This window comes from Triticum aestivum, chromosome 6A (genome assembly GCF_018294505.1).
Source record: "Triticum aestivum cultivar Chinese Spring chromosome 6A, IWGSC CS RefSeq v2.1, whole genome shotgun sequence".
Lineage (NCBI taxonomy): Eukaryota > Viridiplantae > Streptophyta > Magnoliopsida > Poales > Poaceae > Triticum > Triticum aestivum.
Window position 1 is genome coordinate 401,499,150 of NC_057809.1, and position 72,089 is coordinate 401,571,238.

General features: G+C 43.7%; 2 protein-coding genes across 2 annotated transcripts; one reads left to right on the forward strand and one right to left on the reverse strand.

The window, feature by feature from the left end:
• Positions 1-20,213: 20,213 nt before the first annotated feature.
• LOC123127653 (nicotinamidase 1) lies at positions 20,214-22,610 on the forward strand. The gene is made up of 5 exons (XM_044547419.1): positions 20,214-20,533; positions 20,920-21,103; positions 21,309-21,442; positions 21,527-21,712; positions 22,304-22,610. The coding sequence occupies exons 1-5, from the start codon at positions 20,378-20,380 to the stop codon at positions 22,379-22,381; spliced, it is 738 nt and encodes a 245-aa protein (XP_044403354.1). The 5' UTR covers positions 20,214-20,377; the 3' UTR covers positions 22,382-22,610.
• Positions 22,611-23,862: 1,252 nt separating this feature from the next.
• On the reverse strand, positions 23,863-35,771 carry LOC123127654 (probable E3 ubiquitin-protein ligase ARI8). The gene is made up of 15 exons (XM_044547420.1): positions 35,369-35,771; positions 32,550-32,674; positions 32,098-32,200; positions 31,679-31,769; positions 30,576-30,748; positions 30,169-30,273; positions 30,001-30,089; positions 29,183-29,290; positions 29,010-29,100; positions 28,834-28,923; positions 25,440-25,487; positions 25,206-25,277; positions 25,015-25,114; positions 24,811-24,937; positions 23,863-24,536 (listed from the first exon to the last, which is right to left on the reverse strand). Exons 1-15 carry the CDS (start codon positions 35,522-35,524, stop codon positions 24,251-24,253), a joined length of 1,764 nt encoding a protein of 587 aa, XP_044403355.1. The 5' UTR covers positions 35,525-35,771; the 3' UTR covers positions 23,863-24,250.
• Positions 35,772-72,089: the final 36,318 nt, after the last annotated feature.

Sequence of the window (72,089 nt, forward strand, 5' to 3'; positions counted from 1 at the left end):
GATATTACACAAGCTACCATAGGGAGCATTCACTTTCCAGCTATACATTATTTTGCACTCTTCATAGGTAGATGCATAAATGGTAAAGATGAGGCATGTCACATGTGTGTCCCTGACCTCAGTATTCTTAGGAGTGCTGTGATAGGAGACAAATCTTATAATTTGGGAGCCATCATTGCATGCATCTTAATAGATTTAATGGAGATTTCTTTGGTATAATTTATGCAACCCGCGTAGCTAATTTTCTTGGTATAGATGTATGCGAAGATGATATTGAATTACCTCCTGCCTATCTAGATTTTAATGATATGGTTCACCACCAGTTTGTCGAGAGGAACGAATCACCTCCCCAGTATCGACTAATCTTTGACAGACGTCGTGCTGTCCGTATTACTCTCCCTGCTCCTGCTTTCTTTGATTATCAGGCAAGAGGAGGATATACTATTACCAGAGAGGAGGCAGATGAGTACGAGAGGAGAGAGGAGGCCGCTCGTCGCCACGCTACAGCTCAGCAGGCGATAGATGCTGCATCAGAGTACAACCCCAACTATTATTATGGATATCCGTCAGGCCAGCCGTGGCCATAGACCAACTTAGGCCAAAAACCTAAGCTTGGGGGAGTACGTATTTCTCACCGACATTACATTTATGCTCTCACACTCATTACTAGATGTCGGTGCTCATAATTTTTCATTGTATCATCCATGCTAGTTTATTTTCCTTTTTTATGCTTTCTTCTTGTGTGTTTAATAAACCTTAAGAAAAACCAAAAAAATTAGTTGTAGCTTTTAATTAGTTTACTTTCCATGATTGTAGTAGTAATTAAAAAGAAAACCCAAAAAGATTTCGTGTTCTTCTTTTGCTTGTTGGGAGCTTTCCCATGTAAATAGTTTTATTTCTTTTCTTTCCTTTGGGGGTCGATAGGAGAAGACCATAATTAAATTGTTGAAGAGGCTCTTATATGCATTATTATTGATCTGACAAAAGATCCCATATTGCCTTGTCTTCTCCTGTTTATTGAATGCCTGTAGATTCCAGCTTAGTCCAATGCACGTGCACTATTATTATTATTCACATCGTTCGGTCGTGCAAGTGAAAGGAAATTATGATGATATATGATGGACTGGCTGAGATGAGAAAAGATGGTATGAACTCGACCTCTTTTGTTTTTGTAAATATGATTAGTTCATCGTTCCTGATTCAGCCTATTATGAATAGACATGTTTGCAATGACAACTAGAGATCATATTTTCTTGTGCCATGCTTGATTAGCTATGAGTTATAATGGTTTACCTTGCGTGCCAACATGCTATTAAAATGGTTATGATGTGGTATGATAGGGTGGTATCCTCCTCTGAATGATTCAAGTGACTTGACTTGGCACATGTTCACGCATGTAGTTGAAACAAAATCAACATAGCCTTCACGATATTTATGTTTATGGTGGATTATATCCTGCTCATGCTTGCATTCAGTGTTGATTAATTTTAATGCATGCTCATCACTGTTGTCGCTCTCTAGCTGGTCGCTTCCCAGTCTTTTGCTAGCCTTCACCTGTACTAAGCGGGAATACTGCTTGTGCATCCAAACTCCTTAAACCCCAAAGTTATTCCACATGAGTCCACTATACCTACCTATGTACGGTACCTACCTGCCGTTCCAAGTAAATTTGTATGTGCCAAACTCTAAACCTTCAAATAAATATCTTGTTTTGTATGCTCGAATAGCTCATGTATCAACTAGGGTTGTCTATATCTTCCATGTTAGGCGGGTTATTCTCAAGAGGAGTGGACTCCGCTCCTCACTCACGAGATAAATGGCTAGTCACCGGGATGCCCAGTCCCATGCTTTATGCAAACTAAATCAAAATAATTGCAAACAAAACTCCCTCTGGGACTCTTGTTAGTTGGAGGCACTCGTTGTTTCGAGCAAGCCATGGATTGATGCTTGTGGTGGAAGGGGGGTATAAACTTTACCATTCTGTTTGGGAACCGCCTATATGTGTGTAGCATGGAAGATATCGTCATCTCTTGGTTGTTGTGTTGACAATGAAAGTATACCGCTCAAAATATTATTCACCTCTATTTCAAAACCGAGCTCTGGCACCTCTACAAATCCATGCTTCCCTCTACGGAGGGCCTTCTATTTACTTTTATGCTGAGTCATCATCCTCTTATTAAAAAGCACCAGTTGGAGAGCACCGCTGTCATTTGCATTCATTACTGTTAGTTTACATTGAGTATGACTTGACTGGATCTCTTTTACCATGAATTACAATGTCTAGTCAGTCCTTGGTCTTTAAAGGTGCTCTGCATTTATGTTTTGCGGTCCCAGAAAGGGCTAGCGAGATACCATCCTGTTATATCATATTATGATTGTTTTGAGAAAGTGTTGTCATCCGAGTTTTATTATTATGGCTCGCTAGTTGATTATGCTATTGATATGAGTAAACTTGAGACCTATGCGTTATTGCAAATGTGGTTAGTTATAATCTTTGCTGAAAACTTGAATGCTGGCTTTACATATTTACAACAACAAGAGAAAACAAAGTTTGTAAAAGTTTTTCTTTATCACTTTCAGTTTGTCAACTGAATTGCTTGAGGACAAGCAAAGGTTTAAGCTTGGGGGAGTTGATACGTCTCCAACGTATCTACTTTTCCAAACACTTTTGCCCTTGTTTTGGACTCTAACTTGCATGATTTGAATGGAACTAACCTGGACTGACGTTGTTTTCAGCAGAATTACCATGGTGTTATTTATGTGCAGGAGCAAATGTTCTCGGAATGACCTGAAACTTCACGGAGACACTTTCAAAAAATAAGAAAAATACCTGCCAAAGATGAAGGCCAGGGGGGCCACCACCTTGCACAAGGGTGGGGGCGCGCCTGCCCCCCTAGGGCGTGCCCCCCTACCTCGTGGGCCCCCTGTTGCCTCTCCGACTCCAACTCCACCTCCATATATTGAGTTTCGGGGAGAAAAAAATCAGGGAGAAGAAATCATCGCGTTTTACGATACCGAGTCGCCGCCAAGCCCTAAAACCTCTCGGGAGGCTGATCTGGAGTCCGTTCGGGGCTCCGGAGAGGGGAATCCGTCGCCATCGTCATCATCAACCATCCTCCATCACCAATTTGATGATGCTCACCGCCGTGCATGAGTAATTCAATCGTAGGCTTGCTGGACGGTGATGGGTTGGATGGGATCTATCATATAATCGAGTTAGTTTTGTTAGGGTTTGATCCCTAGTGTCCACTATGTTCTAAGATTGATGTTGCTATAACTTTGCTATGCTTAATGATTGTCATTAGGGCCCGAGTGCCATGATTTCAGATCTGAACCTATTATGTTTTCATAAATATATGAGTGTTCTTGATCCTATCTTGCAAGTCTATAGTCACTTATTGTGTGTTATGATCCGTTAACCCCGAAGTGACAATAATCGGGATACTTACCGGTGATGACCGTAGTTTGAGGAGTTCATGTATTCACTATGTGTTAATGCTTTGTTCCGGTTCACTATTAAAAGGAGGCCTTAATATCCCTTAGTTTCCGTAAGGACCCCGCTGCCACGGGAGGGTAGGACAAAAGATGTTATGCAAGTTCTTTTCCATAAGCACGTATGACTATATTCAGAATACATGCCTACATTATATCAATGAACTGGAGCTAGTTCTGTGTCACCCTAGGTTATGACTGTTACATGATGAACCGCATCTGGCATAATTCTCCATCACCGATCCATTGCCTACGAGCTTTCCATATATTGTTCTTCGCTTATTTACTTTTCCGTTGCTATTGCTATAATCACTACAAAATACCAAAAACATTACTTTTACTACCATTACCTTTTGCTACCGTTATCACCACTATCATATTAATTTGCTACTAAACACTTTGCTGCAGATATTAAGTTTCCAGGTGTGGTTGAATTGACAACTCAGCTGCTAATACTTGAGAATATTATTTGGCTCCCCTTGTGTCGAATCAATAAATTTGGGTTGAATACTCTACCCTTGAAAACTGTTGCGATCCCCTATACTTGTGGGTTATCAGCTCTCGTATAGGGTGAAGTCAGTATCCGGCTCTATCGCCACTGAGAGTGCGGCCTCCATGGCAGGGTCCATCCCTCCGCTCTCGGATGGCGCGACTTGCTCCGTATTAAAGGCCGGAGTAGCTGCGGATGCGATCTCCCGAACACTGTCCAGCGGTAGAGTTATGTATTGCTCGTCGTGACTGCACGGCGCGTCCGGCATGGGCTCGAATCCGTTGAAGATCAAGTCTCCACGGATATCGGTCGTGTAGTTCAAGTTTCCAAATCTGACCTGATGGCCAGGGGCGTAGCTCTCAATCTGCTCCAGATGGCCAAGCGAATTGGCCCGCGGTGCAAAGCCGCCGCGTATGAAAATCTGTCCGAGGAGGAAAGCCTCACCCTGGACCGCATCGCTAGCGATGATCGAAGGAGCCATCAAGCCTTATGGTGACGACACAGTGGAACTCTCAATGAAAGCACCAATGTCGGTGTCAAAACCGGCGGATCTCGGGTAGGGGGTCCTGAACTATGCGTCTAAGGCGGATGGTAACAGGAGGTAGGGGACACGATGTTTACCCAGGTTTGGGCCCTCTTGATGGAGGTAAAACCCTACATCCTGCTTGATTATTCTTGATGATATGAGTATTACAAGAGTTGATCTACCACGAGATCAGAGAGGCTAAACCCTAAAAGCTAGCCTATGGTATGATTGTATGTTGTCCTACGGACTAAAACCCTTCGGTTTATATAGACATCGGAGGGGGCTAGGGTTACACAAGGTCAGTTACAAAGGAGGAGATATACATATCCGTATTGCCTAGCTTGCCTTCCACGCCAAGTAGAGTCCCATCCGGACACGGGACGAAGTCTTCAATCTTGTATCTTAATAGTCCAACAGTCCGGCCAAAGGATATAGTCCGGCTGTCCGGAGGCCCCCTAATCCAGGACTCCCTCACCCACCTTGGCCACCTCCTCCTCTCTCCCACTAAGGCCCAATAAGGCCCATTGACTCCCCGGGGGGTTCCGGTAAGCCCCCGATACTCCGGGAAATGCCCGAACTCATCCAGAACCATTCTGATGTCCAAACATAGCCTTCCAATATATCGATCTTTATGTCTCAACCATTTCGAGACTCCTCGTCATGTCCGTGATCACATCCGGGACTCTGAACTACCTTCGGTACATCAAAACACATAGACTCATAATACCGATCATCATCGAACGTTAAGCGTGCGAACCCTATGGGTTCGAGAACTATGTAGACATGACCGAGACTCACTTCCGATCAATAACCAATAGCGGAACCTGGATGCTCATATTGGCTCCTACATACTCTACAAAGATCTTTATCGGTCAAACTGCATAACAACATACGTTGTTCCCTTTGTCATCGGTATGTTACTTGCCCGAGATTCGATCGTCCGTATCTCAATACCTAGTTCAATCTCGTTACCGGCAAGTCTCTTTACTCGTTCTGTAATGCATCATCCGTAACTAACTCATTAGTCACATTGCTTGCAAGGCTTATAGTGATGTGCATTACCGAGAGGGCCCAGAGATACCAGCATGGTGCATAAAAGAAAAGTGAAAACTAAATGCAAAAGACGCTCCAAGATTTGAACATATCACATGAACAAAACGAATCCGAAAACATACCGATACTTGTTGAAGAAAGATGGGATGCCTTCCAGGGCATCCCCAAGCTTAGACGCTTGAGTCTCCTTGAATATTTACTTGGGGTGTCTTGGTCATCCCCAAGCTTGAGCTATTGCCTCTCCTCCTTCTCCTTGCATCGAGACCTCCTCGATCTTCGAACACTTCATCCAAACAAAACTTAACCGAACTTTTAGTGGCGGGGTTAGTTAACATGGCAATGAAATCCCATCATGTATAGCTGTAACATTATTGTATAATTATAAACAAAAATTACCCACTGTATACTATCACAATTTTATGGCCCCAAGTCAAGGAGGCTTCAACAAGAATTCAAACATATGCAAATAATGAAGCTATAACAGCAATCTGTGAAAACAGGACAGTATGTAAAGATTTGAACATCCACCATACTTCTGTAACTCACCAAATTCTGAAACATTAGGACAAAATAAACATTTTTTATAGAAAGATGGTGCACAAAGTTTCAGAACCATTTGACGTTCTAGTAAAACATGTAAAATCGAGCACTACAGCCGAAGTTTCTGTTTTGCACCGCACAAACCAACAAGCAATCTAATCATCCTAAAGGCAAATCTTGGCACATTATTTTTATAATACAATGGAACAAGGGGGTAATTATTTTTGTGAGAATCTTCATGAAAAATTCTACATTGTTTCCATGAGCATGAATGCAAGTGTTCAAGGTCGACCCTCACTTCTCCAATGCATAACTTCCAATCGCTTCTCTTTTGTGAAAAGGTTTTTAAGTTCCCCTCTATATCTTTTTTGTTTTTAAACTTTATGGAAGCACTCAACAGAAATAAATGACTATCTAAAACTTTCGGGTTGTCTCCATGGCAGCGCTTTCTTTAAAGCCATTAAGCTAGGCATAAAGTGCTCAAGTAATGAATCCACCCTGATCCCAAGGTATATCAAAGCCAATTTTAATTAACAATGATTTGGCATTTAGTAATGAGCACAAGGCAACATATATCATGCAATGATGAAGTCTAAGTCTCTTCCTATGCATCGGCATGTCATACAAGAACAATTCATGAACATCAAGTAAAGGCCAATACATAACATAAGTAGTTTCTTGCAATTTTATCGTGTTGGAAACATAGAAAAGCGGAGACGTAGTTCCTCTCTTATAATAATTGCAAGTAGGAGCAGCAAGCACATGCATATTATATTCATCAAAATCATCATGTGCAACGGTAAAAGGTAACCCATCAATGTAATCCTTAATAAGAGCAAACTTCTCTGATATAGTGTAGTTGGGAGAATCCAAAAAGATAATAGGACTATCATGTGTGGGTGCAATAGCAACAATTTCATGTTTAACATAAGGAACAATAGCAAGTTCATCTCCATAAGCATCATTCATATTGGCATCTTGGCCACAAGCATAGCAAGCATCAAATTCATCAAAAAAGGGACATTTGAAAAGAATCAACGGGATCATAGCAATTATAATAGTATTCATCCTTCGGTAAGCATGAAGGGACATTAAATAATGTATGAGTTGGAGGGTTACTCTCATTAGAAGGTGGGCATGGGTAGCTAATCCGTTCTTCATCCGTTTGTTCTTCGCTCTCCTCCTCATCTTTTTCATCCAATGAGCTCATAGTTTCATCAATTTCTTCTTCCATAGACTCCTGCAAATATTAATCTTTTCTTGGACAGCGGAGTTATTCTCAATAAATACATCAATATCATAATTGTATTTATAATTATCATAGCAATATTTAAGGATAGTAAGATTTTCAGGTCTATAAAGTGAATCATCAAAATCTTCAAACTTTTCAAACAAAGATTCAATTTCATAAGCACCCTTAAAAGCAACAAATTCTTCTATCTATTCCACATCATAGTAATCTTATATACCATTAGCATAAGAAGCCAAGGTTTCATTATCATTAAATTCACATGAAAAGTGAAGATGTGGAGCATTCATCCTAGAGCAACAAGTATAATCATATCTCTGGCATAAATTCCAAGCATACCAATGCAACATATGAATTTGATCCCATAACAATTTCCCTTTATGAGTCAAGCGATAATCCCTAAAGTATTCACGTTAATCCAACGTTACTTCCATTATATAGTTGAATGGGGTTTTCTCAAGATTATCAAAGTAGTGCATAATATCTTTTACATAACGACCATCGAGGGTTTTAGTAGGTTCCCCATCTCCATGAGTAGCAGGTACAACTAATTTTTTTGGTGTTTCATGTTCCATATCCATAACTAAAGATAGAGAACAACTTAGAACAGGAAATAAAAACTACTTGGTGATAAAGCAAACAAGCACACACAAGAATATTCGCCCCACGCTATTGCTCCTGGGCGACGGCGCCAGAAAAAGGTCTTGATAACCCACAAGTATAGGGGATGGTTTGTAGCCTTTTTCGAAAAATATGAGTGTTAAACCAAACGAGGAGCTAAAGGTAGAACAAATATTCCCTCAAGTTCTATCGACCATCGATACAACTCTACGCACACTTGACATTTACTTTACCAGAAACAAGTATGAAAATAGTTTGTAGGTGTGATGCTAGAACTACTTTGCAAGAATAAAACTAGAATTACTTTGTAAGATAATAAAAGTTAGGTGTTTAGTAAAAGGGTTTGTGTCAACAAGAAAGTTATTTGTTCCTAGGCAATCGATAGCAAGTACCGGTAATCATTCTTGCAATTTTATATGAGGGAGAGGCATGAGCTAACATACTTTCTCTACTTGGATCATATGTACTTATGATTGGAACTCTAGCAAGCATCCGCAACTACTAAAGATCATTAAGGTCGTGAAACCCAACCATAGCATTAAGTATCAAGTCCTCTTTATTCCCATACATCATACCCCACCTACTTGGGTTTAAGTTTCTGTCACTCTCGCAACCCACCGTAAGCGAACCATGAACATATTGCAACACCCTACAGCGGGGGGGGGCTCACATTTGCACGAGAATGGAGGGCACCGTAGGACAGAACCATAAAGAAAATATACAATCATACCAACCAAGATCACGATTAACCCACATGACAAAACGGATCTACTCAAACATCATAGGATAACCATAGATCATTGGGAAATAATATATGGAGTTGAGCACCATGTTTAAGTAGAGATTATAGCGGGGGGAAGAGGTGTTACACCGCTGCATAGAGGGGGAGAAAGTTGGTGTTGACAGTAGCAAGATTGTTGATGTAGATCTCCGTCCCGATCGTTGCCCCGGTGGCACTCCGGCGCCACCGGAAGCGAGGGGGGAGAGAGCCCCCTCCTTATTCTTATTCCTTGGCCTCCCCCTAGATGGGAGGAGAGTTCCTCCTCTGGTCCTTGGTCTCCATGGCGGCGGAGGGGCGGGAGCCCCTCCGAGATTGGATCTCCCTCTCTGTTCTCTTCTGTTTCGCGTTCCCTAGATCTGGCCGAAAACCGTTTCTTATATTCCGGGAGATCCGTAACTCCGGTTGCTCTTAGATTTTAACACAATTTTTTCCGGATATAAGCTTCCTTGCGCTAGTACTTGGGATTTGATGGCTTGGCGTGGTTTGTATGTTATGTCAAATGGAAGGAGCTCAATGGCCCATTTGGTTATCCGACTCGTAGCATCGCGGTTGTTTATTATATCATTGAGGGGTACTTCGGAAGCCACCATGATAGAACATTCTTGGAAGTAGTGTCGTAGCTTTCGGGATGCCATGAAGACCGCGTATGCTATCTTTTGATAATGAGGGTACCAGGATTTGCATGGTGTGACGACGGTGGATACGTAATATATCGGCTTCTGAATTGGGAATTTGTGTCCGTCCTGGTCTCGTTCCATGACGAGCACGGCACTCACCACCTGGTGTGTTGCCAATATGTATAATAACATGGGCTCGCCGACGTTTGGTGCGGCCAGTATTGGGTTGCTCGCGAGAAGGGTTTTTATTTCTTCCAGTCCGGCTGTTGTCGCATCCGTCCACTCAAAGTGATTGGTGCGCCGGAGGAGGCGATACAATGGCAATGCCTTTTCCCCCAATCTGGAGATAAAGCGGCTTAAAGCTGCCACGCACCCAGCGAGTTTTTGGACCTGTTTAAGGTCCCTTGGTGTGGCCAATTGTGACAAGGCTCAGATTTTGGCTGGATTTGCTTCAATTCCTCTATTGGAAATGATGAAGCCCAACAGCTTTCCAGCAGGAACGTCGAAAACACACTTTTCTCGATTAAGCTTGATGTCATATGTATGGAGGTTGTCGAATGTGAGACGTAAATCGTCTATTAGTGAGTCGACGTGCCTAGTTTTAATGACGATGTCGTCCACGTATGCTTCAACTGTCTTGCCGATATGTTTCTCCAGGCATGTTTGAATCATGCGTTGGTAGGTGGCCCCAGCGTTTTTGAGTCCGAAGGGCATGGTGTTGAAGCAGAATAGCCCGTATGGGGTAATGAATGCTGTTGCGGCTTGATCGGACTCCTTCATTTTGATTTGATGGTATCCGGAATATGCGTCGAGGAAGCATAGCAAATCGTGTCCTGCGGTGGCATCGATAATTTGGTCGATGCGGGGGAGGGGGAAGGGATCCTTAAGGCAGGCCTTATTGAGGTCTTTGAAACCAACGCACAGGCGCTAGGATTTATCCTTTTTTGGTACCATCACCAAGTTTGCTAGCCAGTCCGGGTGTTTTATTTCTCTAATGAATCAGACCTCTGTTAACTTCGCTAGCTCCTCCCCCATCGCTTGACGTTTGGGTTCGGAAAAACGCCGCAGTGTTTGTTTGACCGGTTTATATCCCTTCAATATGTTGAGGCTGTGTTCGTCCAATCTGCGTGGGATTCCTGGCATATCAGAAGGATGCCAGGCAAATATATCCCAATTTTCGCGCAGAAATTCTCGTAGCGCGGTGTCGACCATTGGGTCTAATTGTGCCCCGATAGATGCTGTCTTCTTGGGGTCCATTGGATGGACTTGGAATTTGACTATTTCTTCTGCTGGTTTGAAGGAGGTGGATTTGGGTCATTTTTCCAAGATTACGTCGTCCTTATCCACCGTGGAGCATAATGCGGTTAATTCTTCGGCCGCGAGGGCTTCGGATAATGCCTCAAGGGCCAGTGATGCGGTTTTGTTTTCAGCGCAGAGTGCTATGTCCGGATCACTAGCAAGAGTGATTATGCCGTTGGGCCCCGGCATCTTGAGCTTCGTATACCCATAGTGAGGTATAGCCTAGAAGCATGTGAATGCATCTCGCCCCAATAGGCGTGATATCCGATGTTGAAAGGGGGCACTTGGAAGGTTAGTTCTTCGGTCTGATAGTTCTCTGGTGTGCCGAATACCACGTCGAGTGTGATTTTTCCCGCGCATCTCGCCTCCCGGCTGGGAATAATTCCCTGGAAGGTCGTGCTACTTTGCTTGATGCGGCTCCTGTCTATTTCCATTTTACTGAGTGTGTCCTCGTAAATGAGGTTTAATCCGTTGCCACCGTCCATGAGAACCTTGGTGAGCCGAAAGTCGTCCACGATCAGACTGAGGACCAAGGCGGCTAGTGCCCGGATTGTCCTGACTTTTGGTTCGTCATCGACATTGAAAGTTATGGCCATGTTGTTCCAAGGGTTTGTTGTTGTGATTTGACAGACTTTGGCGAGGCCGCGGAGTGCCCTTTTACACTTATTGTTTGAAGCGAAAGTCTCGAAGACCGTCAGTACTCTGGGGTCATCGTCTTCTAGAGGATGTTGCTCTGGGTTATTTTTGGTGATGATATCCTCGCCACTCTTGGCCACCTGCCAGAGTATCCAATATGCTCTAAGGCTGTGAGTTGATATAGTGTCCGGTGTTGTGTGTATCTTGCATGGTCCATCGAGCCATCCCTCCAGAACCGTTCTGCGTCTCATAATGGGCTTGTACTTCTTTGTCATTGGGACGGGCGTGCCACTAGGGTGCATCCTTTTCACCTGAACGAGGGATTAGGTGGAAACCGGCGGTTCCCGGCAGGCTGCCTGAGTTTTCCAGGCGCTTTCCATTGCGCGGTACTTGTATACTATGGTTGCCAAGTCTGCGAATCGTGATATGCAACGACGGCTGATGGCGTTGAGGATTCCTTCATCTGTGCAATTGCTGCGAAACGTTGTGATCGTGTGTTCGTCGTCGCATTCAATCTTATCTTTGACAAGGAGGAATCTAGCCCAGAAGTGGTGGGCCGTTTCCTTGTACTGCTACCATATGCCCCTGAGAGCGCTTATGTCTGGGTGGGTGGGTGGATTGAAGTCCGAACCCTGACCCAAATGGGATCCAAAGTTTGGAGAATCTCCGGATTTAGTAGATCGGGCTCCGGGATGTCAGCTGGTTTTTTGGGCTTGTCATCCGATTCTGTGTTTGGAGGACAGGACATGTCTTTCTGTGGGTAGGTATTCGGCTCTTCAAGTTCAGAGATCCGAACGTAGTTCGTCCTTAGTATAGAGGAAGAGTTGTCGTCTTGCTCCTCTACTACCACTACTTGATGGGTGATCGGTGAAGTTCTAATCTCTCCCTGGTTGGGTTTAAGCCCAATCCGATCTAGTTCGTGGCGACCCCCAAGGCGGCGATGCAATCTAGGCGCTCGTTTAAAGACGACAGCTCCGTCGGATCCATCTGCTTGGAGTACTTAGAGTCAACATGAAGGGGATTTTTGATGACCCGAGAAGCCATCGTCGGCTTAGTGGCCGAACGGGCGGTCGTAATAAAGCCGCCCAGCCGAAGGGTTTGGCCTGGGGCCAGTGTTCCTCCGGAGGTAACGTTATCCTTGAGAACAAGGCGAGCCATCGATCCTATCTTTCGACGGCACAGTGGAACTCTCAATGAAAGCACCAATGTCGGTGTCAAAACCGGCGGATCTCGGGTAGGGGGTCCCGAACTGTGCGTCTAGGATCGATGGTAATAGGAGATGGGGGACACAATGTTTACCCAGGTTCGGGCCCTCTCTATGGAGGTAATACCCTACTTCCTGCTTGATTGATTTTGATGAATATGAGTATTACAAGAGTTGATCTACCACGAGATCGTAATGGCTAAACCCTAAAAGTCTAGCCTGGCTATGATTATTCTGGGGTATCTACAGACCTAGCCCTCTGGTTTATATAGACACAGGAGGGATCTAGGGTTACACAAGGTTGGTTTTACAGAGAAAAGAATCTTCATAGTTGATCGCCAAGCTTGCCTTCCACGCCAAGGAGAGTCCCATCCGGACACGGGTATAGTCTTTGGTCTTTGTATCTTCACGGCCCATCAGTCCGACCCATATCCAATTGGTCCGACGCCCGAGGACCCCTTAGTCCAGGACTCCCTCAGCGCCCGAGGTAGAGGTCCAACCGACGTACGAGGTGAGCACAATCCACCACGACACGCCTGGCTCCTCTGGCGCGCCCTAGTGGGTTGTGCCCACCACGGGCCTCCGTTTGCGGTGATTCCAACTCCCAAAAATCACATATATTCCAAAATAATTCTCCGTGAAATTTTATTTCATTTGGACTTCGTTTGATATGGATACTCTGTGATACAAAAAACATGCAGAAAACAGGAACTGGCACAGGGCACTGGATCAATAGGTTAGTCCAATAAATCGTATTAAAAGTTGCTAAAAGTATGTAAAAGTTGTATAATATTGGCATGAAACAATCAAAAATTATAGATACGACGGAGATGTATCACTCAGCCATAGGTTCTATAATGTATGCCATGTTGTGTACCCGACATGATGTGTGCCTTGCCATAAGTTTGGCAGAGAGGTACAATAGTGATCCAAGAGCGGATCACTGGACAGTGGTCAAAATTATCCTTAGGCACCTAAAGAGGACTAAGGAAATGTTTCTCGGTTATGGAGGTGATAAAGAGTTCGTCGTAAAGGGTTACATCGATGCAAGCTTTGACACTGATCCGGATGACTCTAAGTCTTAATCTGGATACGTATTGAACGTGGAAGCAATTAGCTAGAGTAGCTCTATGCAAAGCATTGTAGACATAGATATTAGAAAAGTACACACTGATCTGAATGTTGCAGACCTGTTGACTAAAAACCTCTCTCACAAGCAAAACATGATCACACCTTAGAACTGTTTGGGTGTTAATCACATGGCGATGTGAACTAGATTATTGACTCTAGTGAACTCTTTGGGTGTTAATCACATGGTGATGTGAACTAGATTATTGACTCTAGTGAACTCTCTGGGTGTTAATCACATGGCGATGTGAACTAGATTATTGACTCTAGTGAACTCTTTGGGTGTCAATCACATGGCGATGTGAACTAGATTATTGACTCTAGTGCAAGTGGGAGACTGATGGAAATATGCCCTAGAGGCAGTAATAAAATGTTTTTAATTATATTTCCTTAATCATGATAAAGTTTTACTATTCATGCTAGAATTGTATTGACCGGAAACTTAAATACGTGTGTGGATACATAAACAAATATTGTGTCCCTAGTGAGCCTCTACTAGACTAGCTCATTGATAAAAGATGGTTAAGGTTTCCTAACCATAGACATGAGTTTGCTACCTCTTGAGCTTGCGTTGGTTTTTCATTTGAAGAGGAAAGGGTGATGCAACAAAGTAGAGTAAGTATTTCCCTCAGTTTTGAGAACTAAGGTATCAATCCAGTAGGAGACAATGCAGAAGCCACCGAATACCTGCACAAACAAACATCAACTTGCACCCAACGCGATAAAGGGGTTGTCAATCTCTTCACGGTTATTTCCACGTGAGATCTGATAGAGATGGATAAACGGTAAAGTAATATTTTTGGTATTTTTGGTTTATGGAACGGAAAGTAAAAGATTGCAAAGAAAGTAAATAGAAAACTAGAATTGTAGATCAGAAACTTATAAGATGGAAAATAGACCCGGGGGCCATAGGTTTCACTAGAGGCTTCTCTCAAGATAGAAATTATTATGGTGGGTGAACAAATTACTGCCGAGCAATTGATAGAAAAGCGCAAAGTTATGACGATATCTAAGGCAATGATCATGAATATAGACATCACGTCCATGTCAAGTAGACCGAAATGATTATGCATCTACTACTATTACTCCACACATCGACCGCTATCCAGCATGCACCTAGAGTATTAAATTCATAAAGAATGGAGTAACGCCTTAAGTAAGATGACATGATGTATAGGAATTAACTCAAACAATATGATGAAAACCCCATCTTTTTATCCTCGATGGCAACAATACAATACGTGTAAGTTCCCCTTCTATCACTAGGATCGAGCACCACAAGATTGAACCCAAAGCTAAGCACTTCTCCCATTGCAAGAAAAACCAATCTAGTTGGCCAAACCAAATCGATAGTTCGAAGAGACTTGCAAAGATGTCAAATCATGCATATAAGAATTCAGAGGAGATTCAAATAATATTCATAGATAAGTTGATCATAAATCCACAATTCATCGGACCTCGGCAAACACACTGCAAAAGAGTATTACATCGAATAGATCTCCAAGAACATCGAGGAGAACTTTGTATTGAGAATCAAAGAGAGAAAAGAAGTCATCTAGATACTAGCTATGGACCAATAGGTATGTGGTAAACTACTCACGCTTCATCGGAGAGGCAATGGTCTTGATGTAGAAGCCCTCTGTGATCGAATCCCCCTTCAGCAGGATGCCGGAAAAGGCCCCAAGATGGGATCTCATGGGTACAGAAGGTTGCGGCGGTGGAAAAGTGGTTTCGTGGCTCTTCTGGCCCAACTCTTTTGCTTCGGGGGCTTCTTTTGGTCCAAAAACAATCATAGAATTTCAGGTCAATTGGACTCAGTTTGATATTCCTTTTCTACGAAACTCAAAAACAAGGAAAAAAAACAGAAACTGGCACTGGGCTCTAGGTTAATAGGTTAGTCCCAAAAATCATATAAAATAGCATATAAATGCATATAAAACATCCAAGATGGATAATATAATAGCATGGAACAATCAAAAATTATAGATACGTTGGAGACGTATCAGAGTTGTCATTTGATAACGGGATCACATCATTAGGAGAATGATGTGATGGACAAGACCCAACCGTTATCATAGCATATGATCGTTTAGTTTATTGCTCCTACTTTCTTAATGTCTAATACATGTTTCTTCGACCATGGGATCGTGCAACTCCCGGACTCCGGAGGAATGCCGTGTGTGCCATCAAACGTCACAACCTAACTGGGTGATCATAAAGGTTCTCTACAGGTACTCCCTCCGTTTTCTTTTTAGTTCGCTTATAAGATTTGGTCAAAGTCAAACTATGTAAAGTTTGACTAGATTTGTAGGAGAAAATATCAATATTCATACTATGAAATCAATATTATTATATGCATGATGAAATTAATTTTCATAATATATAACTTTAGTATTGTAGATGTTGATATTTTTTCTAAAAAGTTGGCCATACTTTACAACGCTTGACTTTGACCAAATCTTATATGCAGACTAAAAAGAAATGGAGGGAGTATCTCCGAAGGTGTCTGTTGAGTTGGCATGGATCGAGACTGGGATTTGTAACTCCATATGACGGAGAGGTATCTCTCGGCCCTCTTGGTAATACAACATCACAAGAAGCTTGCAAGCAAAGTGACTAAGGATTTAGTTACGGGATGATGTATTACAGAACGAGTAAAGAGACTTGCCGGTAACAAGATTGAACTAGGTATGGAGATACTGACGACCGAATCTCGGGCAAGTAATATATAGACGAACAAAGGGGACTATGTATGTTGTCATAAAGGTCCGGCCGATAAAGATCTTCATAGAATATGTAGGAACCAATATGGGCATCCAGGTCCCGCTATTGGTTATTGACCGGAGAAGCGTCTCGGTCATGTCTACATCATTCTTGAACCCGTAGGGTCCGCACGCTTAACGTTCGTTGATGATATAGTATTATATGAGTTATGTATGTTGGTGACCGAATGGTGTTCGAAGTCCCGGATGAGATCACCGACATGATGAGGAGCCCCGGAATGGTCTGGAGGTAAAGATTGATAGGATGATATGGTTGGGCCAATGGGTAAGGCCCACGAGGCCTTAAGACAATGCACAAAGGGGTTTTCTCGGAGGGCAGGGGCTAGACACCAAGGTTCCTAGCGTCTAGCCCTGGGCCAGACGTTGTAGTCCGTGGCGTTTACATTAACGCCAGGAACCATGGCGTTTGGCCCTGGAGTCCGAGAAGGACTCTTCTTTGGATTCCAAATCGACTTTGGGGAGGCCCTCTCCCCAAGAAATGACCCTATGGCTCAACATACGGATCATGAATGTGTACAACTACATCAACCACGTTGATAAACGCTTCCGCCTAGCAATCTTCAAGGGTATGAAGATGCGCTCCCCGTCTCATAGATATGAATCTTTATGGATAGTTCTTGCTAGTGCGTAAAAAAATATTATTTTCCATGCAACGTTTCCCTACAGACTACTACTACCCCTAGGATGCCTACTACTACGTGGAGGCCGCCGATGACCAGGAGTAGATAGGAGGCTCCCAAGCAGTAAGCCTTGCCTTTTCGAACATCGTAGATGTTTGTGCTAGCCTTCTTAAGGCAAACTTGTTTAACTTATTTCTGTACTCAGATATTGTTGCTTCCGCTGACTCATTTGTATTCGAGATTATGTATTCGAGCCCTCGAGGCCCCTGGCTTGTAATGTAAAAGCTTGTATGACTTTAATTTGTGTCTAGAGTTGTGTTGTGATATCTTCTCGTGAGTCCCTGATCTTGATCGTACACATTTGTATGTATGATTAGTGTACGATTGAATCAGGGACGTCACAACGGACAAACTTTGATTTGCATTAATGGTGAACCAGGCCCATGTTTTTCCAGCAAGCGAGGTCTTAGGCAAGGGGACCCAATCTCCCCCTTGCTCTTTGACATCATAGCCGATTCCCTTTCTTCCATGATTTCCAAAGCCAAGGAGGCTGGCCACCTTAAAGGTGTCATTTCTTACCTCATCTCGGGCGGAGTTGCGCACTTACAATATGTCGGTGACACCCTGCTCTTGTTTGAGCATGATCCTATTAGTATTGCAACTCTCACGATCCTTCTCATATGCTTTGAAGCCATGTCAGGGCTCAAAATTAAGTACGCCAAGAGCGAATTGCGTCCTAGGGATGGATGCGCAATGGAAGGCCAACACATCGCTAGCCTTCTCAATTACCAGAGGTCTGAGTTATCGATTGTGTACCTAGGTTTATCCTACTCCAACTAATCTCTACAAGCTTCAGATTGGGATATGATGGTACATTGGTACTCAAAGTTGTTGAGCGTGTAGATCTGTGGCGGGAAGACTCATGTCCTCGGGCGCCACGCTCACGCTTACAAATGTGTGCCGTTCTGCTATCCCAACCTTTGATATGGTTTGTTCATCTTGGGCGATGGAGTTCACGCGTAGTTCGATAGAGTTTGTTCTAGATTCTTCTAGGAAGCGGGTGACACCAAGCGGAAAATATCACATGGTTCGTTGAGAAGAACTATGTAAACATAAAACCCAAGGGGGGCTTGGGATTACCAAATCCAAAAATATGAGTCCTTCTTTAATTTCGAAATGGATTTGGAAAATTTCTCAACGCGACCATAGCTTGTGGGCTAGGCTTCTTAAAGCTAAATATTTCTCCAACTCTTCAATTTTTGCTTCCTCTTCCAAAGGGTCGCAATTCTAGAATGGGATCCAATCCTACAAATATATCTTCAACAGTGGGCTAACTTTACGGCAGGGATGGGGCCGTTACCAAATTTTCGACGTGCAAGTGGATGGATTTTAGATGTTCTCTTGTTCGTCAAGTTTCCTAAACTATTTGCAATTGCTCCCGACCCTGTTATCTTAGTTAAAGACGTTTGTGTGGATGAAACCACTAACATTTCATTCTTCTATAACCTTTCTATCCTCGAATCTGACTCCTGGAAAGTTTTATAGAATATCACTAATCAGACCCAGCTCCCCAGTTCAAAAGACATGATATCTTAGGACTTGGAACCTTCGGGGAGCTTCTAAGTCATATCCATGTACTCCAAGCTATTTCATGGTCCTAGGCTAGGATTTTTTTTAAAGGATCTTTGAGCAACGTGCCTATCTCAAGCTTCTAAAGATCGCCTCCCTACTGCAATGAATCTTCATAGACGCAACAACCTCAGTAACGGTATGTGTGCTCTGTGCGGCACCCCTGAGAACGTAGATCACTTGCTCTTTCAATGTGCTCCAACTTTGTTCCTCTGGAGCTATGTGCGCCAATGTTTTCGCGTTGATTGGCGCCCTAATTTGATGCAAGATCTGTTAGGCTTGCTTCAGAACGCCTGAGGCCAATCATGGAGATTAGCATAGCGTATTTTTGGTGCATTGGTATAGGCTGAACCGTTCAAAACGAACATGTCATCGAGGGGATTTTACCCTCCCATCCTGCTAACTGTATTTTGAAATGGCTTTTATTTTTGTAACAATGTAGACCTATAGGAAAGAAGAAGGACTGTGAGTATGCTGACGTTGTGTTGTCCAAACTTAGGGCCATCCACGCCACCAACCGCCATCAAGTCGCTGCCCGAGCCCGCGATTTTGATGTAGCCCTACCGTTTCATTACATGAACATAATCTGCTTCTAGCATCGGACTATATTGTGTGCGATGTTATTTGTGTTGATTCTGTATTTGACTCCTATGTCGTTTCTACCTTTATTAAGTCAACAAAGCCGAGCGTCCCTAGCGTCTTTTCTTCACAAAAATAACCAAACACAAATGGGTATGAAATCTCGTTCATGTGTTTTGCTCAGCGGTGATAGATAACAACGGCGTGATGCGTCGTGCTACCAATCGACATGATACCTCCTCCGGTCCTTTTTACTCTGCATGTAAGAATTATCTGAAGTCAAACTTCACAAATTTTGACCATATTTATATGAAAAAATATCAATATCTACCATGCTAAAGTTATACAATATGAAAGTTTAAATCATGACACACCTACTGATATTAATTTCTTATTATGAATGTTGGTATTATTTTCTCTAAAGTTGATCAAATTTTACGAGGCTTAATTTTAGACAAATCTTATATACGGAGTAAAAAGAGGACCGGAGGGAGTAAAGTAAGGGCATCTCCAACAGTTGTAAGATATATGTTGGTAAATTTGCCACCTAGGACATAATGATGATGTGGCATATATTAAATGTGAAGAGAGAGCAAAATTGTATGTAGATTAACCAACAACCTTTGCACAAGCTGCAAAATAAAATAGAGAGCAATCACATTTATTTTTTCATCATCTATTGGATAGCTTACATACAACTCATTACAGTAGTTGTATGATAGCTTATTTGTTGATGGCATGGACATTTTACTAACAAAACTAACATATAACCTGTGGAGATGCCCTAAACCTAAACTTGACTTGTCAATCGCACCGCAAATCAGCTCGGCGCCTTCTCACTCACTCCAACCACTCCTTGATGTAGGCCGTATTAGTTGTTTTCCCCATCTGTTCGCTCATATCCGCGCGCAGCCACATTTCTTTTTATCAAATCAGTTCACCCAGGTGGACGAATGAATTTCCTTCTCATCTTGGATGTCGTTTGACCAAGTTTGCCCAATCCGGGTCCCGCCTCTACAACTGGATGGTGCCAGTCGAGAAAGATTAGACAAAACAGGGCTCGTGACGACTAGTTGATCGGGACCAGTCAAACCCAAACCACCAACCGCCCCTTCCCTTCACGCATCTCCATGGGGTCCGAAGCCGGCGGCGGCGCCGCCGCGATTGACCTGCTCCGCTCGGCGGCGCCCTTCCTGCCGGACGCCGACCTTCTCCTGACGCCCGGCACGGGGCTCGTCCTCGTCGACCTCGTTAACGGCTTCTGCACCGTCGGCGCCGGGAACCTCGTGAGTTCTGCTCCCCCTCCTCTGCTCCGTTTTTGAGTATATTATCAAGTGAAGAGCCTTCGCGCGAGGTTGATCGACTCTTGCGGGATCTCGGTGGTCCGGTGGGGTGGATGCATGCCACCATGCCGAAAGAGTTGGAGTTTTGCTGCTTGCTCTACGATGGAGACGCGAGTGAATGGGCCAGATACCCTCTCGCAGCTTTCTCCTACCTCGCTTCTTGGCTCTTTTGTTCTTTTCTTGTCACGCACTTCTCGCTCTTCCTCTCTTTTTTCTCTTTCCGGCCCATCTTGAATCTCCACTTTCCCTTTTCTTCCTCCCATGAATTAATATCAATCTGCATGAAGTATTATTACTCGTTTTACTTATAAGAAAGATGGCGTTTGCAGGCCCCTGTCACCCCAAATAAGCAGATCGAGAAGATGGTGGAGGAGTCTACCAGGCTTGCCAAGGTGTTCTGCCAGAGGAACTGGCCGGTCTTTGCGTTCCTTGATACCCACCATCCCGATAGGCCCGAGCCGCCTTTCCCGCCGCACTGCATCATCGGCTCCGGTGAAGAAAACTTTGTTCCAGGTTAAACACCAGCTCCACATTTTTTGTATTATTACTTATTACCTTAAGCCTTTCGTAGAGCATGTTCAGTTTCTATGAACTGATTCTTTCATGTTGAATTGGGATGCTAAATCGATGGTTTTGGCAACCTGATAAGATATGGGAGAATGACAGCAGAATACGTTCCATATCTGGATTCTGACGAAGTTCAATCTGCCATATGCAGCTCTGGAGTGGCTGGAGAATGATCCAAATGTGACAATGAGGCGCAAGGACTGCATTGATGGTTATCTTGCTTCATTTGAGAAGGACGGGTCCAATGTTTTCAGCGAGTGGGTCGCAAAGTTCCAGATCAAAACCGTAAGAGATCCTTCCTATTTAAATGTTCGGTGGAAAAAAGTGTGATCCCCATTTATAAATGATTCATGAATTTGCTTGATGCAGGTTTTGGTTGTAGGAATATGCACTGACTTCTGTGTTTTGGACTTTGTGAGTTCTACTCTGGCTGCAAGAAACATTGGCCGAGTGCCCCCGTTGGAAGATGTTGTGATCTATTCCGAGGGATGTGCGACATTTGACCTCCCTGTCGAAGTAGCCAGGAGTATCAAGGGAGCTTTGGCCCATCCACAGGTACTCAGCCACTAAACTCTACTATGCATGGTCAGTGAGAGTGTAGACTTCAGAAAGAGAGTAGATAGCTTTTGTATTCTGGAGCATGTAATTTTAGCTAGTATTAGGTTTTGTAAAACAGAGGACATTGAAGGAGTTCCCAGCATCCAGAGTTTATATACCATACCAAAATCCCATGCCATGTGATCCGGAGTTTCCATAGCTATATAGAACATCAACAAAGAGGAAAATTGTGTTCTGCCTAAAAAAAGTGCACTAGTTTTACATGGAAAATGCACTGTCGTGTTGGCTGCGAAGTTCCTAGCATCCAGAGTCTATACCGTGCTAAAAACATAGGCCATATGATCCGGAGTTTATAGCAATAGAACAAAGAGAGAATTATGTTCTGCCTAAAAGAAAGTGCAGTAGTTTTACACGAAAATGCATTGTTGGCTGTGAAGTATCTACGCGTAGAGTTCAGCTGCTTTCTCTTGATCTGAAAGTCACTGCATAGGCACAACGGTAGCAAATTTGCTTTGATATCTTGTGCGTTCCCTTGCTCATTAAAAGAAAGAAACATGGACTTATAGCTAACCTTTCATAATGATGCAGGATCTTATGCATCACATGGGACTTTACATGGCCAAATCAAGGGGTGCGAAGATAGTTGACGGAATTCTCGAAGAATAAGGCTAGATCATTCATCAGGTCTGATAGTCTTGCTGGAAGGACCGTGCTATAGTTCTATGTAGTCCTCCTGTTTATCCACTCTATGTAGAATAATCAGATGGTGTATCTGCCGCCTGTGCACTGACACTGTTCCACTGTATGTGCCATGCATGGTTATCTGTAATTATCCAAGGAGTGATGTTAACAAGCATTTACTTTACAGTACGCAGAATAGATACCATTTCCAATATATGTTTTGGTGCCGCGTAGTACGTATATATTCTGGGTTCCAAGGTTGCCCATCATAGAATATGAACCAAAACCGCTGATGAGATTGCTTGGAAAGACGTGGATTGGACCGGGTAGTCTCCCCGTCAGACCTCGCGATGTGTGTTGCCTAGTGCCACCATATCCATGGGTCAAGATGGGAATGGGCCGACCCGGCCCTGGCCTTGGACCCGGCCCTAGTGGCCTCAGGGCCAATATAAGAGGCCACGGGCTGACCCGCCCGATGGGTATTTCGGGTCGACCCAATTATTAGTGACGTATGTTGCTTTTTCTTGTGATGTGCTGATAGCTAAAATCCTAATAGAGTAGTACGGAATCTAGGAATGAAAGAAAAAAAATACGGAGATCCAAGTGGTCTAGCTGCTGCATCCGTGCATTATACATTCATACATTCGTAGACCATAGTAAGCTCGTGTGTTTCTTTCTGGACATTGTACAGACATGCAACATCCGTGTGGCCGTGTGGGTGTGTCTAGCCATCGGATGCCGCTAGTACTACTAGTTGACGTCAGACCCGACGCTCTACCGACAAGTCTCAAATGTGCACTAGGAGCTGGACGGCGCATGGGAGACGAGCGGACGGTGAGCCGGATGACGAGCTAGGCGTGACTGGGACGGCGAGCCGGATGACGAGCTAGGCGTGACTGGGACGGTGAGCGTGAGGCAGCACCACCGGCACGGCAGAGATCGGCGAGGGCGACAATTAGAACATAGCTGTCGTGAGATACGAGACCACGAGGTGGGCCGATCCCGCTGACCCAGCAGGTCACTTGGTGCCGGCTCTACTGACCCAATTTATTTATTTTTGAGGCCAACCCATGTGACCCATCGGCCCCGAATATTTGGGCCGGGTCAGCGACCCAGCGGGTCGACCCGGCCCATTCCCATCTTGATCCATGGGGGCAGGGCGTATGCTGTCCGCTGCCGAGCAACCTGCTGACGGAAAAAAGGGCCACATGGTCTGTAAGTTCACAAATTGCAGTTCTTCAAACAGGATCCTTTAGCTCCGCCATAGGAGCAAAGCAAACGCCACACCGCACAAACGCTTTATCATTGCAATCCACCAAGGATTCATAAACAAAATCACTGGAGCAAACAAGCGTGCATTTGATCTTGCTATACCTATATTGCTGCTCCTGCCACAGGGAAATCTTTTGTGTTCAACTATTTTCTAATTAGACAGCAATTAAAAAAACTGACAAGACCGGCGAACATAAATAAATGTACTCAATACAGGTCAATATTATTACAGTTTTTACAACAGTTGTACAACACTACAACAGGTCAGTCCATGCATCGGCAAACACCCGTCAATACCCCTCTCAAACAAGACAAGAGGGCTGGGTGCTAAGTTATATACAAACGAGCCATGATATTTGAGTGAGGCTGCTGGGGCATCGTCGGTTAACAGACAACCAGGACACAAAAATTCTACCTCTTTAGCTTTTGCTGCGCTTCCAATGCAGCAGAGTCTTCTATTTCCACCCTCTCGTTTTTTCCTGCCCTAGAGGCCAGTAACTTCATGCGCCATGTGCCTCTAGGCATTCACGGGACAGGGTGTTACAATCCAATCGAATCCATATGTCCAATGCTTGACAAGATCTAACGGTGCTGCTGATGGTCACAAACCTGGCAGCTCCTAGCAGACCTAGGGTTTGCAAACGTGCACTGATCACAGGCCCAGATGTTCCCATCATCCATACCACGGGTTGAGCTGCCTGACTTCGAGGCACCAACAGGTGCCTTGTTCTTGCCACTCTTGCTCTTACCGCCAAGGTTCTTGGAGCTTACGGCCTTGCTACATGCACCTTGGCCGCTATGAGCTCCAACATCATTCAATCCAGACTCCAATGCACGGACCAGGTTTTCGAAATAATTGCGAGTTACGCTGTTAAATAGACAAAGAATTGTTGAGCAGAGATGAGTAAAAGAAGTGTATAGCAATGACATGAAAAGTACTGAATTATGGATAACAAAAGCACAAGCTGCAAGAATTTTGGCAGTTATACATACGGAGAAAGACCACCACATAATTACACCGTGGAAACCAGTATCTTTACATGATTGTGGGAAACGCTATTCTAATGTCCATATTAAGGATGATGACACCAGTTCGACAGAAACAACACTGACCAGAACAAATACACTAAGATTTTCATTACCTGGTCAATCCAGCCAACTTTGTACGGAAGTCATTAAAATCTTTAGATGGGCAGTCTGCATCGAGATAGATCTGAAGTTCTTTCTCCGCACACTGATGAAGGCGTTCCAAACCAGATTCTGCTTCACCTGAATAAGCAATAGCAAAAGGATACCCTTTAGTGATAGATACTTCGAATGGAATCTACAGTATGAAAAATACGAACCTTGAACGTATTCGAAGAACTGCCTTTTGGCATGTTCATGGTCTGGAAGGTAATAACCATATGCGTAAGTCCACTTCAATACCCGCCTACATTCAACAATCTGCAAAATGAGACCATACAGCCTGAGTGAGATGCTCAGAAAACTGAACAAAAGTACAGGCGACACTTGCTGACTAGAGTGTCATTCATACCTGTAACCATGCTTCAATTATGAACTTAAGCTGTGACTCAGGTTGGCTTTGTATGTCACTTAGCTTTTCAAGCTGTAAGGTTTACCAAACAAAATAACAGTCATTAGGTGTTGGAGAATTTTAGCATTAAATTGTGAATCCTTCTAATGACACTGCCCTGAATGACATTGCTCTGATTAAAAAGATGATGCAACCTGTAATATCAATGATGTTACAGGTATGAATGTCAGCTACCTTATCATTCTGCAGACTCTGCAGATCCCCAAGCGCCTTTTGCCTTGACTACATCATAACAAAAATAGTGCGTAAATATTGTATGTTACATGCAAAATAAGAGTTGCTAGTAGTACATTAACTATTTAATCAATCAAAATGAAAAAAACGAAGCAACAAAAAAAATATTTAGATCTTTATGTTCCTTAGCTTGGCCTACTGAAAGTTAGGCTCTTTCCAATGGCAAGGAGTGGCTGCGGAAGAAACTTTAAATTGCATTGTCTTGGTTTGGCTTCCCACGATCACAGTATCACCCGGCTGCGGTCCCGTGTTATTCATCTTCATGATGGCGATGCTAATACCTCTTTCTTCCACCAACATTCCAGATATTGTAAGAAGAAGAATTTTATAGCCAAGTTGAAGGTTGGTGATCAGGTCGTTACAAACCAAGGGGATAAACATGAGGCTGTGCTGAATTACTATGAAAACCTCATTGGTTCGTCTCAGGTTCGGGATTTTTCCTTGGACCTCTCAGTTTTTCACTTCCAGCAGCATGATTTGGTTTCTTTGGAGGAGCCTTTTTCGGAGGATGAAGTGTGGGCAACCATCAAAGACTTGCCGTTTGATAAAGCACCTGGACCTGACGGGCTTGCTGGTTGTTTTATAAGTCATGTTGGGAAATTATCAGAGTGGACCTGCTGCTAGCTCTCTCAGCTGATCATCATGGTCATGTGTCCAAACTCAGACTTCTCAACTCTGCTCATCTCCCTTCTGCCGAAGAAGGTCAGTGCCATCCAGGTCAGACTTCTCAACTCTGCTCATCTCCCTTCTGCCGAAGAAGGTCAGTGCCATCCAGGTGAGACTTCTGGCCCATAAGCCTTATCCACAGTTTTGCCAAACTGGTTGCTAAGCTCATGGCCAATCGCCTTGCACCCATGCTGCCTGATTTGGTGCCTGTAAACCAATCTGCTTTTGTCAAGGGAAGGAGAATTCATGACAATTTTCTCCTTGTTCAACAAATGGCAAAATGTTTGCACCAACGAAAGGAGCCTCACATTTTACTCAAACTGGATATATAGAAAGCCTTTTGATTCCGTATCTTGGCCTTTCCTCATTGAGGTTTTAAAGCATTTAGGTTTTGGTCAACGTTGGTGCAATTCCACATGTTTGCTGTTCTCCACATCTTCCCTTAGTTCCTAGTCAATGGTGGGCCGGATGAGCACATCTTCCATCGTCGTGGCCTCCATCAAGGTGACCCCCTATCCCCTATGTTATTTATCCTTGTGATGGATGTCTTGAACTCTTGTGAACTGGGCTGCTCATGTGGGTTTGCTGCAACCAGTTTCTATGCTGATGATGTAGTGATGTTTCTCCAGCCTGCTGCAAATGACCTCACTAACATCAGGCAACTTCTGGACATTTTTGGCCATGCCTCAGGTCTTGTGACCAATATGTCCAAGAGCTCGTTACCCCAATTCAGTGCAAGGATGAAGATATGGAGGTCGTATCCAGCAGTTTATCTTGTGATATTAAGCACTTCCCTTGCACCTATTTGGGTCTCCCACTCACGGTCAAGAAGCCTTCCGAGGCAGACCCCCACCCTCTTGTTGATAAGGTTGCTAACAATCTCCCTGGACGAAAGGCATCACCCATGAATCGTACTAGTCGGTTTGTTGTGACGGTATGAGTTGTACTTTCTACCATTCCTATTTATCTCATGATTGCGTTGGGCCTTTCCAAATGGGTTATCAAGGCCATTGATAAGTGTTGTAGGGGGTTTCTTTGGAAGTGCCAGGAAAAGGCTAATGGGGGCAACTGCCTTGATTCCCGGGAGCGAGTCCAGCGACCAACCCAATAGGGTGGTCTTAGTATTCCTAACCTTCAACATTGGGGTGGGCGCTCCGCATGCGATGGTTATGGCTGCAGAAAACTGGCGCAGATCACCCATGGTCTGGTTTGCCCGTCCTCGTTCCTCGAAATGCTCTGGCTTTGTTCTGTGTCGCTGTTGAGTCAATTGTTGGAATGGGCAGACCACTTTGTTCTTGTCTGATCGATGGCTTCAGGAGATCTCCACACCTTTTCAAGCTGATCTCCAAAAGAGCGGTCAAGCAGCACACTGTGGCTCAAGCTCTAACGGAGCGGAGATGGGTCGCAGACATCAAGGGCGCCCTTACTGTCCAAGTGCTAACTGAATACCTTCAGTTTTGGGATTAAGTGGAGGGACTGCACCTTCAACAGGATGTTCCTGATCAGCACCGTTGGCGGTTTACGCCATCGGGATTGTACTCATGCAAATCAGCATACGAGGCTTTCTTTATTGGTGCGGTCAGATTCGCCCCTTGGAAGAGAATCCGGTGGACCTGAGCTCCTTTGCACTTAAGCTATTTATTTGGCTTGCCATCAATAATCGGTGCTGGACAGTAGACCGCCTGGACAAAAGGGGGTTGCCGCACCCGGCTGCATGCCCCTTGTGCGATCAAGTTGAGGAGTCAATTCAGCACATCCTTGTATCGTGCGTCTTTTCCAGGCAGGTCTGGTCTCATATTCTCCGAAGATTAGGCGTAATTGCTATTGCTCCGCAACCCACCACTGGCCGGTTCTCAAGCTGCTGAGGTCAAGCTCTCATTCAAGTTTCCAAAGAACTCTTGAAAGAGCTTACCTCCTCATTGTCTTGGTGGCGTGGGAAATATGGAAGCATCGGAACGATTGCGTTTTAAATGGCGCTAGACCAAATGTTTCCGTGTTGTTGCTGACAGTTGCTAACGAGTTCGCCCTCTGGTGTTCAGTTGGAGCTTTGGTGCTTCGGGGGCTTTTCTTTGGGATGCTTACCTTGGACGTTTAGGCTCGTCCTTTGTCTGATTTTGGCCGTTTTGTTTTATGTGTGGTGAGAGTTCTTATTTGTTCCTTTGGGTTGTGTTTGAGTCAACGGAGTTTCTACCCGCATCCTTGTACTTATTTCTTTCTTCTTATTGAAATGATATGCAGCTCTCCTGCGTTTCGAGAGAGAAACAAGCATCAATATTCTATTCTTTGACCCTATCACACTGAGATCTTAAAAACTCGAAATATCCTACATACAGCATTGTCTTCGACCGTAAATGAACTCCTGGCAAGTTTGACGAGCAAAGAAACCATCACTACAACTAAGAACAGTATAGCAGTCATTCAAGCACCACTTCCAACTTCCAACTTGGCTTAGTACTGATTTGTACATTATGCACCCATGATATTCGTGAGCTCATTGCCGCAGAAAAAGCTGACAACGTATATTACCACCCAAAGGTTCACTCACGATTCACCACTAGGCTATCTTGAGTGCATAGGAAATGTTTAGGAGTTTAGCTCACTATTTACCCACTTAAGACCTGACATTAAAGGAGTGTCAATGCTGCTAACTGAGTTGAAAATCACTTACTGACTGATTGGCTGCCCATCGCTCATAGTAATGTGTATATCTCTCGAGGGAATTCTTTGCCATTTCTCTTCTCCTTTCAGAATCATCAAACTATAACAGAAACGTAGAAGGAAGGAATTAGCATAAATAATTTAATGATACAATAACTTGATGTTCATGACTAGGTGAACCATTACCGCTCCTTCTTGCCTTGCTGCCTCATAACGGTTACAAGCATAAAAACCACCTGTTCTCTCCCCGTGATCTGACCATGGACCAAGACAAAGCCTGCATTCACAGCATAATGTGTCAACTATCTAAAATGACAAAAAACTATAAGCAGAAGTGTAGCAGCAATGTGATTGTGTACCAGCAGAATTCAAATTTACATGGCGGTGTGCACGTAATGTGCATGCAGCCCTGGTTTTTTTCAATAGGCCGCTTGCACTTGGGACAAGGCTTCGAATTAGCTAGTATCCTGGAAAACAGAACCAACAGGTGGTGAAGAAAGAAAAAAGGTATAGTTGCTAGTCAAAACAACTCGAAGTAAAAACATACTATATCTGCACAGATGCAGCATTCCATTGACTGAACAACAACACCATTATGTTTTTTTTAAACATAACAACACCATTATGTTAGTAAAGAAATGGGAAAAGAATAGCACAAACTAAGCAAAAAAGTCTAGGGAGTGCTCATCAGACCCTAGAAGGATACATGTTAGAAAGAACACTAGTTGGGGTGAAATGGAACAATTTAGAGAAGCCAAAAATAGAGATATGTGAGAGAAAGAAAAGGCTTCGCAGTCCAATTTGCGGATCATGTACGCCGGGTATCTACAACAAGCATTTTTGTTTAGAAACCTAATTTGGTTCAGTAAGGAAATATGACAAGTAGAATTTCAAAAGAAAAGCAAGGTAGTAACTGGTAAGCAATAGGGAAGTGGAGAGAATGAGCAAATAGTTGGTAGAGTAGACAACTTGCTAGTCCCAACTGTGCATCTTATTCCATTAGCAATTAGATATAACAAAAAAGATGGTTAAAGACCAGATGGGCCGGTATACATGTTACACAAACATACCCATGTCAAAGCTTGCCACACTTGGAAACCAGAGATAGTAATACTTCATTGACATGACCATGCTCATGCTGTTGGACAGACAATGCGAAATTTGGGAGAAGACGTACCAGTTCATATTCTCGGATTCCGCACTATTCTTGAGAATCCATTTGGAAACTGTGGAACAGTCTACAGGGCGATGAGCTTCCTCCGTGCACTGAAAAAAAATCACACGGCTTCTTAATTCTAAGCTAGACCGAACATATCACAAATAAGCTACAGCCAGAAATACTCACGTTCCAACAGAACCCGTAAGAACAGCCACAAGAAACATCATAGCTGCCACTGCCAACGACAAATTCCACAGCATACTCGCAGCCCGGAGCAGGACACCATTTTGTCTGTTCAACATAAATGACACAGTGATAATTTAGTGCAAATCAGAAGGTGATAGTAGACAGCAGTAAAATGCACAAGACATTTAAGCAAATTTTTTTCAGTTATCAGCTACCAACAAGAAATTCTGATATATAAAATCAAATACAAAGAAAAGAATAGGTGCCAGAACAAAGGATTGTGCAATGCCAAATTCTGAATCCTTTGGCCAGATGTGGCCGTCACCATCCTTCCCTAACTGAGCAGCACTTGGTGCTCGGAAAAGAAATTTTGAATTCAGATAAAATTCAGAAAGATATGGACTTACTTTTCTATTATCTTCAATGTAAGATCTGCAAAGATATCGTTCATACTTCCCCTTATCCTCGTCACTAGCGAATAAATTAACCATATCTTGTCCAACAGCAGCAGAACAGGATGGATCAGGACATCTCAACATCAAACATCCTGGACCATCATTTATAGCTGTGCTAATATAGCCTGTCAATGAAACAAAAATTTAATCAGCACCAACTGAACATTAAAGCTAAAATCTTCGAACATTGCATTTAATTACAAGAAAAAGGTTATATTAGAAGATGTAAGATAAACTGAAAGCATTCCATGAAACGATGGAACAAAAACTCAAATTGTTCTGAAATGATAAAATTGAAACACAGGGGCATATAGACTAAATGGTTCACAAAGTATGCAAAAAAACTAAAAAGGAACCAAATTGCAAGAGGAGAATAAGGATGGCATCATGTTGAAACACTGGAAAACTGATATTTGTCTTTGGACATGACATTTGGTTTTGTTATGAGTTATTCTAGATTTCTAGTTAAGTGACCAAAGAAAAATATAGAATGTTAAATTGGAAATCTATGGACTTTTTATCTACTCAATTTCAAAATGGTTCAAACAGGTAATAATATACTATCCAATATAGAACTCCAAATGGCTAGATCCTAGAGCATTCAAATACAGCATTTATGCCCAACAAGTGATATTATTGCATATAAGAAATGAGAACCACAAAAAAAATGTTATCAATTTGGAGGAGCATGGTCAATGTTGTGCAACAATAACACTGCAGGCTTGCAACCTATCAGGAAAAAGCATAATACATTTGTTTGTGTTCACGCTATAGGAAAAAGCATAATAAATTTGTTTGTGTTCACGCATGACTATAAATTTCCACCAATGCTTCTTTCAGAAAAACATATTCAGGAACACACTGATTGAGGAAGATATGCTCACATGCAGCTACGGTAAACATCTATGTGTTCAGTCAGAAGAAAAATCAAGGGTAACTTAATAGATAGTTAGGCACACTTGGTCCATCACCAAGCGTATTCATGGCACAATTATCTAGGCAAGGGCAGTGTAAAGTATGACCATCCAAAGCAAGGGGATAACAAGAGAACGAACCTCTCCAACATACACCACAGAAAGGATGCCCACATGAAGCAGCACCCATTGACTCACGTGGACAACTTTCAAAGCAAATCCCACACGTAAGCTGTTAAAAGATAGATAAGTAATGTAAGAAGTGGAGTTTATATGCACATGACCTACATGTACGGGAATGTTTTCATTAGCATGTCTAGTCTAGAACATAAAAGGGTGCAAGTCCATCCCTTTGCCACAAGCATTCAAAATAACAAGCCTACTGTTCAACATTTTCTCCAGCAAAATACAGGTTACCAGGCAGGTCATACTAACTCCACGGGTTACAAAATATACAGGCAATCCAATAATATAAACGTCAACTAGAAGAAAACTATATTGTCCAAAGGGGGGAATAAGCTTGGGCAACAGAGCAAAAATAAAAAAATAGTGAGCCTTACTTCTCTTTCATTTGGCATTTCGTTTTGCTTCTCCGGTAAACCAACGGCAGTACGAACTCGTGCTTCATCAACAAACCACTCGTCATGCACCTTACTAACGCTCCTGCAAGAAGAAACTTTATAATGCCTTTACAGAAAAGAAATATTGCGAGCAACATAAATTAAATATCACCGCCTACAGAAGCTGTCACAAAAAAGAAGGTAAAAGCAGCGCTGCCATCGAGAAGGAAGGGCCAAAGAAGTACTCCCTCCGTCCCAAAATAAGTGTCTTGATCTTAGTACAAATTTGTACTGGAGCTAGTATGAAGTTGAGACACTTATTTTGGGACGGAGGGAGTATGATCCTAATATAGCAGTATCTCATTCGCCTGCACCTATTTTGTGCTTAAACTTGGACAAAAATAACTATTTAAGCATGCAACTACCATGCCAGAAGTAATGATGCCTATTACCAGTTATAACTGCGAAGAAGGGCGCAAGCTTCTGATTTCGAAATTGAAAGAACAGTTGAAACCCGATTCATGTCATCTGCTTGATGTTGCTTTATGTCAGTTTCACTCAGTACACTGTAGTTTTGCTGGAATATAAACAAGAAAATAGTAGTAAGATAAACATAGATATAAGGTGAAATGAACGCCTAAGAACCACATAAGCTTAGTACGGCCAGTTCATCGCTAGATTAAATGGAGAGAAAGAAAGTTAATCTTGGTCAAAACAGCATGTAGTTAGTAAATAAAAAATCCTTTCGTGGTAAAATCTGACTATTTAACAGGTACATACACCAAAAATCACCAACTCATGGAGTACATAACCAGAAAAAAAATCTAGGCAAAAGAAAAGCGAAATAAGAATTCTGTTGGTTGTATTTTTCACGTCCAGGAAGAATTTGCTACTCCCTCCGTTCACTTTTATAAGTCATTTCAGACAACTGAAATTGACCTGCTTTGCACACTGTCTGAAATATCTTCAACGCCTTATAAAAGTGAACAGAGGGAGTACAACCTTATGATTTCAAGTATATTATTCAGCCTCGAGGAACACATGGAAGCATGTGCAGAGAGAGAAGCTTGGATTGACTTGCGACTGATGACATGCGTTTACATGCTAATAACCTAAACCTCAATACATTGTCGATCAAAATATACCCTGGAGGCCCGGACTTTATGTGTCAAAGGTCTCAAAAAAACAAAAAAAGCAATATTGTTAAAAAAAATTGGGTTTGTTATAACTCTATTTGTGTGGCACAATACCGATATCATTACAATTCTACAATAATATAAGCTTCTACATTCAAAAGCTACCTGGATTGCAGCAACGATTATACCAAATTTAAGCATTGTGTGCACAGTGGCACACTCAGTGAGGTGGGCCATCCAAAAGTGTAGTCAAATTTGGCTACAAATCAAACGGCCTCAAATCTAGCTCCGTGACTTTTCACTTCTTTGCTAACTATATATATTTCCCATCATTGACCATTTGCATATAACCCTCTTCTTGACCGACCATCTGAACTGAACGCAGCTCAAGGTCATCCATAATAGATCAAAGAGGGAAGTGCGAAAATCTGCTGTTAAACTGGAGTTTGTAAGGAAAACAAGAGGAGAAGAGTGGATATCGGAGGGTGGGGGGCGATGGTAGAGGAAAATGGAAACGAGGGTATTAAAAGCTGGACATTTCATTTATCATAGAAATTTTCTAGAGGCTAAATTGGTTCATTTTTTATAAAGGATTTAATGCTCCATGTCCAAATCAATAGATCTTGGACTTGCTATAATTTAACATCATCATGCAAGATGAACACCTATGTAAGTTAACTATGCACTTCCAAACAATATTCCATAACCAGAACAGTAACTTGTCGGGTTACTTGATTGCGTAAGCAAAGAAAATACCAGTCCTTTAGTGCTCTATGTTAAGCAACACTGCAACACTTTACACGATTGGCTATTGCAGATTGGACAGCACTTGATGCACTCACATCACAACGCTTCAGAATGCAAGTACATCAGACGAAAGTGTGAATAATATCTAGAAAACATATCATGACAAAATGATGGTATACCAAATGTCAATTCTGTTTCACGAAGAAAGTACACCAAAAAATATATCACAACATCGTATCAAGGAACATTTTTCTGTTTGCATCTGATTAAAACTGAAAATCGGTATGAATGGGAAGTGTGCACTAACGAATGGAAGATGTGTTCAATCATATCAATTTAAGTTCTACATAAGGGAGGAACAAAAATCTAACCCCGAATCAACACGCTAGAGTTGTGTACCATAAGCTTCAAAAGCTTTTCTTTCCCTAATCGTTTCATCTCTTGATATTTAGACAGAATATCACTACAAATAGTGAATCAGAACGAAATAAATTTAATGACCTGTGCCAAGATCATGCAAGGTACCCTATTTCACAGTTTGAAGCTAGAAGAGTACTTGCATCCCACATAGAAATTTCCATGGACTGTGAGTAAGTAAACACTAAGTAAGACTCATGTATTCACCTAATTAGTATGATCTGCGAATTAATCACCATCTTTTGGCTAGAGCTATCAAATCATACATTAAAAAACTGCCAGCTCCAATGAAACCAGCAAGCTGTAGGAAACCTCCCAAAATCAGATTCAGAAACATACCAATTAGACTGGTATATCCTTGCATCAGGGTAGCATGTCAGTACATGCCTAATACATACTTAGAAGTTTTCCTTTGCATGCTTTCCAACAGTCCTACCCTAAACACCGCTCTCCCTATCATGCTACATTCCATTACCACTTATTACCAGCAACCAAAACTGGAATCATAAAGCAATGTGGCACACTGTGAATTACAAGCTACAACACAAAGTGAATTTCGCATGCCAGGACACCAGTCACAGCTAGCACCTATCCGATAGCCAGAAGTAATTATCGGGAATGCTCGGCTTGTCTTTTCCTACCGTGGGACATAAATAGAACCACCCTCAGGTTTATATAAGCACGTTTCATCCATGGGAAGGACTCTGATCGAGCTCTTCGTCCACGTCAGGCAATCACACAGGCAACCGAAAGCAATATCTAGATCATCCAACCAGTCACATTTCTATCCACTATTTATATATAGTAGTATACGCGAGAGCATTTCTGTCCACATCATCCATCCTATATCGTTAAGGGGCAGACAGAAGCACCGATACATGGCCGCTCCGGCGCTGCTGCATCTCCCATTCCGATTATCTCGAACAAGCAATTTCTATACTGGGACCGACCGGACGCCAATCGATGATCACCTGCTGCCTGTGGGAGATTAGGTCATCCGAGTCATCGGAGTCGCGGTCGGCGAAATCGTAGTCCGCGTCCCCGTCGTCGCTGAGGGCGAGGCCCGCCTCGCCGCCGCTGTAGAAGTCCTCGTCGGCGGAGTCGCGCGTGTCGTCCTCTGAATCCATCGCCGCCACCGGCCGCCGCCGCGCGCGCCGGAGCCTCGAGAGCGACCCGGATCGGGCGGATCGGAGCCGCGCCCCACCGTTTGGAGGGAACAAGCGGCTCGGATTCGGTGGACGGACGGGAGCTGGGAGGAGGAAAGGGGTGGAGCGGAGGAAGACGTGGGGGGAGGAAGAGAGGATGGGTGGGATTCGCTCGGGGGCAGAGGAAGCCTCGAGCTTTCTCCTTCCTTGTTTGTTTCCGCACGTTTTCTTTCTCGCGTGTAATTGCTATTTTCTGCTTCTCTGCTAACAACAGTGCTTTCCAGACGGAACCTTTTCCTTTCATGGGAAGGAATCTTGCGCTGCACCAGAAAGGGAGGTATGAATCTTCACTTCACAAACAGGAGTGCCTCGTCCCTCCGTGTCCGAATACCTCTTTGCCACACCACGCCTCTGGCCAACTCCAACCAGACACCAATCGGACATCCATTTTCTTTGGATTTTGTCCTTTTGAATCGTGTTCGCTCCATATCTAGACTCATTAATCTGGTTCGCATACCTCGATCGCTCTATATCTTTAGATTGCATCATCTTCAACAATTCAGCGTAGTCCGCTTCAACAACCAACGGCAAGCTGGACCAGTGGAGAGCAAGCCGAAGCCCCTCGTCCATAGCTGTCATCTCCGATTCTAGAGGCCCCCCGCAATTGAAGAGTACCCGCTTCGCGGCAAAGATGACTGTGCCTTCATGATCACGTAAAATCATCCCAGCCCCGGTTGTACCATCCTCCTTCAGAAAAGCACCATGAACATTCGGTTTAGCATAGTTCACATCAGGGGGCTTCCATTGAGGCGTGGCTAGTATTTCATGTGTGTTCTTTGACGTGCTTCCCGAGTAATCGATCACCTGCTTGCCCTTTGTCAAGTCCACCTCGGGTGCTGCTATATTGCAAGTAGGGAACTGATATAACTCGATAGGAACCGACGCGAGGCCTTGATCGGGACTGGGGGTTTATGATGCATGATCTCATTTCTTGCATACCAAATCCTCCACGTGATCATCAAGGAAGCAAGCTTCTGTACATCCGGCAGTTTATCAAGCAGACGTAATAACCAATCTGGCTCAGTGTCACGCAGGTCGGCTGGGGTCAGTAGTGCCCAATGCTCTTGCATAGCCTCCCAAAGCGTCGCTGCATGAGGACATATGACAAGAGCATGGTGCACGTTCTCCTTTGCCTGGCCACACAGCAAGCATGTTGAATCTAGTTCAAGGTGTATGTATGTCTTGGTAGCTTGTGTAACTAAGGCCTCTTGGGCAGCTTGCCATGCAAAGATACGTACTTTGGCCGGTGCCCCGTTTTTCCATATCAGGTTCCACACTGAACGTCGTCCGTCCGGCTGGCCGCTCAAGGCGCCGTTATCCTGCTTTGCCATATGTTCCTGCAGACCAAGGTAGTAGGCGCTGCGTACCGAAAAGCAGTTGCGTTTGTCCGGGGCAAGCAAGGAAGTTGGAGTCTAATCTGCTTGAAGCCTTCATCTGAAGGACGCAATCAATGTCTGGCTGATAGAAATGCTGCCGGAGAAGATTTATATTCCATGTACCATCAAGGTTGAGCAGTTGAGAGACCCACTTTAGACGACAATGATGCTTCGGGGTGATCGGTCGTCGAGACTGATCGCGAGGGAGCCAAGGATCTCGCCATATGCGGACCTGCGAGCCATTCCAATACGCCAAATAATACCTTTTTTTAATAGCTCCAGCCCATACTCCACTGCTTGCCTTGTTGAGGATGCATTACCGGTGAAGACGGTGTCGACCAGGAACCCATTGGGGTAGTACTTTGCCTTGAGCACTTGTGCACATAAGCTTGTAGGTTCTCAATTAGCCTCCATGCTTGCTTGGTGATACGTCTCCAACGTATCTATAATTTTTGATTGTTCCATGCTATATTATATTCTGTTTTGGACATTATTGGGCTTTATTATACACTTTTATATTATTTTTGGGACTAACCTATTAATCGGAGGCCCGGCCCAGAATTGCTGTTTTTTTGCCTATTTTAGGGTTTCGCAGAAAAAGAATATCAAACGGAGTCCAAATGGAATGAAACCTCCGGGAACGTGATTTTCGGAACGAACATGATCCAGAGGACTTGGACCCTATGTCAAGACATCAACCAGGAGGCCACGAGGTAGGGGCGCGACTACCCCCTGGGCGCGCCCTCCACCTCGTGGGCCCCCTGTTGCTCCACCGACGTACTCCTTCCTCCTATATATACCTACGTACCCCCAAACTACCAGATACGGAGCCAAAACCCTAATTTCACCGCCGTAACTTTCTGTATCCACGAGATCCCGTCTTGGGGCCTGTTCCGGAGCTCCGCCGGAGGGGGCATCGATCATGGAGGGCTTCTACATCAACACCATAGCCCTTCCGATGAAGTGTGAGTAGTTTACGTCAGACCTACGAGTCCATAGTTATTAGCTAGATGGCTTCTTCTCTCTGTTTGGATCTCAATACAAAGTTCTCCCCCTCTCTTGTGGAGATCTATTCGATGTAATCTTCTTTTGCGGTGTGTTTGTTGAGACCGATGAATTGTGGGTTTATGATCAAGTTTATCTATGAACAATATTTGAATCTTCTCTGAATTCTTTTATGTATGATTGGTTATCTTTGCAAGTCTCTTCGAATTATCAGTTTGGTTTGGCCTACTAGATTGATCTTTCTTGCAATGGGAGAAGTGCTTAGCTTTGGGTTCAAGCTTGCGGTGTCCTTTCCCAGTGACAGTAGGGGCAGCAAGGCACGTATTGTATTGTTGCCATCGAGGATAACAAGATGGGGTTTATTTCATATTGCATGAGTTTACCCCTCTACATCATGTCATCTTGCTTAAAGCGTTACTCTGTTCTCTTGAACTTAATACTCTAGATGCATGCTGGACAGCGGTCGATGTGTGGAGTAATAGTAGTAGATGCAGGCAGGAGTCGGTCTACTTGTCTCGGACGTGATGCCTATATACATGATCATACCTAGATATTCTCATAACTATGCTCAATTCTGTCAATTGCTCAACAGTAATTTGTTTACCCGCCGTGAATACTTATGCTCTCGAGAGAAGCCACTAGTGAAACCTATGGCCCCCGGGTCTATCTTCCATCATATTAATCTTCCGATACTTAGTTATTTCCTTTGCCTTTTATTTTACTTTGCATCTTTATCATAAAAATACCAAAAATATTATCTTATCATATCTATCAAATCTCACTCTCGTAAGTGACCATGTAGGGATTGACAACCCCTTATCGCGTTGGTTGCGAGGATTAATTTGTTTGTGTAGGTACGAGGGACTCGTGCGTGGCCTCCTACTGGATTGATACCTTGGTTCTCAAAAACTGAGGGGAATACTTATGCTACTCTGCTGCATCACCCTTTCCTCTTCAAGGGATAACCAACGCAAGTGCTCAAGAGATAGCAAGAAGGATTTCTGGCGTCGTTGCCGGGGAGGTCTACACAAAAGTCAACATATTGCGAAGGCTTTCGACACTGTCTCATGGCCCTTCCTCCTCTAGGTCCTTCGGCATCTTGGGTTCGGGAGGAGGTGGTGTGAATGGATCTGCATCCTTGTCTCCACTGCCTCCTCGCGCATTCTCATCAACTAGAAACCAGGCCCTTCGGTTGACCATGCGCACGATCTTCGGCAAGGCGACCCGGCCTCCCCGCTCCTCTTCGCGATCGTCATCGACACCCTCAACTCTCTGTTGCAGCATGTTGTGCGCTCCGGCCTGCTCCAGCGGCTCACGCCCCGCCATGCGGCATCCAGCATCTCAATGTTTGCCGATGATGTGGTCATTTTCTGCCATCCTACAACCCAGGAGTTGACAGCCATCCGCGAACTGCTCCATGTGTTTGGAGAAGCTTCGGGCCTCCGCACCAACTTCCTCAAGTGCTCCGCCACTCCCATTCGGTGCGATGACACCATGGCCGAGGCTGTGGGCTCTACCCTGGCTTGCGTGGTCACCGCCTTCCCCATCGTCTACCTTGGGCTCCCTCTCTCACTCCACAAGACACCCACCTTAGCCCTCCTCCCCTTACTGGACAAGCTCACCAAGAAGCTGGCTACCTAGAAAGCCGCACTCCTCTTGCGCGCTGAGCGGCTCGCACTCGTGCAGCATGTCCTCTCGGCTATGCCTGTTCATATCCTTCTCGCCATGGCCATCAACTCGTCGATCCTCAAGAGGGTCCATGGGATCATTCGCGACTTCCTATGGCATGGGCGGAAGGACGCCAGTTCTGGCTGCTGCCTTGTCAACTGGAGGCGCATTTGCCGCCTTCTCGAGTACGGTGGGCTGGGTGTGCATGATCTACACCTCACCGGCATCTCCCTTCGCGCTAGATGGCTTTGGCTTCAGGCCACGGACCCCGACCGCCCCTGGCACCACCTGGAGGTGTCGTGCGACGCGGAGACCAGGCAATTCTTCCGTGCATCGACCTCCTGGACCCTTGGAGATGGAAGAACCTGCCGCTTCTGGTGCGACCATTGGCTTGATGGGCAAGCCATCTCCAAGTTCGCCCCCGAGCTGCTTGCTCTCGTGCCGCGGCGCAGGCACCGGCGCACGCTGGTCTCCGAAGGCCTTTCCCAACAGGCTTGGATTCGTGACATCCATGGCAGCCTGGGACCTGTCGAGGTGGTCGAATACATCGATCTATGGTGCCGCTTGCATGGAATCCACCTCTCTAGCACCCCAGACACCATCAGCTGGAAAATGGTCAGCGAATGGCATCTACTCTGCCAAATCCTGCTACAAGGCGCTCTTCCTCGACTCCACGTCCCCGCCCGCTTGGCGTCTGATCTGGAAGGGGTGGGCTTCCCTTTCCTACAAGTTCTTCCTTTGGCTCGCGTCCCTCGACCGGTGCTGGACTACGGAGCGTCGTGCGCGTCACGGCCTTGCACACGATCCGGTGTGCATACTATGTTCACAGGAGCTAGAAACTATCGACCATCTCCTTGTGGGGTGCATCTTCTCGCGGATCACTTGGCATGAGATTCTCTCTTGGTGTCGACTTGTTACACCCCCCGTGCTTGGCTCGACCCACTTCTTTGACTGGTGGTTGCAGGTCGCGGCCTCCTCCCCAGGTGGCCTCAGACGTGGACTAAACTCCATCACCGCCCTCACAGCTTGGGAGATTTGGAAACACAGGAATGTAGACATCTTTGATAGTGCCCGTCCTTCCACTGACGAGCTTGTGCAGCGGATCAAGGACGAGGCTCGCCGTTGGGCTAAGGCCGGCGATAGAGGTCTAGATAGGATCATCCCTGTAACTTGATCTTTCTACCGAGGCTGAGCATCCTCCTCCACTGCTCGCTTTGCACTCTCTAGGACGCCAAGTTGTGTACGCCCGAGTGAGCTGCACTCTGTATTCTTCTTCCACCTATCAATGAAATGATACGCTGCTCAGCGTATTCATGAAAAAAAGTCAACATGCCAAGTACCCATCACAACCCTTATCTCCCGCATTACATTATTTGCCATTTCCCTCTTGTTTTCCTCTCCCCCACTTCACCCTTGCCGTTTATTCGCCCTCTCTCTCTATCCTCCCTCTCCTTCTCCATTTGCCTCTTTTCACCCATTTCTTGTTTGCTTGTGTGTTGGATTGCTTGCTTGTCACGATGGCTTTACCTAGATTTGGTGATCCTCACCTTAAAAGGTTTGAAGAGATCGAAAGCAACGTTAGGAGTTTTATGGTTTTACAATTTGAGCATAATAGTTTCTTTAGAAATGGGCTTAAAGAACAAAAAAGTTTTATGAGTTATATGAATAAAGAGCTCGATGATATGTCTAAAGAATTTGATGGTTTGAAATCTCAGATTGCTTATCTTGAGAAGTTAATAGCTGAAGTTTTCGGATAAGCAAGCCACCTTAGTTAATAAGATGGCCGCTAAGCCGGAAAATTTTCTGGAAGATAAAGATGAAGATCTAAAAGTTATTGATGTGTCCCATATTAAATCTTTATTTTGCAATATGAATCTTGATAATAATGGGATTGAATATGATCCACCTTTACCTAGACGGCGTTCCAAAAATTCGCAGTCTTTAGATCTTGATGCTAAAATTGTTAAAAGTGGGATTAAAGAAGTAAAAACTTTAAATATTGATGAACCCACTATTTTGGATTTCAAGGAATTTAATTATGACAATTGCTCTTTGATATATTGTATTTCCTTGTTGCAATCCGTGCTAAATTCTCCTCATGCTTATAGTCAAAATAAAGCTTTTACTAAACATATCGTTGATGCTTTGATGCAATCTTATGAAGAAAAACTTGAGTGGAAGTTTCTATCCCTAGAAAACTTTACGATGAATGGGAATCTACTATTAAAATTAAAATTAAAGATCATGAATGCTATGCTTTGTGTGATTTGGGTGCTAGTGTTTCCACGATTCCAAAGACTTTATGTGATTTGTTAGGTTTCCGTGATTTTGATGATTGCTCTTTAATCTTGCACCTTGCGGATTCCACTATTAAGAAACCTATGGGAAGAATTAATGATGTTATTATTGTTACAAATAGGAATTATGTCCCATAGATTTTATTGTTCTTGACATAGATTGCAATCCTTCATGTCCTATTATTCTTGGTAGACCTTTCCTTAGAACGATTGGTGCAATTATTGATATGAAGGAAGGGAATATTATATTCCAATTTCCATTAAGGAAAGACATGGAACACTTCCCTAGAAAGAAAATTAAATTACCTTATGAATATATTATGAGAGCCACTTATGGATTGCCTACCAAAGATGGTAACACCTAGATCTATCCTTGCTTTTTATGCCTAGCTAGGGGCATTAAACGATAGCGCTTGTTGGGAGGCAACACAATTTTATTTTTATTCCTTGCTTTTTGATCCTGTTTAGTAATAAATAATTTATCTAGCCTCTGTTTTGGTTGTGTTTTTTGTATTTAATTAGTGTTTGTGCCAAGTAGAACCGTTGGGAAGACTTGGGGAAAGTCTTGTTAATCTTGCTGTAAAAAATAGAAACTTTAGCGCTCACGAGAACTGCTGCCATTTTTATTTGGAAAGTGATATTTAGTTAATTATTTTTGAAGATGATTAATAGATGAATTCCTCACGTCCAGAAATTTATTTTTGAATTTTTGGGGTTCCAGATCTTGCGTTAGCTACAGATTACTACGGACTGTTCTGTTTTTGACAGATTCTGTTTTTCGTGTGTTGTTTGCTTATTTTGATGAATCTATGGCTAGTAGAATAGTTTATAAACCATAGAGAAATTGGAATACAGTAGGTTTACCACCAATATAAATAAAGAATGAGTTTATTATAGTACCTTGAAGTGGTGTTTTGTTTTATTTCGCTAACGGAGCTCACGAGATTTTCTACTTTAAGTTTTGTGTTGTGAAGTTTTCAAGTTTTGGGTAAAGATTTGATGGATTATGGAACAAGGAGTGGCAAGAGCCTAAGCTTGGCGATGCCCATGGCACCCCCAAGATAATCTAAGGACACCAAAAATCCAAAGCTTGGGGATGCCCTGGAAGGCATCCCCTCTTTCGTCTACTTCTATCGGTAATTTTACTTGGAGCTATATTTTTATTTACCACATGATATGTGTTTTGTTTGGAGCGTCTTGTATTATTTGAGTCTTTATTTGTTAGTTTTCCACAATCATCTTTGCTGCACACATCTTTTTGAGAGATACACACATGATTCCGAAATTATTAGAATACTCTATGTGCTTCACCTATATCTTTTGAGTTATATAGTTTTTGCTCTAGTGCTTCACTTATATCTTTTAGACCACGTCGGTGGATTTGTTTTATAGAAACCATTGTTCTCTCATGCTTCACTTAGATTATTTTGAGAGTTCTACAAAACAGTGTGGTAATTTTCTTTAATTATTTGAGGCATCCAAGATTAAATAAATAAAAAATTTCTTATGAGTGTGTTGAATACTATGAGAAGCTTGAAGCATGATAATTGTTTTGAGACATGGAGATGGTGATATTAGAGTTGTGCTAGTTGAGTAATTGTGAATTTGAGAAATGCTTGTGTTGAAGTTTGTGATTCCCGTAGCATGCACGTATGGTGAACCTGTAGCGACCAGACCTCAAACGGTCCAATCTCTCTGCTTAGGTGTCATCCCTGGATCAGTAATGCTGACACCACACAGTACTTGAAGGATTTATAACAGAGTAGCAATCACACACCTATTACATCGAGTGTCTCAAAAGAGAACTTATTACAATAAATATGGCTTAAGGCCATCTAATAACGATAACAACAGAAGGCTTGGAAGATAAGTGAGTCCATCAACTCCAACGGCATCACTGAGTATAGAACCACGACCTAAAAACTCCTTAATCATTGTCTGAAAAGTCTGCAACATTAACGTTGCAGCCCGAAACGGGTCAGCACATGGAATATGCTGGCAAAATAACACATAGAGAGTAATGGAATGAAACAGGCTATTCTATATGCATATTTGGCTGGTGGAAAGCTCTATGGTTATAGTTTTGCGTAAAGCCAATTTTTCCCTACTGCAAAGGAATAAATTTTATTTAACTATCATGGTAGTTGTTAAACATTGAGAATGGTTGACAGCATTCTCAATCGCAATTAAGCATCATCATCAAACAAAACCCAACAAAATTTAAATTTTAGAGTAACATGTTGAGATTCACATGATAATCCGGGTACTAGATACTCAAGATGTCCATAACCGGGACACAACTAATCATGATTAGTTTATACACTCTGCAGAGGTTTGCGCACTTTTCCCCACAAGACTCGATCGCCTCCGTTTGGTTTCTCGCACTACATGGTGTTTGAGAAGACGGATGGCCGAGACACAGTCTTTCAGAAGCGCTAGCACCTTACGATCGGGTAGACTGTTACACCTACTTTCCCCTACATCTGCTAGTCTACCACTGTAAGAGTTCGCACAACTTAATCAACTATGCTAGAGCCCATAATAGCTTGTGGCTACACACGGAAGTTTCTAGCATGAATAATCTCATGATCCCTTTGAGCCTGGGTGGCGGTCCAAAGAAAAACAGGCAATCGCTGGAATACCCAGGTGCCTCAATCCACCTAGATGTGTGTTTAAGTTACCACCTTAAATAAACCATTAATTAACAATCTCACATCTGTCATAGATACACTCACCCAATCCACGTCTACTAGCATAGCATGGCATAATAAGCAAACGTAAAAGTAACTCCCAAAGATTTGATAATAACAGGTAATAGGTACTACCTCAACTACTTCCCAAACCCACAATTTAATTAGATCCTAATCATGCAATGTGTGAGGATTGATCTAATGCAATAAAACTGGGAAAAGGGAAAAGCATGATCAAAGTGTTACTTGCCTTGCTGATGATCCGGGAAACCTAGCAAATCGAAGTAGCAAGCGGCGCACTCCGGGTACTCTATCGCAAGCAAACAAGCATACAATAAGTACTCAACTAATGCATAGGTAAAACTCAAATAAGAGAACTAACCAGAAAGTTCAACTTAAGAACTCCGGTTGGCAAAAAGAATCAAATCGAACGAAGCAACGAAAGACAAACGGCAAAAAAACGGGCTTCATTTACTATTCTGGATCTAAGGCAATTTTTTATAGTGGCAAAAACTTGTTTGAGTTGGTTAAACGGAAAGAGGGTTTCAAGACGAAACTCCAAGCGCTTGAATCGCCCGATTCCGATAAATGAGCGAAAAGTTAGACTAAAACGAAAATCGGATCAGGAATCACAATCAGAAAAATCGCGGATTTAATCCGAGAAGAAGAAAAATGACGAACGTTCGTTAAAAGGAACGAACGGACGAACGCTCGCTAATTAAATAAATCGGAAAACCCGATCTATTTAAAAAAACCGAAACTAAAAAAAACGAACAAAACCGTCGGAAAACCGAACAGTTTTTCGAGAAAAACCGGCGGCGGCGAGACAACCTCCGGCGGCGGCGGATCCGGCGGCCGGCGATGTCGGCGGCGGCGGCGCTCCGGCGGGCGGGGGCGGGCGGCGGCGTCGCGGGCGGTGCAGCGGCGGCGGCGGCCGGCTAGGGTTAGGGTCTCGGGCGGAGCGGGCGGCTTGGGCTTGGCCGGGGCCTCGGGGCGCTTATAAGAAGGCCCGGCCAGGAGGAGGCCTGGCCGGTTACGGCCCAAGGTCGGTTCGGATTTTTTTTAATAATTACGCTCAGAAAAAAACAAAAGGAATACTAAACGGACTCCAAAAATCTCGAAATAAAATTTCCCCGGCTTCTAAAATCAAGCCGCACAGGATAAACATTTATTTGGGGCCTAAATGCAATTTTGAAAAACGCGTATTTTTCCTAAATTCAAATAAAATAGCAAATAAGACCAAAATTAAATCTTATTTGATTTTTTATTAAATTCCCAATATTTCTTTATTTTAGGAAAGTCATTTTATTCCCTCTCTCATAATTTTGTAATAGAAATAATTGAAGATAAAATAAATAAAATCAAATGATCCTATTTCCAAAATTTGAGAAAAACTCAAATATGAAAATAACGAAATCCCCAACTCTCTCCGAGGGTCCTTGAGTTGTGTGAAATTTCTAGGATCAACCAAAAATGAAATAAATATGATATGCAATGATGATCTAGTGTATAACATTCTAAATTGAAAATTTGGGATGTTACAAACCTACCCCCCTTAAGATGAATCTCGCCCTCGAGATTCGGGTTGGCTAGAAAATAGGTGTGGGTGGTCCTTCAGCAAATCCTCCTCTCGTTCCCAGGTGGCTGTTGGGGAACGTAGTAATTTCAAAAAAATTCCTACGCACACGCAAGATCATGGTGATGCATAGCAACGAGAGGGGAGAGTGTTGTCTACGTACCCTCGTAGACCGTTCGTGGAAGCATTATATCAACGCAGTTGATGTAGTCGTACGTCTTCACGTCCGACCGATCCAAGTACCGAAAGCACGGCACCTCCGAGTTCTGCACACGTTCGGCTCGGTGACGTCCTCGCCTTCTCGATCCAGCAAGAGGGGCGAAGTAGTAGATGAGTTCCGGCAGCACGACGGCGTGGTGACGGTGTTGGTGAAGAACAATCTCCGCAGGGCTTCGCCTAAGCACTACGAAAACTATGACGGAGGATAAACTAGAGGGGACGGGGTTGCCGGCACACGGCTTGGTGTTTCTTGATGTGTCTTTGGTGCTAGCCCTACCCCTCTATTTATATGTTGAGCCCTGGGGTCGAAACTTGGAGTAAAAGCCTCCTCAAAGTCGGTTTCACCCGAAAGGCAAGAGTCCTTCTCGGACTCCAGGGCTAGACGCCAGGGTTCCCGGCGTCTACCCCCTAGACGCCAGGGTTCCTGGCGTCTAGCCTCTGGTCTCCGCAAAACTTCCTTTTGCACTTTCCAAAAGCCTCGTGGGCTTTCCCCTTTGGCCCAGATAAAGTGTTCTCGTGCCCAAACATTTCGGGAAACATCCGGAACCCCTTCCGGTGAATTCCGGAACCCTTCCGGAGATCAAACACTACTATCCCATATATCAAACTTTATCTCCGGACCATTCCGGAGTGCCTCATCATGTCCGTGATCTCATCCCGGACTCCGAACAACATTCGGCCATCAACATACATAACTCATATAGTACTATATCGTCAACGAACGTTAAGCGTGCGGACCCTACGGGTTCGAGAACTATGTAGACATGACCGAGACACCTCTCTGGTCAATAACCAATAGCGGGACCTGGATGCCCATATTGGCTCCTACATATTCTACGAAGATCTTTATCGGTCAGACCGCATAACAACATACGTTGTTCCCTTTGTTCATCGGTATGTTACTTGCCCGAGATTCGATCGTCGGTATCTCAATACCTAGTTCAATCTCGTTACCGGCAAGTCTCTTTACTCGTTCCGTAATACATCATCCCGCAACTAACTCATTAGTTGCAATGCTTGCAAGGCTTATAGTGATGTGCATTACCGAGTGGGCCCAGAGATACCTCTCCGACAATCGGAGTGACAAATCCTAATCTCGAAATACGCCAACCCAACAAGTACCTTTGGAGACACCTGTAGAGCACCTTTATAATCACCCAGTTACGTTGTGACGTTTGGTGGCACACAAAGTGTTCCTCCGGTAAACGGGAGTTGCATAATCTCATAGTCATAGGAACATGTATAAGTCATGAAGAAAGCAATAGCAACAAACTAAACGATCAAGTGCTAAGCTAACGGAATGGGTCAAGTCAATCACATCATTCTCCTAATGATGTGATCCCGTTAATCAAATGACAACTCATGTATATGGTTAGGAAACTTAACCATCTTTGATCAACGAGCTAGTCAAGTAGAGGCATACTAGTGACACTCTGTTTGTCTATGTATTCACACATGTATTATGTTTCCGGTTAATACAATTCTAGCATGAATAATAAACATTTATCATGAAATAAGGAAATAAATAATAACTTTATTATTGCCTCTAGGGCATATTTCCTTCAGTCTCCCACTTGCACTAGAGTCAATAATCTAGATTACACAGTAATGATTCTAACACCCATGGAGCCTTGGTGCTGATCATGTTTTGCTCGTGGAAGAGGCTTAGTCAACGGGTCTGCAACATTCAGATCCGTATGTATCTTGCAAATTTCTATGTCTCCCACCTGGACTAAATCCCGGATGGAATTGAAGCGTCTCTTGATGTGCTTGGTTCTCTTGTGAAATCTGGATTCCTTTGCCAAGGCAATTGCACCAGTATTGTCACAAAAGATTTTCATTGGACCCGATGCACTAGGTATGACACCTAGATCGGATATGAACTCCTTCATCCAGACTCCTTCATTTGCTGCTTCCGAAGCAGCTATGTACTCCGCTTCACACGTAGATCCCGCCACGACGCTTTGTTTAGAACTGCACCAACTGACAGCTCCACCGTTTAATATAAACACGTATCCGGTTTGCGATTTAGAATCGTCCGGATCAGTGTCAAAGCTTGCGTCAACGTAACCATTTACGATGAGCTCTTTGTCACCTCCATAAACGAGAAACATATCCTTAGTCCTTTTCAGGTATTTCAGGATGTTCTTGACCGCTGTCCAGTGATCCACTCCTGGATTACTTTGGTACCTCCCTGCTAGACTTATAGCAAGGCACACATCAGGTCTGGTACACAGCATTGCATACATGATAGAGCCTATGGCTGAAGCATAGGGAACATCTTTCATCTTCTCTCTATCTTCTGCAGTGGTCGGGCATTGAGTCTTACTCAACTTCACACCTTGTAACACAGGCAAGAACCCTTTCTTTGCTTGATCCATTTTGAACCTTTTCAAAACTTTTTCAAGGTATGTGCTTTGTGAAAGTCCAATTAAGCGTCTTGATCTATCTCTATAGATCTTGATGCCCAATATGTAAGCAGCTTCACCGAGGTCTTTCATAGAAAAACTTTTATTCAAGTATCCCTTTATGCTATCCAGAAATTCTATATCATTTCCAATTAGTAATATGTCATCCACATATAATATCAGAAATGCTACAGAGCTCCCACTCACTTTCTTGTAAATACAGGCTTCTCCAAAAGTCTGTACAAAACCAAATGCTTTGATCACACTATCAAAGCGTTTATTCCAACTCCGAGAGGCTTGCACCAGTCCATAAATGGATCGCTGGAGCTTGCACACTTTGTTAGCTCCCTTTGGATCGACAAAACCTTCCGGTTGCATCATATACAACTCTTCTTCCAGAAATCCATTCAGGAATGCAGTTTTGACATCCATCTGCCAAATTTCATAATCATGAAATGCGGCAATCGCTAACATGATTCGGACAGACTTAAGCATCGCTACGGGTGAGAAGGTCTCATCGTAGTCAATCCCTTGAACTTGTCGAAAACCTTTTGCAACAAGTCGAGCTTTGTAGACAGTAACATTACCGTCAGCGTCGGTCTTCTTCTTGAAGATCCATTTATTCTCAATTGCTTGCCGATCAACGGGCAAGTCAACCAAAGTCCACACTTTGTTCTCATACATGGATCCCATCTCAGATTTCATGGCTTCTAGCCATTTTGCGGAATCTGGGCTCACCATCGCTTCTTCATAGTTCGTAGGTTCATCATGATCTAGTAGCATGACTTCCAGAACAGGATTACCGTACCACTCTGGTGCGGATCTTACTCTGGTTGATCTACGAGGTTCAGTAATAACTTGATCTGAAGTTCCATGATCATCATCATTAACTTCCTCACTAATTGGTGTAGGTGTCACAGAAACCGGTTTCTGTGATGAACTACTTTCCAATAAGGGAGCAGGTACAGTTACCTCATCAAGTTCTACTTTCCTCCCACTCACTTCTTTCGAGAGAAACTCCTTCTCTAGAAAGGATCCATTCTTGGCAACGAATGTCTTGCCTTCGGATCTGTGATAGAAGGTGTACCCAACAGTCTCCTTTGGGTATCCTATGAAGACACATTTCTCCGATTTGGGTTCGAGCTTATCAGGTTGAAGCTTTTTCACATAAGCATCGCAGCCCCAAACTTTAAGAAACGACAACTTTGGTTTCTTGCCAAACCACAGTTCATAAGGCGTCGTCTCAACGGATTTCGATGGTGCCCTATTTAACGTGAATGCGGCCGTCTCTAAAGCATAACCCCAAAACGATAGCGGTAAATCAGTAAGAGACATCATAGATCGCACCATATCTAGTAAGGTACGATTACGACGTTCGGACACACCATTACGCTGTGGTGTTCCGGGTGGCGTGAGTTGCGAAACTATTCCGCTTTGTTTCAAATGTAGACCAAACTCGTAACTCAAATATTCTCCTCCACGATCAGATCGTAGAAATTTTATTTTCTTGTTACGATGATTTTCAACTTCACTCTGAAATTCTTTGAACTTTTCAAATGTTTCAGATTTATGTTTCATTAAGTAGATATACCCATATCTGCTTAAATCATCTGTGAAGGTGAGAAAATAACGATATCCGCCACGAGCCTCAACATTCATCGGACCACATACATCTATATGTATGATTTCCAACAAATCCGTTGCTCTCTCCATAGTACCGGAGAACGGCGTTTTGGTCATCTTGCCCATGAGGCACGGTTCGCAAGTACCAAGTGATTCATAATCAAGTGATTCCAAAAGTCCATCAGTATGGAGTTTCTTCATGCGCTTTACACCGATATGACCTAAACGGCAGTGCCACAAATAAGTTGCACTATCATTATCAACTCTGCATCTTTTCGCTTCAACATTATGAATATGTGTATCACTACTATCGAGATTCATCAAAAATAGACCACTCTTCAAGGGTGCATGACCATAAAAGATATTACTCATATAAATAGAACAACCATTATTCTCTGATTTAAATGAATAACCGTCTCGCATCAAACAAGATCCAGATATAATGTTCATGCTCAACGCTGGCACCAAATAACAATTATTTAGGTCTAAAACTAATCCCGAAGGTAGATGTAGAGGTAGCGTGCCGACCGCGATCACATCGACTTTGGAACCATTTCCCACGCGCATCGTCACCTCGTCCTTTGCCAGTGTTCGCTTAATCCGTAGTCCCTGTTTCGAGTTGCAAATATTAGCAACAGAACCAGTATCAAATACCCAGGTGCTACTGCGAGCTCTAGTAAGGTACACATCAATAACATGTATATCACATATACCTTTGTTCACCTTGCCATCCTTCTTATCCGCCAAATACTTGGGGCAGTTCCGCTTCCAGTGTCCAGTCTGCTTGCAGTAGAAGCACTCAGTTTCAGGCTTAGGTCCAGATTTGGGTTTCTTCTCCTGAGCAGCAACTTGTTTGCTGTTCTTCTTGAAGTTCCCCTTCTTCTTCCCTTTGACCTTTTTCTTGAAACTGGCGGTCTTATTGACCATCAACACTTGATGCTCCTTCTTGATTTCTACCTCCGCAGCCTTTAGCATTGCGAAGAGCTCGGGAATCGTCTTATCCATCCCTTGCATGTTATAGTTCATCACGAAGCTCTTGTAGCTTGGTGGCAGTGATTGAAGAACTCTGTCAATGACACTATCAACAGGAAGATTAACTCCCAGTTGAGTCAAGTGATTATGATACCCAGACATTTTGAGTATATGTTCACTGACAGAACTATTCTCCTCCATCTTGCAGCTATAGAACTTATTGGAGACTTCATATCTCTCAATCCGGGCATTTGCTTGAAATATTAACTTCAACTCCTGAAACATCTCATATGCTCCATGACGTTCAAAACGTCGTTGAAGACCCGGTTCTAAGCCGTAAAGCATGGCACACTGAACTATCGAGTAGTCATCAGCTTTGCTCTGCCAGACATTCATAACATCTGGTGTTGCTCCTGCAGCAGGCTTGGCACTTAGCGGTGCTTCCAGGACGTAATTCTTCTGTGCAGCAATGAGGATAATCCTCAAGTTACGGACCCAGTCCGTGTAATTGCTACCATCATCTTTCAACTTTGCTTTCTCAAGGAACGCATTAAAATTCAACGGAACAACAGCACGGGCCATCTATCTACAATCAACATAGACAAGCAAAATACTATCAGGTACTAAGTTCATGATAAATTTAAGTTCAATTAATCATATTACTTAAGAACTCCCACTTAGAAAGACATCCCTCTAATCTTCTAAGTGATCACGTGATCCAAATCAACTAAACCATAACCGATCATCACGTGAAATGGAGTAGCTTTCAATGGTGAACATCAATATGTTGATCATATCTACTATATGATTCACGCTCGACCTTTCGGTCTCAGTGTTCCGAGGCCATATCTGCATATGCTAGGCTCGTCAAGTTTAACCTGAGTATTCTGCGTGTGCAAAAACTGGCTTGCACCCGTTGTAGATGGACGTAGAGCTTATCACACCCGATCATCACGTGGTGTCTGGGCACGACGAACTTTGGCAACGGTGCATACTCAGGGAGAACACTTTTATCTTGAAATTTAGTGAGAGATCATCTTATAATGCTACCGTCAATCAAAGCAAGATAAGATGCATAAAAGATAAACATCACATGCAATCAATATAAGTGATATGATATGGCCATCATCATCTTGTGCTTGTGATCTCCATCTCCGAAACACCGTCATGATCACCATCATCACCGGCGCGACACATTGATCTCCATCGTAGCATCGTTGTTGTCTCACCAATCTTATGCTTCCACGACTATCGCTACCGCTTAGTGATAAAGTAAAGCATTACAGCGCAATTGCATTGCACACAATAAAGCGACAACCATATGGCTCCTGCCAGTTGCCGATAACTCGGTTACAAAACATGATCATCTCATACAATAAAATTTAGCATCATGTCTTGACCATATCACATCACAACATGCCCTGCAAAAACAAGTTAGACGTCCTCTACTTTGTTGTTGCAAGTTTTATGTGGCTGCTACGGGTTTAAGCAAGAACCATTCTTACCTACGCATCAAAACCACAACGATAGTTTGTCAAGTTGGTGCTATTTTAACCTTCGCAAGGACCGGGTGTAGCCACACTTGGTTCAACTAAAGTTGGAGAAACTGACACCCGCCAGCCACCTGTGTGCAAAGCACGTCGGTAGAACCAGTCTCGCGTAAGCGTACGTGTAATGTCGGTCCGGGCCGCTTCATCCAACAATACCGCTGAACCAAAGTATGACATGCTGGTAAGCAGTATGACTTATATCGCCCACAACTCACTTGTGTTCTACTCGTGCACAACATCAACACATAAAACCTAGGCTCTGATACCACTGTTGGGGAACGTAGTAATTTCAAATAAATTCCTATGCACACGCAAGATCATGGTGATACATAGCAACGAGAGGGGAGAGTGTTGTCTATGTACCATCGTAGACCATTCACGGAAGCGTTATATCAACGCGGTTGATGTAGTCATACGTCTTCACGTCCGACCGATCCAAGTACCAAAAGCACGGCACCTCCGAGTTCTGCACACGTTCGGCTTGGTGACGTCCTCGCCTTCTCGATCCAGCAAGAGGGGCGAAGTAGTAGATGAGTTTTGGCAGCACGACGGCGTGGTGACGGTGTTGGTGAAGAACAATTTCCGCAGGGCTTCGCCTAAGCACTACGAAAACTATGATGGAGGATAAACTAGAGGGGACAGGGTTGCCGACACACGGCTTGGTGTTTTGTGATGTGTCTTTGGTGCTAGCCCTACCCCTCTATTTATATGTTGAGCCCTGGGGTCGAAACTTGGAGTAAATGCCTCCTCAAAGTCGGTTTCACCCGAAAGGCAAGAGTCCTTCTCGGACTCCAGGGCTAGACGCCAGGGTTCCCGGCGTCTACCCCCTAGACGCCAGGGTTCCTGGCGTCTAGCCTTTGGTCTCCGCAAAACTTCCTTTTGCACTTTCCAAAAGCCTCGTGGGCTTTCCCCTTTAGCCCAGATAAAGTGTTCTCATGCCCAAACATTTCGGGAAACATCCGGAACCCCTTCCGGTGAATTCCGGAACCCTTCCGGAGATCAAACACTACTATCCCATATATCAAACTTTATCTCCGGACCATTCCGGAGTTCCTCGTCATGTCGTGATCTCATCCCGGACTCCGAACAACATTCGGTCATCAACATACATAACTCATATAGTACTATATCGTCAACGAACGTTAAGCGTGCGGACCCTACGGGTTCGAGAACTATGTAGACATGACCGAGACACCTCTCTGGTCAATAACCAATAGCGGGACCTGGATGCCCATATTGGCTCCTACATATTCTACGAAGATCTTTATCGGTCAGACCGCATAACAACATACGTTGTTCCCTTTGTCATCGGTATGTTACTTGCCCGAGATTCGATCGTCGGTATCTCAATACCTAGTTCAATCTCGTTACCGGCAAGTCTCTTTACTCGTTCCGTAATACATCATCCCGCAACTAACTCATTAGTTGCAATGCTTGCAAGGCTTATAGTGATGTGCATTACCGAGTGGGCCCAGAGATACCTCTCCGACAATCGGAGTGACAAATCCTAATCTCGAAATACGCCAACCCAACAAGTACCTTTGGAGACACCTGTAGAGCACCTTTATAATCACCCAGTTACGTTGTGACGTTTGGTGGCACACAAAGTGTTCCTCCGGTAAACGGGAGTTGCATAATCTCATAGTCATAGGAACATGTATAAGTCATGAAGAAAGCAATAGCAACAAACTAAACGATCAAGTGCTAAGCTAACGGAATGGGTCAAGTCAATCACATCATTCTCCTAATGATGTGATCCCGTTAATCAAATGAAAACTCATGTATATGGTTAGGAAACTTAACCATCTTTGATCAACGAGCTAGTCAAGTAGAGGCATACTAGTGACACTCTGTTTGTCTATGTATTCACACATGTATTATGTTTCCGGTTAATACAATTCTAGCATGAATAATAAATATTTATCATGAAATAAGGAAATAAATAATAACTTTATTATTGCCTCTAGGGCATATTTCCTTCAGTGGCTTCATCCTCCATGTGGTGGCTCCACTGAACCTTGCAAAACTTGATAACCTTGCTGCGGGTGAGTCGACTAGCATACTCTAGAATCTTAACTAGTTTCTCCTCATAGGTCAAATCACTATCCGACTGAATCGCTTCTAGTGGTACCGTATCTCTCAGTGGTATGTCAGCCATCTCTGCGTGGCACTTCTTCAACTGGGATACATGGAACATGTCGTGAACTCCTGACAATCCTTCGGGCAATTCCAACTTATAGGCAACTTCTCCCATACGCTCCAAAACTTTGTATGGGCCTACAAAACGTGGCGCTAACTTTCCCTTAACTCCAAAGTGCTTAACTCCTCGAAGTGGTGATACTCGAAGATAAACTCGGTCTCCGACTTCGTAAACTGTCTCCTTGCGTTTAGAATCTGCATAACTCTTCTGCCTGGATTGAGCTAGCTTGAGCCTATCGCGGATCAATTTCACTTTCTGTTCAGACTCCTTTACCAGATCCGGTCCAAACAACTGGCGATGTCCAACTTCATCCCAAGACAATGGGGTCCCGGACCTTCTTCTGTACAAGGCTTCGAAAGGGGCCATCTTCAAACTGGATTGATAGCTGTTGTTGTAAGAGAACTCTGCATATGGCAAGTTCTCGTCCCAGCTAGATCCATAATCTAGCGCACAAGATCTTAGCATATCCTCCAAAATCTGATTGACTCTCTCAGTATGTCCATCTATCTGCGGGTGGAAAGCTGTGCTAAACTCCAGTCTGGTTCCCAAAGTTTCATGCAACTGATTCCAGAACTTTGAGGTAAATTGGCTTCCTCTATCTGATACTATGCTCCTTGGAACTCCATGCAGACAAACGATTCTAGTCATGTATATCTTTGTCAACTTTGCACTGGTATAGGTAGTCTTCACTAGAATGAAATGAGCTACCTTTGTCAAACGATTGACTACAACCCATATCGAGTCATAGCCTGAACGTGTTCTGGGCAATCCTATAATAAAATCCATGCCTAGCTTATCCCACTTCCATTCGGGTATCGGCAATGGCTGTAGCAATCCGGCTGGCTTCTGATGCTCTGCCTTTACTCTCTGACATACATCACAAACTGCTACATATTCCGCAATATCCTTCTTCATTCTGGTCCACCAGAAAATATCCTTCAAATCCAAATACATCTTGGTATTTCCGGGGTGAATCGAATACGGTGAATCATGGGCCTCTTGTAAAATTAACTTCCTGATCTCCGAATCATTTGGTACATAGACATGGTCTTCAAACCATAAGGTATCGTGCTCATCCTCACGAAATCCCTTAGCTTTCCCTTTGCTCATTTTCTCCTTAATAGAAGCAATCTCCTTGTCAGTCTTTTGGGCTTCTCTGATCTTATCCATCAAAGTAGACTGAATCTCCAATGCTGCTACATAGCCTCTTGGAACTATTTCCAAACATAACTCTCAAAGATTTTCGGCTAACTCCCTTGGTAAATCTCCCGTCATTAGGGTGTTGACATGGCTCTTACGGCTCAACGCGTCAGCTACTACGTTAGCCTTTCCGGGGTGATAATGCAATTTCATATCATAATCCTTGATGAGCTCCAACCATCTCCTTTGTCTTAGGTTCAAATCCTTCTGTGTGAAAATATACTTCAAACTCTTGTGATCCATGTACACCTTGCAATGGTTTCCAATCAGAAAATGTCTCCAAGTCTTCAACGCATGCACTACAGCTGCTAACTCCAAATCATGCGTAGCATAGTTCAACTCATGAGGCTTAAGCTGTCGTGAGGCATATGAAACAACTCTTCCTTCCTGCATAAGAACTGCTCCAAGTCGTCGACGTGAAGCGTCACAATACACCTCATAATCCTTGGTCTGATCCGGTAAAATCAACACTGGTGAGGTAACCAAACGTTTCTTCAACTCCTGGAAACTAGCCTCACATTCCTCAGTCCATATGAACCTGGTATCCTTCTTCAACAACTCTGTCATAGGCTTCGCAATCTTTGAGAAATTCTCAATAAACCTCCGGTAGTATCCTGCGAGTCCAAGAAAACTCCGGATCTCTCCAACTGTGGTTGGCGCTTCCCACTTGGTCACGGTATCAACCTTGGTGGGATCTACTACTATACCTTCTCCGGATATAACGTGTCCGAGAAATCCAACTTCCTTCAACCAAAACTCACATTTGCTAAACTTGGCATATAATTGATGTTCTCTGAGCTTTCCAAGAACCGCAAATGCTCCTTATGCTCCTCCTCATTCTTCGAGTAAACCAGGATATCATCAATGAACACTACGATGAACTTATCCAAGAACTCCATAAACACTTTGTTCATCATGTTCATAAAATATGCAGGTGTGTTAGTCAGACCAAATGACATAACGGTATACTCGTACAGCCCATACCTGGTGGTAAAAGCCGTCTTAGCTATATCCTGTTCTCGAATCTTCAACTGGTGGTATCCTGATCGCAGATCGATCTTGGAAAATACCTTAGCTCCTTGCAATCGATCAAACAGATCATTGATCATCAGTAGTGGGTATTTGTTCTTGATGGTTACTTCATTCAAACCTCGATAATCAACAACCATCCTTAACAATCCATCCTTCTTCTCCACTAGAAGTACTGTCGATCCCCAAGGCGATGAACTTGGGCGAATATATCCTTTATCTAGTAACTCCTTAATCTGCTTCTTAATTTCCACCAAATCCTTTGCGGGCATCCTATATGGTCTCTTTGATATTGGCCCTGTGCCTGGCAAAAGCTCAATGAAAAACTCAATATCTCTATCTGGTGGCATGCCTGGCAACTTTTCTGGAAATACTTCGGGGAAATCCTTCACTACTGGTACTTCCTCCTGCACAACTCATGTTAAACAATTTACTTGAGTCCTCTTCGGCACATGCCGAGATACATACTTGATCCTTCTCCCTTCTAGGGTGGTAAGCAAGATCGACTTACTAGTGCAATCGATGTTTCCTCCATACATCGACAACCAATCCATACCCAGAATTACATCCAAACCTTGTGATTCCAATATTATCAAATCTGAGGGGAACACATGCCTACCTATACTTAATGGCACTTGAAAACATCCTTGGCTAGCCATATACTCCGCTCCTGGTGAGCTTACTAACATAGGTGTTCTAAGAACCTTGGTGGGCAGGTTATACTTATCCACAAATCCCCTTGATATGTATGAATGCGATGCACCCGTATCGAAAAGAACGAGTGCAGTAAATGACTTAACCAAAAACTTACCGATTACTGCATCCGGCTGCTCTTCAACCTCCTCCACGTTAACGTGGTTCACCTGTCCCATGTTGAAAGGGTTCGGCTTCTTCCCAGAGCTTCCATTGCCATTACCATTCTGTGATTCAGGACATTCATTGGCATAATGTCCGATCTTCTGGCACTTAAAGCAAGTGACTTGGCTCAGGTCTCTCTTGGCTGGGGTCGATGGGTTGGTGCGATTCTGGCCGTTGCTTCCTCCATTCCCATTACCATTCTTGGTGCCATTGTGATTGTGCGAGCTACCTCCTCCATGGGTATGCTGAAAATGTCCTCCCGGTCTAGGGGTAAAACATGGCTTCTGCTGAACTCCTGAAGTGTGCTTCCCTTGTCCATACTTCCTCTTGCGATTCTCAACCTGCTGCTGCTTCACTTCAATCATGAGAGCATGATCTACCAACTCCTGGTAATTGTTGAAGGTTGCTACCATCAACTGCATGCTCAACTCATCATTCAGTCCTTCCAGAAACTTCTCCTGCTTAGCTGCATCCGTAGCAACGTCATCTGGGGCATAACGTGCTAATTTACTAAAGTCCTCCACATACTGGCCAACTGTCCGTCCTCCTTGGCACAAGTTGCGAAACTCTCGCTTCTTCACGGCCATAGCTCCTGCTGAAACATGGGCAGTTCGAAAAGCCAGCTGAAACTGGTCCCACGTGACAGTGTCGACAGGGAAAGTGGCTGTGAAATTCTCCCACCATGATGCTGCGGGTCCTTCAAGCTGATGTGCGGCAAACTTCACCTTTTCCGCATCCGTGCATCCTGCTGTGGTCAACTCTCTAGCTGTCTTGCGGAGCTAATCATCTGCTACTATCGGCTCGGTGCTACTGGAAAACACCGGCGGATTCAGCCTAAGAAAACGGGCTAAGTGATCAACAGGTGGTGGTGGTGGTGGGTTGTTGTTGTTGTTCCCCTGATTCTGATTCTGGACTAGCAACTGCATCAATGTGTTCTGCTGCTAGATCAACTGAGTGAGCTCCGGTGGGAAGGTAAATCCGGGGTCACGTCTCGGAGGCATCTGAGGGTTTAGAAAAGATGAGATTTAAGAATAGAGGGGGTCTAAAGAGAAAACACTACCCATATACACATGAGGCAAAAGCAAACAATTCACTTCATTCAATCAATCAAACAAGGGCATACAATCGATCTAACTATCGCAAAAGTACTCGGACTACTATATTTACATGGTGGACTACTACTACTGATGAGGTGGTCTACTAGAAATATTCTTAGGTTGCAGACTCCATTATATCTGCTCCAACTTCATCAACATAGTCATCATCGCTATCGTCTGGATCCGAGTCGGTGTCGTCGATGATGATGTAGTCTTCCGGACGAATCTCCTTGGGTTCTTCATCTTCTTCTACTGGTGTAGGGCCTCTCACAAATATTCCGATCTTCTTGATCAGATCGCCATTCTTCTCCACTAAAACTTCAATTCCCTCCTCGTAATCTTGGTACTCCTATGTTCAGGTAAAGTGGCGTTGTAGGTTCCGGTGAAGCTTGGTACTCCTATGTTCAGGTATCTAGTGACTTCCTTCAAGTGACATCCAAAGGGTGTATCTTCATCCGGTTGCGTGAACTTGTTCCTTGCATCCGCCATCCTAAAAGAGTAGAAAAGATGAGAAGTCAGAAAGAGAAGAAAGTGAGTAGTGATCTAGGTCTTTAGCTTAGTGGTCGTGTCCTACAGTCAGCGTGTGCTCTGATACCATCTTGTAGCGACCAGACCTCAAACGGTCCAATCTCTGTGCTCAGGTGTCATCCCTGGATCAGTAATGCTGACACCATACAGTACTTGAAGGATTTATAACAGAGTAGCAATCACACACCTATTACATCGAGTGTCTCAAAAGAGAACTTATTACAATAAATATGGCTTAAGGCCATCTAATAACGATAACAGTGGAAGGCTTGGAAGATAAGTGAGACCATCAACTCCAACGGTATCACTGAGTATAGAACCACGACCTAAAAACTCCTTAATCGTCATCTGAAAAGTCTGCAACATTAACATTGCAGCCCGAAACGGGTCAGCACATGGAATATGCTGGCAAAATAACACATAGAGAGTAATGGAATGGAACAGGCTATTCTATATGCATATTTGGCTGGTGGAAAGCTCTATGGTTATAGTTTTGCTTAAAGCCAATTTTTCCCTACTGCAAAGGAATAAATTTTATTTAACTATCATGGTAGTTGTTAAACATTGAGAATGGTTGACAGCATTCTCAATCGCAATTAAGCATCATCATCAAACAAAACCCAACAAAATTTAAATTTTAGAGTAACATGTTGAGATTCACATGATAATCCGGGTACTAGATACTCAAGATGTCCATAACCGGGACACAACTAATCATGATTAGTTTATACACTCTGCAGAGGTTTGCGCACTTTTCCCCACAACACTCAATCGCCTCCGTTTGGTTTCTCGCACTACATGTGTTTGAGAAGACGGATGACCGAGACACAGTCTTTCAGAAGCGCTAGCACCTTACGATCGGGTAGACCGTTACACCTACTTTCCCCTACATCTTCTAGTCTACCACTATAAGAGTTCGCACAACTTAATCAACTATGCTAGAGCCCATAATAGCTTGTGGCTGCACATGGAAGTTTCTAGCATGAATAATCTCATGATCCCTTTGAGCCTGGGTGGAGGTCCAAAGAAAAACAGGCAATCGCTGGAATACCCAGGTGCCTCAATCCACCCAGATGTGTGTTTAAGTTGCCACCTTAAATAAACCATTAATTAACAATCTCACATCTGTCATGGATACACTCACCCAATCCATGTCTACTAGCATAGCATGGCATAATAAGCAAACGTAGAAGTAACTCCCAAAGGTTTGATAATAACAGGTAATAGGTACTACCTCAACTACTTCCCAAACCCACAATTTAATTAGATCCTAATCATGCAATGTGTGAGGCTTGATCTAATGCAATAAAACTGGGAAAAGGGAAAAGCATGATCAAAGTGTTACTTGCCTTGTTGATGATCCGGGAAACCTAGCAAATCGAAGTAGCAAGCGGCGCACTCTGGGTACTCTATCGCAAGCAAACAAGCATACAATAAGTACTCAACTAATGCACAGGTAAAACTCAAATATGAGAACTAACCAGAAAGTTCAACTTAAGAACTCCGGTTGGCAAAAAGAATCAAATCGAACGAAGCAACGAAAGACAAACGACAAAAGAAACGGGCTTCATTTACTATTCTGGATCTAAGGAAATTTTTTACAGTGGCAAAAACTTGTTTGAGTTGGTTAAACGGAAAGAGGGTTTCGAGACGAAACTCTAGGCGCTTGAATCGCCTGATTCCGATAAACGAGTGAAAAGTTAGACTAAAACGAAAATCGGATCAGGAATCACGATCAAAAAAATCGCGAATTTAATCCAAGAAGAAGAAAAACGACGAACGTTCGTTAAAACGAACGAACACTCGCTAATTAAATAAACAGGAAAAACCGATCAATTAAAAAAACGAAACTAAAAAACGAACAAAACCGTCGGAAAACCGAACGGTTTTTCAAGAAAAACCGGCGGCGGCGAGACAACCTCCGGCGGCGGCGGATCCGACGGGCGGCGGGCGGCGGCGTCGCAGGCGGTGCAGCGGCGTCGCGGGCGGTGCAGCAGCGGCGCGGGCGGCGGCGCGGCGCTGCAGCGGCGGCGGTCGGCAAGGGTTAGGGTTTCGGGTGGGGCGGGCGGCTTGGGCTTGGCCGGGGCCTCGGGGCGCTTATAAGAAGGCCCAGCCAGGAGGAGTCCTGGCCGGTTCGGCCCAAGGTCGGTTCGGACTTTTGTTTAAATAATTACGCTCGGAAAAAAACAAAAGGAATACTAAACGAACTTCAAAAATCCCGAAATAAATTTTCCCCGGCTTCTAAAATCAAGCCGCACGGGATGAACATTTATTTGGGGCCTAATGCAATTTAAAAAAACGCACATTTTTCCTAAATTCAAATAAAATAGCAAATAAGACCAAAATAAAATCTTATTTGATTTTTTTATTAAATCCCTAATATTTCTTTATTTTGGGAAAGTCATTTTATTCCCTCTCTCATAATTTTGTAATAGAAATAATTGAAGATAAAATAAATAAAATCAAATGATCCTATTTCAAAATTTGAGAAAAACTCAAATATGAAAATAACGAAATCCCCAACTCTCTCCGAGGGTCCTTGAGTTGCGTGAAATTTCTACGATCAACCAAAAATGCAATAAATATGATATGCAATGATGATCTAGTGTATAACATTCCAAATTGAAAATTTGGGATGTTACAAACCGTGATGTTAAGAAGTCGGAGCATGATGTATTTATTGATTGTCCTCCTTATGAGTGGCGGTCGGGGCCGAGCGATGGTCTTTTCCTACCAATCTATCCCCTAGGAGCATGCGCGTAGTACTTTGCTTCGATAACTAATAGATTTTTGCAATAAGTATGTGAGTTCTTTATGACTAATGTTGAGTCCATGGATTATACGCACTCTCACTCTTCCACCATTGCTAGCCTCTCTAATACCGCGCACCTTTCGCCGGTATCATATACCCACCATATACCTTCCTCAAAACTGTCACCATACCTACCTATCATGGCATTTCCATAGCCATTCTGTGATATATTGCCATGCAACTTTCCACCGTTCCGTTTATCATGACACGCTCCATCATTGTCATATTGCTTTGCATGATCATGTAGTTGACATTTTAGTTGTGGCAAAGCCACCGTTCATAATTCTTTCATATAAGTCACTCATGCATCATTGCTATCCCGGTACACCGCCGGAGGCATTCATATAGAGTCATACTTTGTTCTAGTATCGAGTTGTAATCATTGAGTTGTAAATAAATAGAAGTGTGATGATCATCATTCATAAAGTATTGTCCCAAATAAAAAAAGGGAGAAAGGCCAAAGAGAAAAAAGGCCCCCCTCCCAGAAAAGGGGGCAATACTACTATCGTTTTTCCACACTTGTGCTTCAAAGTAGCACCATGATCTTCATGATAGAGAGTCTTCTTTGTTATCACTTTCATATACTAGTGGGAATTTTTCATTATAGAACTTGGCTTGTATATTCCAACAATGGGCTTCCTCAAAATGCCCTAGGTCTTCGTGAGCAAGCAAGTTGTATGCACACCCACTTAGTTTCTTTTTGTTGAGCTTTCATATATTTATAGCTCTAGTGCATCTGTTGCATGGCAATCCCTACTCACCCACATTGATATCTATTGATGGGCATCTCCATAGCCCGTTGATACGCCTAGTTGATGTGAGACTATCTTCTTCCTTTTTGTCTCCTCCACAACCAACATTTTATTCCACCTATAGTGCCATGTCCATGGCTCACGCTCATGTATTGCGTGAAAATTGAAAAAGTTTGAGAACATTAAAAGTATGAAACAATTGCTTGGCTTGTCATCGGGGTTGTGCATGATTTGAATACTTTGTGTGGTGAAGATGGAGCATAGCCAGACTATATGATTTTGTAGGGATAACTTTCTTTGGCCATGTTATTTTGAAGAGACATAATTGCTTAGTTAGTATTCTTGAATTATTATTATTTCTATGTCAATATTAAACTTTTGTCTTGAATCTTTCGGATCTGAATATTCATGCCACAATTAAGAGAATTACATTGAAATTATGCCAAGTAGCATTCCACATCAAAAATTCTGTTTTTATCATTTACCTACTCGAGGACGAGCAGGAATTAAGCTTGGGGATGCTTGATACGTCTTCAACGTATCTATAATTTTTTATCGAAATATGTATATGGCAACCGTGTGGCAGATTGCGAAACTGCCACACGCATCCAACGCCATCAATTCTCTCCCGATTTCCTTCCTTTTTCGCACGACCTCCCGATTTCTTTCCTTTCCCTCATGTCCTCCTCTGATTTCTTTCCTTTCCCGCACGTCCTCCCCGATTTTATCGGGCACACCCGCTCGTCCTCCCCGATTTTATCGGGCACACCCGCTCGTGCCTTCCTAATTTTCGTAATCGTCATTTATGGCCCCACATGCCTTCTCGATTTTCAGCAAAAATAATGCTTAGACTAGGATTTGATCTCTGGTCTGTAGGTAATTAACAAAGGGAGCTAACCACCTCAACTATGACACTCATTATTGAACATTCTAAGGGAAATACTGTTTTTGACATGTTTTTGCCTTTAATATGTTAGCACTGAAAAACTGTTTGTTTCAAGCATCGTGGTAACTTTGATCATTGGGAATAAATTTGTTGAACCCGCCCCCTGGTAATTTCTATAAATAGCACGATAACATTCACGCCATAGACCTGATAATTTAGATACAAACATCGTGGTAACTTTAACCATAGGAGAAAACAAATGTGAAAAGATACCTGATAATTTATGTGTAAATAGATGGTAATATACGCAGCGCACATCTGATAACTGAGGTAGAAGCACCATGCTAACTTTGATCGTAGGGATTTTCTTTGAAAAGATACTCCGGTATCTTCTGTGTAAATAGCACGGTAGTATACCTCCCTCCCCTGGCATTTTTATGTGTAAATAGTATGAAAACATATGCACCGCGATAACTAAACACCATGATAAGTTTTTTACCCGTGCGCGGGAGGGGGGGGCTTGATAGGTTACCTAGAATCACCATGATAACTTTTTGCCCTGGGAAAAAGTTGTTCAAAACATCCCAATATTTTTTGTGTAAATAACATGATAATATAAGCACCGCATAACCGATAACTTGCAATATAAACATGATGGTAACTTTTTTACCAAAGAAAAATATATAAGTTGTTAAAAACATACACTCGCCTCGCACGTGTGTCTCTTGAATGAACACAACACATGGCATGCCACGGGAAAGTCACATAATGTTTAGTGTCATGAGGGGCACACGTGCTATAGGCGTGATAAGTTACGCAAAAACATCATGGTAATTTTTGACCTATGGAAAAAGTTACCGAAACACACCCGGGTTTTTAGGTGCAAGTATCATGATAATATACGAACCGTATACCTGGTAACTCATGTACAATCCCCCATGGTAACTTTGACCGGGGGGAGGTTGATGTACATATACCCTAATAACTTATGTGTAAGTACCATGGTATTTTACACATCGAAGACCTTATAACTTGTGTACAAAACACAATGGTAACTTTGAAAGGGTGTAGTTGTTGAAGCATAGTACCTGATACGTTCTATGTAAATAGCACGGTAAGTTATGCAACATAGGCCTGATAACTTGCATACAAATATCATGGTAACTTTGTCCTGAGGAGAAATCATGTGGTAGACGTGAAGAAGTGGCAGTTTTCTCGGGGGTGAGCGCCCGAGATGTGCGGGAGAAGCAGGTTTCTCAGGCGAGCCTGCGGGGTCATTTGGAAAGAGGCGAGGTCAAAGAACGAGGGATCGTATGGTACTTTAAAATGAAAGAAATAGAGGTGTGGCAGTTTTGCTTATATGGCACATGTGTGCCAAATATCACATTCCATTTTTTATTGTTCCATGCTATATTATATTCTGTTTTGGACATTATTGGGCTTTATTATACACTTTTATATTATTTTTGGGACTAACCTATTAACCGGAGGCCCAGCGCAGAATTGCTGTTTTTTTGCCTATTTTAGGGTTTCGCAGAAAAAGAATATCAAACGAAGTCCAAACGGAATGAAACCTCCGGGAACGTGATTTTCAGAACGAACATGATCCAGAGGACTTGGACCCTATGTCAAGGGATCAACCAGGAGGCCACGAGGTAGGGGGGCGCGCCCTCCACCCCCGTGGGCCCCCTGTTGCTCCACTGACGTACTCCTTCCTCCTATATATACCTACATACCGCCAAACTACCAGATACAGAGCCAAAACCCTAATTCCACCATCGTAACTTTCTGTATCCACGAGATCCCATCTTGGGGCCTGTTCCAGAGCTCCGCCGGAGGGGGCATCGATCACGGAGGGCTTCTACATCAACACCATAGCCCTTCCGATGAAGTGTGAGTAGTTTACCTCAGACCTACGGGTCCATAGTTATTACCTAGATGGCTTCTTCTCTCTGTTTGGATCTCAATACAAAGTTCTCCCCCTCTCTTGTGGAGATCTATTCAATGTAATCTTCTTGTGCGGTGTGTTTGTCGAGACCGATGAATTGTGGGTTTATGATCAAGTTTATCTATGAACAATATTTGAATCTTCTCTGAATTCTTTTATGTATGATTGGTTATCTTTGCAAGTCTCTTCGAATTATCAGTTTGGTTTGGCCTACTAGATTGATCTTTCTTGCAATGGGAGAAGTGCTTAGCTTTGGGTTCAAGCTTGCGGTGTCCTTTCCGAGTGACAGTAGGGGCAGCAAGGCACGTATTGTATTGTTGCCATCGAGGATAACAAGATGGGGTTTATTTCATATTGCATGAGTTTATCCGTCTACATCATGTCATATTGCTTAAAGCGTTACTCTGTTCTCTTGAACTTAATACTCTAGATGCATGCTGGATAGCGGTCGATATGTGGAGTAATAGTAGTAGATGCAGGCAGGAGTCAGTCTACTTGTCTCGGACGTGATGCCTATATACATGATCATACCTAGATATTCTCATAACTATGCTCAATTCTGTCAATTGCTCAACAGTAATTTGTTTACCCGCCATGAATACTTATGCTCTCGAGAGAAGCCACTAGTTAAACCTATGGCCCCCGGGTCTATCTTCCATCATATTAATCTTCCAATACTTTGTTATTTTCTTTGCCTTTTATTTTACTTTGCATCTTTATCATAAAAATACCAAAAACATTATCTTATCATATCTATCAGATCTCACTCTCGTAAGTGACCGTGTAGGGATTGACAACCCCTTATCGTGTTGGTTGCGAGGATTTATTTGTTTTTATAGGTACGAGGGACTCGTGCGTGGTCTCCTACTGGATTGATACCTCGGTTCTCAAAAACTGAGGGAAATACTTACGCTACTCTGCTGCATGACCCTTTCCTCTTCAAGGGAAAACTAATGCAAGTGGTCAAGAGGTAGCATTTGGCAAGCAACGCTTGATTTAAAAGTTTCATGTCCCGAAATCAGATGCCACCATGTGACTTGGGCCTGAGCATAATGTCCCATGACACCTAGTGAGTATGGCGTTGTCCCTGTGCCGCCCTCCACCAGAAGTTGCATACCATTTTGGTTAAATCCTCGCATAAGCCGCTAGGGAGATTAAAGACACCCATTAGAAATGTCGGAAGCACTTGGGCGACTGCCTTAATTAGCACTTCTTTCCCTCCGTGAGAGCCCTCCTCTAACACCCATGATGCGGCTATATCTCCCACGTGTCGGAGCACGACTTAGAGGCATAACCGCATTGTAGGCAATGTCGCAAGAGGGGTAATCTTTACACATCCCATGTACTGAATAAGGAAAGAGGTACATAGTTGGCTTACACTCGCCACGTCAAACAATAGCATAAATATATCATTACAATCATCCAGATACAATCAAGGTCCGACTACGGAACCAAAATAAAGAAAACCCCAAATGCATAATGTCCCCGATCGCCCCAACTGGGCTCCACTACTGATCGTCTGGAAAGGAAACGTAGTATCGTCCTGAGTCCTCATCGAACTCCCACTTGAGCTCAGTCATATCTCCTGGAACGGTATCATCGGTCCCTGCATCTAGTTTTGGAAGTAAACTGTGAGTGACGGGGACTCAGCAATCTCACACCCTCGCGATCAAGACTATTTAAGCTTATAGGTAGTGAAAAGGTATGAGGTGGAGCTGCAGCAAGCACTAGCATATATGGTGGCTAACATACGCAAAAGAGAGCGAGAAGAGAAAGCAAAGCACGTTCGGGAATGTATGATCAAGAAGTGATCCTAGAACAACCTACGTTTAAGCATAACACGAGACCATGTTCTCTTCCCGGACTCTGCCGAAAAGAAACCATCACGGCCACACACTCTGTTGATTCATTTTAATTAAGTTAACTTCAGTTTTTCTACAACCGGACATTAACAAATTCCCATCTGCCCATAACCGCGGGCACGGATTTCGAAAGTTCAAATCCCTACAGGGTGTCCCAACTTAGCCCATCACAAGCTCTCACGGTCAACGAAGGATATTCCTTCTCCCAGGACGACCCGATCAGACTCGGAATCCCGGTTACAAGACATCTCGACAATGGTAAAACAAGTCTAGCAAGACCACCCGCTATGCCGACAAATCCCAATAGGAGCTGCACATATCTCGTTCTCAGGGCACACCGGATGAACACTACGTACAACTAAAACCAACCCTCAAGTTTCCCCCGAGGTGGCGCTGCAAGTGGCTCTGTTTTTGGACCAACACTCAAAGGAGCACTGGGCCGGGGGTTTAAAATAAAGATGACCCTTGAGTCCGTGAAACCCAAGGGAAAAGAGGCTAGGTGGCAAATGGTAAAACCAAAGTTGGGCCTTACTGGAGGAGTTTTATTCAAGGCAAACTGTCAAGGGGTTCCCATTATAACCCAACCCCGTAAGGAACGCAAAATCAAGGAACATAACACCGGTATGATGGAAACTAGGGTGGCAAGAGTGGAACAAAACACCAGGCATAAGGCCGAGCCTTCCACCCTTTACCAAGTGTATATATGCATTAAAGTAGACAAGATATAATAGTGATATCCCAACAATAAACATGTTCCAACAAGGAACAAACTCCAATCTTCACCCGCAACTAGCAACGCTATAAGAGGGGCTGAGCAAAGCGGTAACATAGCCAAACAACGGTTTGCTAGGACAAGGTGGGTTAGAGGTTTTACATGGCAATATGGGAGGCATGATAAGCAAGTGGTAGGTATCATAGCATATGCATAGCAATAGAGCGAGCATCTAGCAAGAAAAGATAGAAGTGATTTCGAGGGTATGGTCATCTTGCCTACAAAGTTCTCCGAGTTGACGAAAGCTTGATCCTCGTAAATGTTCTCAACGGGTTCCTCGATCACGTACTCGTCTCCCGGCTCTACCCAAAGCAAGAACACAAACAAAGGGAGACACAATCAACCACGGTGCAATGTGCAAGCAACATGATGCAAAACATGGCATGATATGCGGGATGTGATATGCAATGCATATGCGTGCTTCGGAAGGGAGAGATTGAACCAGGCCTCAACTTGGAAAACTAAGAGTGCCGCTGGAAATATGAGTTGATTTCGGTCGAAATCGATATAAAGATCACCGGAATCGGATGCACGGTTTGCAAATGGCAAGCAAAACAATAATGTCACAAAGCTGCAATTAACAGCACGAGGCCAACTAAATGCATCAAGAACAAAAAGCTACTGCACTCTAACATAACAACAAATCACATGGCAGTGATCCACCCAAGATTCTTGGCAAAAGATGAACACTGAGCTACGGCTAAATCACGCAATAGCAGGTTCAAACAAGCATGGAAAAAGTGCAAAAGGTAACATGTTACAAACTTAGTGAAAATAACAACATGGCAGGATTTAACATCAGGAAGCAATGTTTAGAGCAAGATAACAACATGCTACAGGAACATATCATGGAAAAGCAAAGCATGGCATGAAGCTACTCAAAACATACAACAAAAGTCCTTTACTGACCATAAGCCAAATGGGATCAGAAAATACAATGGCAACCATGTGAACATAGCAAGTTTCGTTAATAGATTCAGACTTAGCAGAAAACTGGAAGATGGCAAAACAGATTCACGTAGGCATGTTTGCGAGCTTGATGCACTCACCACAAGGCATTGCATGACAAACTAAGCATGCATCCAGCAAGTAGAAATGATAAATAAGCTAACCATGGCAAGAACAACCTCATAGCATGCATGGATAAACTACAACAACCTCGGCAAAATTACTTAACATGTAAACAATCTGCCAGGAACATTTTATAGCAAAAGTAGAGCAAGATTGAGACATGCTAGGGTGCTCCATAATTTCAAACAAAGACATGGATGGATATAGCACAACAATATCTCAAAATCATCCTTACTGAACATGCTCAAAAGTGGCATGGGTCACTCTGTAGCAACATGAATACATGGCATAAAAAAATCATCAGGGAAATGACTTAGAAGAATTCTAAGTCCCTGAAATCAGCAACATCATGGGAGCTACTTTGCATGCTTGTGCTAGTCACCACAAAGATCACAAAAATACATGGCATACACCCCTGTAAAAATGGCATGACATACTTCAAAACACATGTAGGGCTCAAGTTCATAGGAGGCACACATTAAACATGGCAAAAATGACAAATGTCCAATATCTGTTAAGAAACTGAAACTAACACCACATAGCACTCTTGCAATAGCATTTAGGGCATAGATGAACTCAAATGAACATGGTGCAATGGAATGAAATGAAGTACACATCAAGACAAACAATTTGACATGCTACACGCCCAAAACGGAACCACGAGTGCAAAGTTATGGCATGATGAAATATGCTAAAAATGACTGGGACTTGGGAGAAACGAGGTCAACCTCTCTCAAATCTAGGGTTTACTGTAGCATATGGATCGAGATCGGGCACAGACGACGAGGTTGGATGGGGAACTCGCCGGAGATGGCGCCGGAGCTCGGGGAAGAGAGAGGAGAGGTCGCTGGAGCGACGAAGCTCGCCGGAGACCTGCGCGGGGGCCGGAGCGGGCGCGGCCGGCTGGAGAAGACGCGGGCGGAGGCGGCCTCGGGCGCGGCCGGGAGCTGCGGCGGCGGACGGCGGGGCGGCGGCTGAGCGAGACGGCGGCGGACGGCGGTCAACGCCGGCGGAGTCGTGTGGCGGCGGGCGGCGGCGCGGACGATCCGGCAGAGGCGGAGGGAACCGGGCGGCGGCTCGGGGCGCGGGCCAGCGGCACGGGAGGCGGAGCAGGGCCACATGGCGGCACGTGATTTGTCGGGTGGCGGTGAGCGGACGTGTCCGGCCCGAAGCGGACGCATCCGGCGGCGGGAGGAGGAAGAGGCTAGGGTTTCGCCCGAAATTTCGGAGGTGGGGGGGGTCTATATTTATAGGTAGAGGGAGCTAGGAGACTCCAAATTGAGCACGGTTTGCGACCATGCGATCGTGATCGAATGGACGAGATGATGGAGGGGGTTTAGGTGGGTTTTGGGCCACTTTGGAGGGGTGTTGGGCTGCAACACACACACGAGGCCTTTACGGTTCCTCGGTTAACCGTTGGAGTATCAAACAAAGTCCAAATGATACGAAACTTGATAGGTGGTCTACCAGTAGTAAACCAAGGCCGCTTGGCAGGTCTCGGCCCAATCCGAGAACGTTTAACACCCGCACACGAGAAGAGACAAAAGGGGACACCGGAGGACATAGGAGCGCCGGAATGCAAAACGGACAACGGGGAAAGTGCTCGGATGCATGAGACGAACACGTATGCAAATGTGGTGCACATGATGACATGATATGAGATGCATGACAAAGACGAAAGCAACACAGAGACAAAAACCCAACAACGAGGAATCTCATAACTTAGAGCCGGAAATGGCAAGAGTTGGAATACAATTATGGCAGGTTACATATGGGGCGTTACACCTCCCCCCATTGCACAATTTTCTTCACCAATTTCTCTTGTATGCTTTGGAATTTACCCCGAGTCATACTCCCCTCCAGCGTCGGCAAGCCTAGGTACTTAGGTTCAAACTCCACTTGGGTAACCTGTAGCAACATTTTAATTCCTTCCTGAGTATCAGTCGGGCAAGATTTTCCGAACATGAGAGAGCACTTACCAAAGTTAACAAGCTGGCCCGTCCCTTGAGCATAAGAACTGATAACTTGTTGCACGCATACAGCTTGATCCACCTCCGCCTTGAAGAATAGGAGTGTGTTGTCGGCAAA

Excerpts from the sequence above, each read along its gene's own strand:
- LOC123127654 (XM_044547420.1), bottom strand. The coding sequence starts at position 35,524 with ATGGATTCAGAGGACGACACGCGCGACTCCGCCGACGAGGACTTCTAC. Across the intron at positions 32,675-35,368 it reads TAATCTCCCACAGGCAGCAG|CAAAACTACAGTGTACTGAG; the intron begins GTGATCATCGAT and ends TTTATATTCCAG. Across the intron at positions 31,770-32,097 it reads AAATGCCAAATGAAAGAGAA|CTTACGTGTGGGATTTGCTT; the intron begins GTAAGGCTCACT and ends ATCTTTTAACAG.
- LOC123127653 (XM_044547419.1), top strand. The coding sequence starts at position 20,378 with ATGGGGTCCGAAGCCGGCGGCGGCGCCGCCGCGATTGACCTGCTCCGC. Across the intron at positions 21,443-21,526 it reads CAAAGTTCCAGATCAAAACC|GTTTTGGTTGTAGGAATATG; the intron begins GTAAGAGATCCT and ends TGCTTGATGCAG. Across the intron at positions 21,713-22,303 it reads GAGCTTTGGCCCATCCACAG|GATCTTATGCATCACATGGG; the intron begins GTACTCAGCCAC and ends ATAATGATGCAG.